This window comes from Patiria miniata, unplaced genomic scaffold, assembly GCF_015706575.1.
Source record: "Patiria miniata isolate m_02_andy unplaced genomic scaffold, ASM1570657v1 HiC_scaffold_16, whole genome shotgun sequence".
NCBI classification, from domain to species: Eukaryota; Metazoa; Echinodermata; class Asteroidea; order Valvatida; family Asterinidae; genus Patiria; species Patiria miniata.
Window position 1 is genome coordinate 16,054,603 of NW_024037054.1, and position 63,689 is coordinate 16,118,291.

The 63,689-nt window shown below is 40.4% G+C and overlaps 2 protein-coding genes across 3 annotated transcripts; one reads left to right on the top strand and one right to left on the bottom strand.

Moving 5' to 3' along the window:
* Positions 1 to 14,895: 14,895 nt before the first annotated feature.
* On the bottom strand, positions 14,896 to 51,650 carry LOC119723113 (epidermal growth factor receptor substrate 15-like 1). Of its 2 annotated transcripts, XM_038193651.1 has the most exons (21): positions 51,533 to 51,650; positions 42,600 to 42,644; positions 35,535 to 35,672; positions 34,326 to 34,421; positions 34,087 to 34,167; positions 32,691 to 32,816; positions 31,258 to 31,317; positions 30,089 to 30,295; positions 28,590 to 28,747; positions 27,826 to 28,000; positions 27,341 to 27,502; positions 26,128 to 26,337; positions 24,129 to 24,278; positions 23,021 to 23,221; positions 22,103 to 22,180; positions 21,524 to 21,593; positions 20,366 to 20,683; positions 19,579 to 19,637; positions 19,150 to 19,479; positions 16,371 to 16,439; positions 15,072 to 15,163 (listed from the first exon to the last, which is right to left on the bottom strand). In XM_038193651.1, the coding sequence occupies exons 1-20, from the start codon at positions 51,629 to 51,631 to the stop codon at positions 16,371 to 16,373; spliced, it is 2,832 nt and encodes a 943-aa protein (XP_038049579.1). In that variant the 5' UTR covers positions 51,632 to 51,650; the 3' UTR covers positions 15,072 to 15,163. The 2 variants fall into 2 exon arrangements, with proteins under 2 accessions (XP_038049578.1, XP_038049579.1); XM_038193650.1 differs by lacking the exon at positions 16,371 to 16,439 and having other exon boundaries at positions 14,896 to 15,163.
* Positions 51,627 to 59,373, top strand: LOC119723114 (glutathione S-transferase P-like). Its single transcript, XM_038193652.1, has 5 exons — positions 51,627 to 51,800; positions 52,431 to 52,651; positions 54,980 to 55,114; positions 56,040 to 56,176; positions 58,453 to 59,373. Exons 1-5 carry the CDS (start codon positions 51,718 to 51,720, stop codon positions 58,708 to 58,710), a joined length of 834 nt encoding a protein of 277 aa, XP_038049580.1. The 5' UTR covers positions 51,627 to 51,717; the 3' UTR covers positions 58,711 to 59,373.
* Positions 59,374 to 63,689: the final 4,316 nt, after the last annotated feature.

The following is a 63,689-nucleotide window of genomic DNA, read 5'->3' on the forward strand; positions in this document are numbered from 1 at the left end:
TGTAAGGCTAACCCCTTACATTTTTGTCAATTTTGGTCAAAAATGAAAATGCTTGAAACTTGCAGGGAAGATGTCTAAGGGACCCTAGAACACAGTCCAATTGGTTTTCTGGAGAGACGGTGGTATTCAAAAAAATATTGCATCGAAAATTTGGGATAAAATCAATCATTAATATGTAAAAACTAAGCTCAACAAATTACTGATTTCTGCCCAAATCTTTCCAATTTTAGGCCTTTGGATATTGATTGATGTTCCTCATACCTCTAAGTGAATTTCTGCATTGTTTGGAGAAAAGTCAATTTGTGGCCAAATTTGACTAAAAATGTAAGGCTAACCCCTTACATTTTTGTCAATTTTGGTCAAAAATGAAAATGCTTGAAACTTGCAGGGAAGATGCCTAAGGGACCCTAGAACACATTCCAATTGGTTTTTCTGGACAGACGGTGGTAATCAAAACAATATTGCATCGAAAATTTGGGATAAAATCAATCATTAATATGTAAAAACTAAGCTCAACAAATTACTGATTTCTGCCCAAATCTTTCCAATTTTGGGCCTTTGGATATTGATTGATGTTCCTCTTACCTCTAGGTGAATTTCTGCATTGTTTGGAGAAAAGTCAATTTTTGGCCAAATTTGACTAAAAATGTAAGGCTAACCCCTTACATTTTTAGTCAAATTTTGGTCAAAAAACGAAAATGCTTGAAACTCTCAGGGAAGATGCCTAGGGGACCCTAGAACACAATCCAATTGGTTTTCTGGACAGACGGTGCCATTCAAAAGAATATTGCATCTAAAATTTGGGATAAAATCAATCATAAATATTAAAAGGTGTCTCAAGTAATTGCTGATTTCTGCCCAAATATTCCCAATTTTGGACATTTGGATAATGATTGATGCTCCTCTTACCTCTCAGTGAATTCCTGCATTGTTTGGAGAAAAGTCAATTTTTGGCCAAATTTGACTAAAAATGTAAGGCTTAACCCTTACTTTTTGTCAATTTTGGTCAAAAAATGATAATGCTTGAAACTTGCAGGGAAGATGTCTAAGGGACCCTAGAACACATTCCAATTGGTTTTCTGGACAGACGGTGGTATTCAAAAAAATATTGCATGGAAAATTTGGGATAAAATCAATCATAAATATGTAAAAGTAATCGGAAAATAATGGCTGGTTTCTGCCCAAATATTCCCAATTTTGGGCCTTTGGATATTGATTGATGTTCCTCTTACCTCTAAGTGAATTTCTGCATTGTTTGGAGAAAAGTCAATTTTTGGCCAAATTTGACTAAAAATGTAAGGCTAACCCCTTACATTTTTGTCAATTTTGGTCAAAAATGAAATGCTTGAAACTTGCAGGGAGATGTCTAAGGGACCCTAGAACACATTCCAATTGGTTTTCTGGACAGACGGTGGTATTCAAAAACATATTGCATCGAAAATTTGGGATCAAATCAATCATAAATATGTAAAAGTAATCGCAAAAAATGGCTGGTTTCTGCCCAAATATTCCCAATTTTGGGCCTTTGGATATTGATTGATGTTCCTCTTACCTCTAGGTGAATTTCTGCATTGTTTGGAGAAAAGTCAATTTTTGGCCAAATTTGACTAAAAATGTAAGGCTTACCCCTTACATTTTTGTCAATTTTGGTCAAAAATGAAAATGCTTGAAACTTGCAGGGAAGATGTCTAAGGGACCCTAGAACACATTCCAATTGGTTTTCTGGACAGACGGTGGTATTCAAAAAAATATTGCATCGAAAATTTGGGATCAAATCAATCATAAATATGTAAAAGTAATCGCAAAAAAATGGCTGGTTTCTGCCCAAATATTCTCAATGTTGGGCCTTTGGATATTGATTGATGTTCCTCTTACCTCTAGGTGAATTTCTGCATTGTTTGGAGAAAAGTCAATTTTTGGCCAAATTTGACTAAAAAATGTAAGGCTAACCCCTTACATTTTTGTCAATTTTGGTCAAAAATGAAAATGCTTGAAACTTGCAGGGAAGATGCCTAAGGGACCCTAGAACACATTCCAATTGGTTTTTCTGGACAGACGGTGGTAATCAAAACAATATTGCATTGGAGAAAAGTCAATTTTTGGCCAAATTTGACTAAAAATGTAAGGCTAACCCCTTACATTTTTGTCAATTTTGGTCAAAAATGAAAATGCTTGAAACTTGCAGGGAAGATGTCTAAGGGACCCTAGAACACAGTCCAATTGGTTTTCTGGAGAGACGGTGGTATTCAAAAAAATATTGCATCGAAAATTTGGGATAAAATCAATCATTAATATGTAAAAACTAAGCTCAACAAATGGCTGGTTTCTGCCCAAATATTCCCAATTTTGGGCCTTTGGATATTGATTGATGTTCCTCTTACCTCTAGGTGAATTTCTGCATTGTTTGGAGAAAAGTCAATTTTTGGCCAAATTTGACTAAAAATGTAAGGCTAACCCCTTACATTTTTGTCAATTTTGGTCAAAAATGAAAATGCTTGAAACTTGCAGGGAAGATGTCTAAGGGACCCTAGAACACATATCAATTGGTTTTCTGGACAGACGGTGGTATTCAAAAAAATATTGCATGGAAAATTTGGGATAAAATCAATCATTAATATGTAAAAACTAAGCTCAACAAATTACTGATTTCTGCCCAAATCTTTCCAATTTTGGGCATCTGGATATTGATTGATGTTCCTCATACCTCTAAGTGAATTACTGCATTGTTTGGAGAAAAGTCAATTTTTGGCCAAATTTGACTAAAAATGTAAGGCTAACCCCTTACATTTTTGTCAATTTTGGTCAAAAATGAAAATGCTTGAAACTTGCAGGGAAGATGCCTAAGGGACCCTAGAACACATTCCAATTGGTTTTTCTGGACAGACGGTGGTAATCAAAACAATATTGCATCGAAAATTTGGGATAAAATCAATCATTAATATGTAAAAACTAAGCTCAACAAATTACTGATTTCTGCCCAAATCTTTCCAATTTTGGGCCTTTGGATATTGATTGATGTTCCTCTTACCTCTAGGTGAATTTCTGCATTGTTTGGAGAAAAGTCAATTTTTGGCCAAATTTGACTAAAAATGTAAGGCTAACCCCTTACATTTTTAGTCAAATTTTGGTCAAAAAATGAAAATGCTTGAAACTTGCAGGGAAGATGCCTAGGGGACCCTAGAACACAATCCAATTGGTTTTCTGGACAGACGGTGCCATTCAAAAGAATATTGCATCTAAAATTTGGGATAAAATCAATCATAAATATTAAAAGGTGTCTCAAGTAATTGCTGATTTCTGCCCAAATATTCCCAATTTTGGACATTTGGATAATGATTGATGCTCCTCTTACCTCTCAGTGAATTCCTGCATTGTTTGGAGAAAAGTCAATTTTTGGCCAAATTTGACTAAAAATGTAAGGCTTAACCCTTACTTTTTGTCAATTTTGGTCAAAAAATGATAATGCTTGAAACTTGCAGGGAAGATGTCTAAGGGACCCTAGAACACATTCCAATTGGTTTTCTGGACAGACGGTGGTATTCACAAAAATATTGCATCGAAAATTTGGGATCAAATCAATCATAAATATGTAAAAGTAATCGGAAAATAATGGCTGGTTTCTGCCCAAATATTCCCAATTTTGGGCCTTTGGATATTGATTGATGTTCCTCTTACCTCTAAGTGAATTTCTGCATTGTTTGGAGAAAAGTCAATTTTTGGCCAAATTTGACTAAAAATGTAAGGCTAACCCCTTACATTTTTGTTAATTTTGGTCAAAAATGAAAATGCTTGAAACTTGCAGGGAAGATGTCTAAGGGACCCTAGAACACATTCCAATTGGTTTTCTGGACAGACGGTGGTATTCAAAAAAATATTGCATGGAAAATTTGGGATAAAATCAATCATAAATATGTAAAAGTAATCGCAAAAAATTGCTGGTTTCTGCCAAAATATTCCCAATTTTGGGCCTTTGCATATTGATTGATGTTCCTCTTACCTCTAAGTGAATTTCTGCATTGTTTGGAGAAAAGTCAATTTTTGGCCAAATTTGACTAAAAATGTAAGGCTAACCCCTTACATTTTTGTCAATTTTGGTCAAAAAATGAAAATGCTTGAAACTTGCAGGGAAGATGTCTAAGGGACCCTAGAACACATTCCAATTGGTTTTCTGGACAGACGGTGGTAATCAAAAAAATATTGCATGGAAAATTTGGGATCAAATCAATCATAAATATGTAAAAGTAATCGCAAAAAAATTGCTGGTTTCTGCCAAAATATTCCCAATTTTGGGCCTTTGGATATTGATTGATGTTCCTCTTACCTCTAAGTGAATTTCTGCATTGTTTGGAGAAAAGTCAATTTTTGGCCAAATTTGACTAAAAATGTAAGGCTTACCCCTTACATTTTTAGTCAAATTTTGGTCAAAAAATGAAAATGCTTGAAACTCTCAGGGAAGATGGCTAGGGGACACTAGAACACATTCCAATTGGTTCTCTGGACAGACGGTGCCATTCAAAAGAATATTGCATCTAAAATTTGGGATAAAATCAATCATAAATATTAAAAGGTGTCTCAAGTAATTGCTGATTTCTGCCCAAATATTCCCAATTTTGGACATTTGGATAATGATTGATGTTCCTCTTACCTCTCAGTGAATTCCTGCATTGTTTGGAGAAAAGTCAATTTTTGGCCAAATTTGACTAAAAATGTAAGGCTTAACCCTTACTTTTTGTCAATTTTGGTCAAAAAATGATAATGCTTGAAACTTGCAGGGAAGATGTCTAAGGGACCCTAGAACACATTCCAATTGGTTTTCTGGACAGACGGCGGTATTCACAAAAATATTGCATCGAAAATTTGGGATCAAATCAATCATAAATATGTAAAAGTAATCGGAAAATAATGGCTGGTTTCTGCCCAAATATTCCCAATTTTGGGCCTTTGGATATTGATTGATGTTCCTCTTACCTCTAGGTGAATTTCTGCATTGTTTGGAGAAAAGTCAATTTTTGGCCAAATTTGACTAAAAATGTAAGGCTAACCCCTTACATTTTTGATAATTTTGGTCAAAAATGAAAATGCTTGAAACTTGCAGGGAAGATGTCTAAGGGACCCTAGAATACATTCCAATTGGTTTTCTGGACAGACGGTGGTATTCAAAAAAATATTGCATGGAAAATTTGGGATCAAATCAATCATAAATATGTAAAAGTAATCGCAAAAAAATGGCTGGTTTCTGCCAAAATATTCCCAATGTTGGGCCTTTGCATATTGATTGATGTTCCTCTTACCTCTAAGTGAATTTCTGCATTGTTTGGAGAAAAGTCAATTTTTGGCCAAATTTGACTAAAAATGTAAGGCTTAACCCTTACTTTTTGTCAATTTTGGTCAAAAATGATAATGCTTGAAACTTGCAGGGAAGATGTCTAAGGGACCCTAAAACACATTCCAATTGGTTTTCTGGACAGACGGTGGTATTCAAAACAATATTGCATCGAAAATTTAGGATAAAATCAATCGTATAATATGTAAAAACTAAGCTCAACAAATTACTGATTTCTGCCCAAATCATCGCAATTTTGGGCCTTTGGATACTGATTGATGTTCCTCTTACCTCTAGGTGAATTTCTGCATTGTTTGGAGAAAAGTCAATTTTTGGCCAAATTTGACTAAAAAAGTAAGGCTAACCCCTTACATTTTTGTCAATTTTGGTCAAAAATGAAAATGCTTGAAACTTGCAGGGAAGATGTCTTAGGGACCCTAGAACACATTCCAATTGGTTTTCTGGACAGACGGTGGTATTCAAAAAAATATTGCATGGAAAATTTGGGATAAAATCAATCATAAATATGTAAAAGTAATCGCAAAAAATTGCTGGTTACTGCCCAAATATTCCCAATGTTGGGCCTTTGGATATTGATTGATGTTCCTCTTACCTCTAAGTGAATTTCTGCATTGTTTGGAGAAAAGTCAATTTTTGGCCAAATTTGACTAAAAATGTAAGGCTAACCCCTTACATTTTTGTCAATTTTGGTCAAAAAATGAAAATGCTTGAAACTCTCAGGGAAGATGCCTAGGGGACCCTAGAACACAATCCAATTGGCTTTTCTGGACAGACGGTGCCATTCAAAAGAATATTGCATCAAAAATTTGGGATAAAATCAATCATAAATATTAAAAGGTGTCTCAAGTAATTGCTGATTTCTGCCCAAATATTCCCAATTTTGGACATTTGGATAATGATTGATGTTCCTCTTACCTCTAGGTGAATTTCTGCATTGTTTGGAGAAAAGTCAATTTTTGGCCAAATTTCACTAAAAATGTAAGGCTAACCCCTTACATTTTTGTCAATTTTGGTCAAAAAATGAAAATGCTTGAAACTTGCAGGGAAGATGTCTAAGGGACCCTAGAACACATTCCAATTGGTTTTCTGGACAGACGGTGGTATTCAAAAAATTATTGCATCGAAAATTTGGGATAAAATCAATCATTAATATGTTAAAACTAAGCTCAACAAATTACTGATTTCTGCCCAAATCTTTCCAATTTTGGGCCTTTGGATATTGATTGATGTTCGTCTTACCTCTAGGTGAATTTCTGCATTGTTTGGAGAAAAGTCAATTTGTGGCCAAATTTGAATAAAAATGTAAGGCTAACCCCTTACATTTTTGTCAATTTTGGTCAAAAATGAAAATGCTTGAAACTTGCAGGGAAGATGTCTAAGGGACCCTAGAACACATTCCAATTGGTTTTCTGGACAGACGGTGGTATTCAAAAAAATATTGCATCGAAAATTTGGGATAAAATCAATCATAAATATGTAACAACTAAGCTCAAAAAATTGCTGATTTTTGCCCAAATCCTCCCAATTTTGGGCCTTTGGATATTGATTGATGTTCCTCTTTCCTCTAAGTGAATTGCTGCATTGTTTGGAGAAAAGTCAATTTGTGGCCAAATTTGACTTAAAATGTAAGGCTAACCCCTTACTTTTTTTTCAATTTTGGTCAAAAAATGAAAATGCTTGAAACTTGCAGGGAAGATACCTAAGGGAGCCTAGAACACATTCCAATTGGTTTTTCTGGACAGACGGTGGTATTCAAAAAAATATTGCATCGAACATTTTGGATACTGAAATTAATCATAAATACGTAAAAACTAATCTCAACAAATTGTTGGTTTCTGCCCAAATCTTCCCAATTTTGGGCCTTTGGATATTGATTGATGTTCGTCTTACCTCTAAGTGAATTTCTGTATTGTTTGAAGAAAAGTCAATTTCGGTCAAATTTGACTAAAAATGTAAGGCTAACCCCTTACATTTTTGTCAATTTTGGTCAAAAAATGATAATGCTTGACACTTGCAGGGAAGATGTCTAAGGGACCCTAGAACACATTCCAATTGGTTTTCTGGGGAGACGGTGGTATTCAAAAAAATATTGCATTGGAAATTTGGGATAAAATCAATCCTAAATGTGTAAAAACTAATCTCAACAAATTACTGCTTTCTGCCCACATTCCCCCCAATTGTGGGCCTTTGGATATTGATTTATGTTCCTCTTACCTCTATATGAATTGCTGCATGGTTTGGAGAAAAGTCAATTTTTGGCCAAATTTGACTAAAATGTAAAAAAAAAAATGAAAATGCTTAAAACTTGTAGGGAAGATGCCTAAGGGACCCTAGAACACATTCCAATTTGTTTTCTGGACAGACGATGGTATTCAAAAGAAAATTGCATCTAAGATTTGGGATTTGCAATGGAGCGTAGGCATCGTTTTTCAAAATGGCGACGGGCTTTAGGCCTACCTTAAGGGGTGATCATAATTTCGGATTGAAATTTCTGCTAAAAGTCATCCGTTGACTCCTCGAAAATTGAAAAGAAAATGAAAGATGAATTAGTACGCTTTAATTTGAATGTGTGTCTCGAACGCCTTGGAGAGTTGTGAGTCTTTTTCTTGAATTTCGTGCCATATTTTCAATGTGAAGCGCTGATAAAATCCTACAATCGGGCACACTATATTAACTAAAAGTGCTCATAATGCACCCTTCTCACGACTATTTATTTCGGGGGAGACCCGTTCCCATGTACGTCACATTTTGGCAGTGCATTTTTTATGGATTTTTCCCTTTTTGGGGGGGGGGGGGGGGCTAGACAAAATTGGGGGGGGGGGGGGCTCGAACCACCACTGGACCGTGCTATCTTCAGGGTGTATGCGGAAGTGACCCACGCCAGAGTTCCGCGTACGTGGGGGAGACTGCGCGGCCGGAGCGGGTCGCCCACAGACCTCGGGGCCCTGGGACGCCCGGGCTTGTAGGTCTCGAATGGAGTGCGCGGAGGGGTTTACCAACTGCCGCGTCGGACCGCGGCCCGCCGTCCCCCGGGAAAGGGCCCGCCCCGCAGAGGCGCCCGGTCTCCCCCCCCCCCCCATCGGTCCGGCTACATTCCTGGTGGTCTTTTGACCACCAGCGCGGTCATCAAACGTCGATCGACAGAGTAGTGCGGTTCCAAAATGAAATATCGACAAGTCGGTGTCAAAATTCATACCAATTAACCAAGATATACGTCGGAGACGGATCTATGGGAACTTTTGGGTGTTTTTTTTTTTGGGGGGGGGGAGGGGCTCAGAACCGTGGGATACATAATAACCGCTGCAGAATAGCTTCACTTTGTATTATCAGAGGGGGGGGGGGGGGGGGTTAGCCCCCCCCCCCCCCAAAAAAACCCTTTGGATCCGCGCCGGCATGTCAATGACAGTAAATTCTATAACGCCCCAGGGTAATGGCATTTTAGAATGCAATCCTTTATGTACATTCTTGTGCTCCACTTGACTTTGTTTTCAAGTTTGTATTTCCAGTTTTATGAGTGGGGGCTTTTTTTTCGTATTTTGCGAATTACTATATTTGTTGGCAAATGTGCACAATTAAAGAAACGTTATTTGAATGATGTAGGCCTATATTGTATAGCCTACGGCGTTTCTTACGTCCATTGAAAATTGCAACATTAATAATGGTAGTCGTATTGATCGAACGAAACTTAATTTTGATTATTATTAAATATTCATTGATTCATGACAAAGACCTTTGTTTCGTTTTTAATACTACCGGAGACCTGCCGAGCAGATGTAAATATCAAACTAAACCAAAGCATTAAACAAAAATAGAAGCTTTTAAAAAATCAAAAAGTTATGTGCTAGCCAAGCTTTCAGGGATCGGTCTGAGCCATAACGATGCCCCAGCCGATCCCTTAGTTCTCTTCCGGGGTCTCGGCGTCCCCGACCAATACACACTTCCTTCCCTGTCCATCCATGTAACCCCGGAGGGCCAGGCACCATGTAAAAGCAAAGAGCTAAGGGAGGAACAGGGCGGCCCCTAAGCCCTGATCCTCCGAGTGGACCACATGCCCTGAACCTGTACGAAGGCGCCAACCTGGAACTCGCGGACAGTACCAGCCGCAGTGCTTACCGATTAAGCTAAGGTACAGTTGGTGATTTACGACGGGAAATTAAACATCTTATAATGACTGAATGCGCGCGTTGAAAAGCAAAAAGACACGGACGGGATTCGAACCCGGGCTCCGCGATTTGTAGACGACGAATCTAACCACTAGGCCATTCCGCTTCCTTAGAATTCTGCTCAAAAACGATTTGTTTGAATAGGCGGAGAAACACAGAACATTGTTGAGTGCATCTGTTTATCAAGCTCCATGGACGACGACAGAAGTCGATATTTCGTGCAACAATGAGCCAACTGTTTTCATTTGTTATGTTTGGAAAAATATATATGGCAGCTTCGTTAGTCGTAGTCTTATATGTGTGCTAAACCTACTTATCGTTACGCAACAATGAACATCGTGATTATGTAGGCTTTTTTGAAAAGGCATCATGTGCGTTCCGGGGCGGACCAGGAAATTTTGCGGGGGGGGGGGGGGTGATGTCCAGGCCCGTCAGATGTACATATCCGATTGTTGCGGATAGGTGGACCGTGTCATTATTAAAATAATTATACATTTTCGTATTTAGACAGATACAGATTCTCAACTCCGTCACTACTATTTCAACATTATACGGACGTCTTTAGAAAAAAAAATTGTTTTACGGATTTGTTTGTTAACACTATAACCAGGCCTCTGTTCCGTTCGCTGTTTCCCAACAGTCTTCCATTAGCCTGTAATCAAATATTATTTTCCTGAACAATAATGTAAGCAGTATGTTCTCATCCTTAATTCTATAAAAAAGAAAAGAAATCAAACGTTGGGCGCCGTTCTTGATGTGCATCATAGCTCTTCGCTCGCAACCACCCCCCCTCCCTCCCCCACCCCGCCCTGCAAACAGTTCTGACCAAAACGGAATTGGAATGTGATCTAGGGTCGCTTAGGCATCTTCCCTGCAAGTTTCAAGCAATTCCATTTTTTGACCAAAATGGACAAAAATGTAAGGGGTTAGCCTTACATTTTTAGACACAAGAATGTACATAAAGGATTGGATTCTAAAATGCCATTACATGGGGCTTTATAGAATTTACTGTCATTGACATGCAGGCGCGGATCCAGAGGGTTTATTTTTTACTCAAAATGTAATTTTTTTACTCTTAAAAATGAATGCACACAATAGACAGCAATTTTCTTTGGGCAGTTCTTCAATTCTCTTTTTTGATTTGCTTTCACATATACATGACAAATATTGCCAAAAGGAATCAATGTACATGACAGCTAAATAGTCGTAGAACAGAGGTATATAAACATAAATATGATGTTAGGTAATATCTATACAGTTATATGGTTTAAACTATGATTATTTTTCTTTAACCCTCATCATGTTGGTAATGAAACGATGAACCACTTTTTAGTAATCTTATTAAGCATGAATATGAGCGGTTTGCGATACAACGCACCAGCAGGCATTGATCAAGACACCACGTTTGGTCGGTGTTCTAAAGCTATTTGTTAACATGTCCAGCATTAAGTTCCAACGCATGGATAACTGAATTGGGAATTTTAAATAAAGGAAACTCCTCACAATTCAAACAAATTTCAAATTGAATCATGTGCTAAAACGTAAAGAAACTGCCAAATTTTTGTGTAAAATGTCAAGGAGTTACCCCCAAATGCACTGTGAATAAAAATGGCCTCCGTGGTAGCTTCTAGGTGGCGCACTACATTGCGAATTGCTCCAATTCAAAATACATGATGCAAGAAGCAACTAAATGATATTTTACTGTTATTCTACTTTTCCAAAAAGTCACTTTCTAGGTAACTTTGTCCTTGAAGGGATAAAGTTCTGGTTCGGCATCAGACATCAGTCATTGTGTCAAGATCAAATTTACGCATAAATGGTGCCAATATTTGGGCTTGCTTGTGAGCTCAGCCAATGGGATTGCAGGAAAAAGAAACATCATGGCCCACATCAACCAATGAAATTGCAGGAATTGTAAAGCCTGTCCTCATACCAATAAAAGGATCAGGAAAGGACACCAGTCGAAGTCAACTCACGACCCAGATTGGAACACTGTTTGTCGGTATTTATTTAAATTAGGCTGCCTCTGATTGAGCTGGCTACGGCTAGTCATAACACACGTGGCTATACGAAGTGGCTTCAGCCACTCCCATAGGCGCGTGTGTGATTGTAAAGCCGCAGCCAAGTAATTTGGAGACATGGTGGTCATTTTCAAACACCATTGTTTTAGGGAGTAAAATTATACTGTACATAATTACATGTCTTAGGCCTAATTAAAACAAAATGTAAACACCCATCTAGAAAGACTTGTGATATGGCATGTATGGTCGGTGAGGCTGTCTTACCATAATAAGAAAGACAAATTTTAACAGATTTGTGGCAATACGCAGACATGACATGTAAGAACTCAATTTACCATATACAGTCGGCCATTTTTTTTTTGGAATCCCAGAAACGACATTACTACTGGCAAGATTTGTTTTTGTCTGATAGCAACCAGTTTTACTACAAGTATTAATGTATGCACACGAAGCATATTCTATTAAAAATGCATGTAAGCTATGAAGTACATGTACATATACTCGGACCAACAAAATTTGCCAGATATACAACTTGCAAAATGACAGCAAATATATAAAAGAAAAAATAACGGATGGTCTCAAAACTTTAAAATATCATGTTTACTGCAGCGAAACAATAATGAAAAAATCAACGGGAAACTCTTAACAGGAATAAGAAATGTGACCTCTGGCTAGGACGCAACCTCAATCCAGCAAAATCCTCCAAATGCCACCAAGAAAAAAATTGGCTTCAGCCTCAATCCTCCAAAATTATCCGTTACTTCTTGAATTTAGTCAGTGGAGGGTGACAACTGCCTCAATCCTCCAAAAATCTTATGCCAATTACTGCTATGGTTTGAGGCAGTGCGAATGGCGTTTAGAAGCAGTGCGGATGAAATACGAGAAAAACACAGGGCTGATTTATGCATGGCTGAACATAACCAATGCAGGATATGGCCTACTGGCTTGACGTAATGCATCCTCCTACAAAAAAAAGCGATACATCTTTGCCATTCATCCTCAATCCTCTTAAATCATCCAAAACCAGCAGGAGTAGTTTGGAGGATTGAGGAGGGTTAAGGAAAAGACAATATTGCTGGAAAAACACAAACTTCTGTGGAATACGGCCACACTGTGGTTTGAAATGAGGAAGTACGTTAATACTGAACATACGGCTTTCGACAGTTGTCTGTTTAATAGGTTCCAGTCGAATGATGTCAAAGTACCATGTGACCATCCGGTTCCCCCCTGATTGGCCACCATTGTAGTAGGCAAGCATTTGGTTAGCAACTACGCGGTGCATTGTAAACTATACATCAGGACTTATTTTCACGTAAGATAACTGCAAATTCCTTATCAAATGGCATTTGATCACTATCTGTGCCGTGTACGGTTGTCATAATCGTGCCGCCCCAGCACTGGGTGTTGGTTTTGCGTTTTTCTCAGTTTTTGCCATCCATTGCAGCTTTGAAGGCTTGCCTACTACTTACATGTACGATCTTTGCCTACTACAATGGCGACGCTGGCTTTCCGGTACCTCGACAGAGGCAGGGTCACATGGGTCAGTGACAGCCCTCTATATGTTGGCAAGTAGCCAAACGGACATTTGTAAACAATGAACTCGCAACCCATGGTGGGCAGGCGGCCATAATACACAGGTGGTGACAATTTACAGGTGGTCACAATACACAGGTCATAATACACTTACGGCACTACTAAATGAATTCCTGAAATACAACTGGCTTGTACAGAAATATAAAAACAGACAGACAAGCGGCCACAATACACAGGTTGCCACATTAGCCATATGCCCATTATATACAGAATGACCACGATCCTCTCTGGTCATCATGTACCGCAAAGGTAGTACAGGTGGCCACAATACGCAGGTTTAAACTTTACTTGTATGCACGTACTTAAGTTAAAATTACATGTATTCTGAGAAAAACAAGTCATCTGCATTAGAACCAAAAAAAACAAATCAAATTTACAAAAATCATTTCTACCTTTACGGTAATATTTACATGGACCTTTATGAGTTGCCTTCGCAATCAAAAATGATTAATACTGTACATGTTTCTAAGGACTAATTGTACACTAATTATATTTTTTAACTGTCTATAAATTACCTTACGGTGAAGCGGAGTTATCACAGGCAGGAAATGAAGACTCAGTGGCAGGTGTTTAAAAAAAAATTATGGTCAAATTCAGTGATCGTTGACGACAGATATGCAATACAGCCAATACCCTCTTTGACCAACTGCAATCCTGGGGCCATATTCATGAAACCTTACTAACTTAGCAGCCAACTAGGCCTTAGTAGAATACTAAAATGCCTAGTGGTCTACTATGGAGTTGACAACTAAATTGTAATTCATGAAACCTTACTAAGAACCTTGCTAACTACTTACGTACTAGGAGAATTTAGTTGCATACGTGAGTAACTGGAATTGGGTGCTTTTGGGTGGAGCGGGTATGTATGAAATGTGATGACAACAGATACAATAGGCCCAAAAAAAAAAGTCTCCGGTTTCTGGTATGCGCGCGCGTTGCCGTAGCCATGCGCGTCGGCTAAATGAAAAAGTTTTTTTTTCAATGAAAGATGATGTCTCAAAACCGCCAAACTCACTGGTTTGACTGGAATCCTGCTGCTGCACAATTTTAACGTGTTTTTAGATTGGGTTATGGTCGAGAATAAGCTTTATGTGGCCTCTCTGGACTCCCATATATTTGCACTAAGTTTAGTCGGGCACCATTTGCAGTCATCAGCCGACATTTGAAGCAAAAAAATCAGGTAAAAAAAAAAAAAGGTCGCGTTGCCGCACCACTTTTTGGGCAAGTTCCATACCAGAAACCGGAGACTTTTTTTTGGCCATAGTGTGTAAGGTGTATTTGGCTAATCCATGTCATGCACTTGCGTGGATTAGCTAGTTAGTAACAAACTAGGCTTAGTAAGGTTTCATGAATATGGCCCCTTGGCTCCATTTCGCAGCGCTGCTAAGGACCCGTCTCAGTTCTTATCCAAGACGAGTTCTGGACAACTTGCGGGTAGAATCATTCACTTTGTCCGGAACAAGCTCTGCATTTGCACCGGGCATGTTCAGGGGAAAATATTTCATTAGCAACTGCTTGGCTCACCGATACTTGATAACGTTATTGCGGGGAAGATTGCGTGAAAGTTGTTCAGAATCCTGCCGCTCATACCTGTACAATGTCCGCAACTTGTCCGAAAATCGTCCCGGATATGATTTGAGACGGCCCCAAGCTGAAAATGCTTGCTTAGCAAAATTCTGGTGCTAAGCAGGAATTGGCTGGGAACCAGTTGCAAGCTGTAGACAACCCATGAGTTCTTAGCTGGTAACCCATTTTTGCTAAGCGATTTTTTTTCTTCTGTGCTTTGCGGATATTCACGATTAAATAGAAGCTTCATGACATTAGCCTCGGTGTTGGTGGAAAATGCACTTTGGCGCCCTCTTGTGGTGGCGCAAGGATAAAACGTTTTGTGGTCCGTGGGTGTGCTATGCATCCGATGCCCCGGCGTCGTTTTTGACCGTCACGCCGTCTGATTGGTTCTTGTCTTGGTCTGGTTGCGTTGCTTTAGTCTCCTCCTGTTTGGCGCCATCTTGCTGCGGCCAGGCATCGTCGCCGACTTCAAACTACAAAAAATAAACAAAAAATGAGTCCAAAGGCAGGCGTAATTAATGCTCACAACACTTGACAGAATAGCAGTAGTTCAGATCGGTTTGAAGTATCGCCCTAAATCTTCCGGATCCTTAACCTTCCAAGATCTTTCAAAATCCATCCAGAAGTTTGAAGGATTTTGCAAGATTGAGGAATGTACATGTAGTAATCTTAAATGGGGCTAGATGCCCCTTGAAAGTTAAAGTACAAGGGATGTGCTACTGTTTTCTTTCGTAGTGGTGACAATGGAGCAAATATGTGGAGTGCCATGGCCTCCTGGTCTGGAGCATTGCATTCGTGGCCTGTGGGCAATTCTGCAGGTCGTGGGTTCGAGTCCAGCCTGCGGCTATGGTGCGTGTGCCCTTGAGCAAGGCACTTTGTCACTCATTGCTTCTCCCCACCCAGGAGTAAATGGGTACCTGTGAGGGCAGAGATGATTATTGTGGTTGATTTTCGGCTGCTTTGCGCCGAAATGGCAGCATCAAGCTGTATACTTCCCAGGGAGCTGAGATTGTCTTTGGAATGTTTCATTGGCCCAATGAGCAGGGTAATAATGATGTAGCGCCTTGAGCACCAATAATGGTGAATATGTGTGCTTTATAAATATGCATTATTATTATTATTATTAAATATGACCAGGGATATAGAGTTAAAGCTCTAGTACTTCTTGTTAGCATGCATTTTGTTTTCACACACTTTAGTTTTCCACATAGCATTATACAACATACATTTATTGAACTTAGCTGTAGAAATTTGAGGTAGCACTGTGGAAATATATATGTACATATATATGAAAATGTTTTTCTGACAAAAGCTGATGTTTTTCGTAAGTAACACCTTCTTCAATATAATGTAATTTTTTTTGACGACGAAATGATTGCCTTGGAAGTCAATGGACAAATGTGCTGAGCAATTACAAGTACATGAAATGATACATGGGAAATAGAAGCAGGAAAAAAGGCTTTGTACTACGTGGACGAAATTGATCAGCTCAATGTGACTAAATGATGTGGATTTTTTTAATAAAATGACATGCGGATCTTAGGTTTTGATTGGTTGATGTGGTCATGTGACTCGATGACATCATGAATGGCAGCTCGATGGTTGGTGAATCGATGGGTAGAATAAGCGACTGATCTGATTATGATGATGATGATATAATCAGTTCAAGACTCATCTTACTTAGGTGTTGGAGGAGGCTGAATGGTCCTGCCAGGATATAATCCCTTGATTGGGCTTTTTAGAGCTGGCCTGTTTAAACAAAAATTCCAACCATTTCATGCCTACAGACAGAGTTGAAGGGAATATACAACATTTGCAAACATCGAAAAACAAAACTACCGGTACCTACTTTTACGAAATACCTTACTAGGATGTTGGTAAATGACAGTCTAAAGCATCCTGTAAAATTATGGCACCAGGTGTGAAGTCATTTTCAAGAAAATGGTATTTTTGTATACATTTCCAACGGTGGTCTGACCAGCGTTGGAAAAACCTAACTATTTTTCAACTACTGCTCCAAATTAACCTTTTTTTTTCAGTCCAAATTTTGTTTGCTATTGGTTACATGTTTCATGAATGGGTGCAGGCCAGCTAGACTGGTTCCCGTTCCTTACAATTTTCCATCATCTATAAATTGATCCATTTTATCTTTTGTGGAGTCAGGGAACCAGACTACTTAAACATTTTTGTTTTTCTTGGTTTTTCCAACCTTTTTGAACACAAAACCTCAAAAATGTCAGTGTAACAATAATTGATCTATAGGGCCTATATACTAACCCCTCAAATAGTTCATTTCTGAAAATTACATCAAAAAACAATGATGTACATTCCCTTTAAAGGTAGGGTAGATCATTTGTCATTTGTGCCATTTTTTTTCGTTTGACACACTAAAAAGTGCTCAAAATCTAAAGACGGGTAACAACCAACCTGGTGAAGTTTTAGCTCAGTGAATGCTGTATATATTCTGAGAAAACAATATTCAAGGATTTCGGTTTCAATTCAAAAGTTGCAGATCCATGTTTTGAATTACGCCCGAAATCAGCATCCGGGACACGTTCTCTCATCCAGCTGATTGCAGCTACGCGATCTGACGAATGATAGCAACCGCGCGCGTGTGTGCGGCGTGTCAACGTTTGCACGCACGAATTCACGGATTTGCCAAATTACAAACCAACTACTTACAGAAAATTCCAAAAATGTGACGCATCTTTGGAAATGGCCTTTTTTGTGTGTGTTTTCTTCAAAATGAACTTATGCCAGAAAGAATAATTTCACAGGTAGTTTAGTGCCAGTTCTATCTTTAAACCAAGTAAGCTTTTCAACAATAATTTTGTCAGTTACTTTTTGGATAGCTGCAAATGATCTACTCTTCCTTTCACCTTTTAGCACTTGTATTAAATTGTAGTACATTGCATTTTCTCCTCCATGAATAAAACCATGGATTATTGGGGCGGTCTTGGGCGGTATGAGGAATAACAGGCGGGGCAATTCGGGGCAGTACAAGGGCTAAAGGGTTAATCTACTAACACGTTCAGAATACAGACAAATGTACACACTATCAAGCACAGGGACCTTTTTTCCAAGTGATGCATCTAAAAGATTCGCGTCGGACAAAGAGCGAGCTAAGGCCAGTGATTTTAATGGAGAAAATCGACAGAGTTTCTGGATTTTCATAAATTAAGTTGTTTATGTATCAATTTCAATTCTGTTTTCTCAAATGAAAAGCTGAACAATTGTAAATAATCAGTACACTACCACATCTTTGACAATACTGGGAAAAAAATAAAATATCTGAGAAATTTGGAAGAATACAAAGTGTACCAACATCAAGTCAAACCATGTAAAAAGGGTGATTCCGTAATCTCCAACTCTCTGCGTACTTCCGACCACATGATGTACAAGATCGTTAAGGTGGTGGTACTTTACTTCGGTCTGAAATTGTTTTCTACTCATTAGATGTCACATATTGGTAACGTATCTCAATCACTTTTTCAACAGCAGCTCATAAACCCTAACTCCCTAGTGTATTTTACTAAGGACTGGACCAAGTCCGCCCAAATCCTACACGACCCTGCTTCACATAATGCTTTATGACCAACTCCACCGAAATCCACCACAAGACCACCACTGCTATACAGTGTAGGTGGATTTTGATGGACTTGGTATGGATGGCTTATCTGCCAAAATCCTCCCGGGGGGGGGGGGGGGGGGGGATTTTGATGGGGTTGGGAAAGTTAGGCTTGAAGTGTCTGACATGTGCGTCCGAATTTACGGAATTGCCCCCAAATAGAACTTGATAAACATGAACCGGTGACCTCGCATCTGACCTGACTTATAATCAGAAATTCGATTGGACATTGTGATTTACTTGTGACTGACGTGTGATGGACTTGTGATGGACCTGTAATTAACTTACAATTTGACTTGTGACTGACTTGTACTTGTGGAGTGCTGTGGTCCAATGGTTACGATGTTCGACTCGTGTGCCATGGTACATGGGTTCGAATCCTGACCGTGGGAATATGGTGCTTGTGCTCTTGAGCAAGGCACTTTACCATTATTGCTTCGTCCTTCGGATGGGACGTAAAGCCGTAGGTCCCGTGTGTTGTGTAATGCACGTTAAAGATCCCAGTAACACTTATCGCTAAGAGAAGGGGTTTGCCCCGGTGTTTCTGGCAGTGGCTGCAATATGCACCGCAGTACCTTGTAAACCATTATAAGGAACTACATAATGGGTCTCATATTTCTCGTAAACTTTATTTACCTTTCTTTAATAATAGACATAATTTCCAGCGCCTTGAGTACCTAATTGTTGGTAGATACATGCACTATATAAGACTCTGATATTATTATTATTATTAATTGACTTGACTTGTGATAGACCTGACTATAATCCTGCTACCTAGACAGGTGGTACAGATACTAAAAAAGACCAGACAGAAAAAACACCTCAACTCACCTTAACTGAGCCAAAGTCGGCAAAGCTGGCGAAAGGGTCCGCTGCCGCGCCCCCCTCCTTCGTCGTGGTGCTCGACGACGACGCAAAGGGATCCCCACCAAAGGGGTCAGCCGGCGACGTCATCGAGGCAAACGGGTCGGCGCCCGACTCACTGCCGAATGCCGCGAACGCCGCGTCGGTGGAGCCGGCCGTGGAAGTGGACGTAGTACTGGCTGTGGCGGGGACAGTGGAGGATTTGGAGGTGCTGGTTTTGCTCTTCTTGGGAGGCAGGGCCGGGGTTTCCTCTTTAGGGTTGAAGGGGTCGCTGCCGAATGTGTCTGCTCCAGAGTTCTGGTGAAGACGAAAAGGGAAATAAAAACATTTAACATCTTTGCGAATTTTTTTTACAGATTAACATAAAGAGTAGGTGAGAGTTTTGGGCTGTCTTACCTTCATGAATGCATCTGGTTTGAAGGCATCTCCGCCGAAGGGATCAATAGACCCAAATGCTGTCAAAAGAAAAATATAATTTAGTTAACCATCAAAACTCTGAAGAAAAGAAAAGTTTATACAGAGTAAAGGAAATGGTTATTGTAAGGGGTGCATTTTAGGCTAATGCAAACGTAGCTCATGGGCCATCGGTCACCCTCAAATCCTCTGCAGATTAGGCCAAAAAAAAAAGTCTCCGGTTTCTGGTATGGAGCTTGCCCCAAAAGTTGTGCGGCGACGCGGCTTTTTTTTTTTTTTTACCTGTTTTTTTGGTTTTTTTTGGCTTCAAATGTCGGCTGATGACTGCAAATGGTGCCCGACTAAACTTAGTGCAAATATATGGGAGTCCAAAGAGGCCACATAAAGCTTATTCTCGATCATAACCCAATCTAAAAACACGTTAAAATTGTGCAGCAGCAGAATTCCAGTCGAACCAGTGAGTTTGGCGGTTTTGAGACGTCATCTTGTATTGAAAAAAAAACTGTTTCATTTTGCCGACGCGCATGGCTACGGCGACGCGCGCGCATACCAGAAACCGAAGACTTTTTTTTTTTGGCCTTATTTAGTGGATTTTCACTGCCCCCAAATCTCACCCCTGCAACAGACTCTAGACTTGAACCTGCTACATTTTGTCAAGATGACTGCTTTTTTTTAATCCTTTTTTCCCAAGTTTTCCCAACAAAAAGGCATTACATTTTAGGGGAAACCTCTTTGAAAATATATGGTCCAATCTGGTTTTGAAGCTCACCGTCCGTCGTGGAAGTTGTGGTCGTGCCTCCCGCCTTAAAAGGATCGTTACTCTTAAATGGATCATCAGTCCCGGCCGACGAAGAGGCAGAAGCGAATGGATCGTCAGCTTTGGCCCCAAAGGGGTCGCCGCCCTTGAAGGGGTCAGAGTTCATGTCCTTGAACGGGTCAGGGGTCGTCTTGGAGTTGAATGGGTCGGCGGTGGTGCTCGGGAAGGGGTCCGAGCTTGTGCTGCTTGGGAAGGGGTCCGAGCTCGTTGAATTCTTGAAGGGGTCAGCACCAAAAGGGTCGGATGAGAAGCCTTCGTTTTTGAAGGGATCTGTGGGTGAAGTTTACACGACATAAAAATGTTTTAAAACGATACCTTTATAATGGGCACATATTCTTAAATGCGACCTGTCACCACGACACGAGCAAAAAGTCAGAAATTGCAATTTTGGAGTACAGTGCGGCAAAGCCAAAACTTGAAGGAGTGGTCTTTTTCTTTTCTCTTCAGGTGACCCATTATCTGTGAGTCCTGGTATACCATTCCCAACTGTTTTTGTTCCTTGAAACATCTTTAAAACCTATTTTCATCCTGTTTTATTAGTTGACTGTTCATCGTAATACAACATGTACAACAGCGTGATTTTGAAATGCTGTTTTCTCAAAAATAACGGAAATAAAAATGTGCCAACCTGACACCATTTTTTTCTTAATATATCATCTCAATGAAGGTCAGTCATTGCAAAAACGATAAGACATGAATCTGGGACTGAGAAAAATTTCCAATTTTGTCAGGAAATAAATTTGAAAATTGTCTTGACTCTCCATAGACTTTGTACACAACCGCTGAAGTGGCGTCAGGATGCAACACTCTTTCCAAAATAACTTCTTCAACTTCAATTTAGTTGGCGATCTGTATTTCCATTACTGAACTCAGTAGCCCCAAGTGTTATGTACCATTCGAAAGCTCTTGTTCTACAGAATCCAGAAGTTTAAATATCTCTCAATTATTAACAACTCTAACTTTATGTTTATTTTGTGGTGACATGTCACAACTGTTTACGCTGGAAAGTGCTGCATCAGTGTTACCCCTGCTCAGCAGGCCAATACAAAATTCTTAGGACCTTCTCGGCTCCCCTAGGGAGACACGAGAATCAACCTGGAAAACACTTACCTTCTGTGAACGGATCTGACGATTGGAAGGGGTCGGAAGCAAATGGGTCTCGGCCTTTGAATGGATCATCCTGCAGGTGTAAGGGGTAAACATTTAGGGAAACCTTCAGCGAAAAACATCAAACACAATAAACTGTTTATAATATACCTGGTAAACTCGATAGATTGTTGCAGATCGGTGAAAAATGTCTAAACTAACATTCATCATTCTTGAAACTTTATCATTTACAATGAAAGAACGTCCTTCTAAATTACTTGGTTTTAAAATTTTGTACCTGTTTTTTGTTTTGTCTACTGCCTACAAATTTTGGCACAAGTCTTGTAAAATGAATGTCACTTGTCTACTACAATTATGAGCTACCGCTCGTGGATTTTATACCTGAAATTCGAGCGCTGAATATGGACAAAGAATTTTTATCGGAAATGTGGGCGAAGCATAAAGTGCATTGCTTTTGTGTGCCACTGTGTTTTGTAATGATGCAAAGCATACTTACATCTACAATCACAAATTCTTGTTTCAAATTCAAGCCCATGGTCAATTTACGCTCATGAACCTTGACCTATGTGACCTTTGACCTACCTTGAAGTCGTCCTCGGTCTGTCTGCTCTCGGACGTCATGCTAAAGCCACTAACACTACTGACTGGGCTATTGCCCGCCTGAGCAAAATGGGAAAAGCATGTGAAGAGTCACATTGATGAGGAAAGATTGCAGCAATAGTATTTTCATTTTGCAAGAAAAAGCATTTGTATCTATTTTGGTTTATTTTGGTAAGCGTAATTAAAATCCCAAGCATGCTCTTGTTTCAATCTTAATCTTTTTTTTACAGTCATAGCTTTGTGGAAATGTCTCAATGAAGTTAAAAAAATGAATCTCATAATTTTCCTTTCAGATTAACCCTAACAGAACTCAACCCATCAAACCCCAACGGCATGTTTTGTTGGAATCTGTCAGGATGGGTACAGTACCCCTAAACTGACAGCCTTTTGCATTGGGTTGGCACACCTCCAGAATAAACGTCAGAAATATGTGTGTGCAGTTTCCCAAGTTCCACGAATGGACCGATCCAGTAAGCCCCTCCCACTGCGCACTGGGCAAATTAACACGTGCTCCTCTCCAATGCCATGCTGCATTTTCCTGCCGCGTGCATCATACGCGCGTGCACGCATGTCAGACTTTTGTGCACGCACGTCGGACATAAATCACGGCCGTGATTGGTCAGAATACCACGGGGCGGTGCTTTCTGGATCGGTCCATTGGGAACGGCCATAATAGTTGGTCTGTCGTATGGGTTTACATACCACCACCAGCAGCTTGACCAGCATTACTACTGCTACAAGGTTGAGAATCTAGGAGTTAATCTTTGGGTACTACTTCCCCTGTACTACTGACCGGTAGCTATAATTTTATTTCCCTGACGCACTGGAACATTGACCAATGAAAGAAGCGCGTTTGGCTCATACATATATGCATGAGGTGTAACAATAAGGAAGACTCACCGTTGCTCTGGTGCTGAGGAGATCAGTATCGATGGAGGATATTCTACTGAGGGGGCCCAGTTCCTCGATCCCCTGGATAGTACCCTGGTTGTTGTTAGCGTGAGGGATACCGGGCGGCATCAGCGTCGTCTGGTCCAACTGCTGGATCTGGCTGTTCAAATGGTTCTTGCTTTCTACGAGGCTCTTCAGTTTGGCTTGAAGCTGGGGTCAGTAAGAAGATATTATTGAAAGACATTTAAAAACATAACATATTCTGAAATGACAGCAGTTTATTTCTTTTTTTGAAATTGAAAGTAACCTGAGATATAAAGGTAAGAAGGTTTCTCAGCTGTGCATCTTGAACTAGTTTGGCAACTTCCAATACTTTGGGGAGAAAATATCGCATATCCACCTTCAAACCATGCCATATTTGAATATTGACCCGATGCCTGGAATCGTGTAACATGCTCCACTCCAACAACATGGCTACTATACCACTTGAAGCTGTCAATATTTTCTATATACCCAGTAAACCCGATGTTGGGAGCCCAGTTACATGTTCTTGTTGAAATTCTTGCTCAACCTCTTTAGTAGACACCCACTTCATGCCTATGTTATCCATCAAATCAGTCAATATTTGTATAGTATACAACTGAAAGCAGTCAATATTTTATTATATTAGCCTGAAATGTGAAGTCTAAAACCTGTTGGAATTGTTGCTTGAATCCTTTACAGATTATGCCTACTTTACTCCCAGCAGTCAATAGTTGTCTACAGTACCCCTCAAAGCAGTCCATATTTTTTATATTACCCATATGTATGGCAAAGCAGTCAATAATTTTTTGTATTAACCTGATATGTTGAGTCTAAATACCTGTATGCAATTATTGCGTGAATGCTTTAAAGGATATGCCTACTTTACTCCCAGCAGTCAATAGTTGTATACTATATCCCTCAAGCAGTCAATACTTTGTATATTAACCTGATATATGGAATCTAAATACCTGTCTGCAATTCTTGCTTGAATCCTTTACAGGATATGCCAACTTTATATGTCAATGGTTGTCTACTTTAAACCTCGGAGCAGTCAATATTTATATATTAACCCGATACGTGGAGTCTACGTTACCTGTTGAAAATCTTGCTCCACTCCCTTAGTGGACTCCTTGACCATGTCTAGCTGGGTCTTGCCAGACTCCAGCTGTTGCTCCAGCTTGACCTCCTCTTGTCTCAGGTTGTTGAGCTCTCCCCGGGCAGTCTTCAGCTCTTCCTCCTGAGCCTAGAGGATGGAATCGCACAAAGGAATGAGACACAGGGAAAGTATTAGGGGAAATAAATCAACAGTGGTATATTAGGGGCGATTCATATGTGCTGTAGTGCACCACCAAGAAGTTGCCACCGAGTGGTAATTTTTGCAACTCGTATTGGGCAAAAGTAGACATCCACAAGGACACATTAATGTTTTTTAAGCTCTAGCAACAGACCTTCTACAAGTCACTTGGGTGTTGGTCGGTGGTTCCCCCCCCCCCAAAAAAAAAATTGACCAAAAACGAACCCCTACGGCCGTGTCCGCACTGGACTTTTTTTTGGGAAGGTTTTACCGAGACGATGGTAAAATGAGAAATGGTACAATGTGACCACTGTCCGCACTTGGACTTTCGACACAGGAAAATTTACCCAGACCGCGTGGGAGAAGTAACTGAGCTGTCACAGTGTCAGTATAATGACTCACCGTACACAGAAAACAAATTGCCAATCACATTTTCAGCTGCCGCTACGCACAGTAATATTACACACGCCATTTGCATGCACAACATAATCGTTTACACGATATTATTTCATCTTGACACGCTAAATCTTGACGAAAAGGCCTATAATTCTGACGCATTTGTGATGCACATCGTCGAAGCCATGCCGCTGTACGATGTTCCGTGCGGCAGCAGTGCCATCAGTATTCGTTGGTTCCCATCGCATGCTTACAGAATCGAAGCTATGATGTGGGCCAGGAACCAGTGACTACGGCCTACATACGGTACCGGACCATGATGTTCCGTGCATGACTACAGTAGCGTATCAGGACGAATTTGGATCGTAGAAAATAACATACATCGGTGGAGAAAGAGAATTTCCGCAAATCAATTCTCAGAACGTGATCTCTCTTCTCTGTGTATGTATTTGTCCGTTGAAATGTATATTTTAACGAGATTTTACCGCTCGGACTTGATGATACACCGCAAACAGCGTGTTTCTACAAAATGTTCGGCCACTGCACGTGCATGTTCGTGCGGTCTCTGTATGCATAACAGGGCGCTCGGGCCGGATGTACGCTTTCCTGAGCCGCTTTTACCGACTCGCACTGTCCGCACTGGACTTATCGTCTTGGGAAAAGTGACCTGGTCAGTTTTCCTAGGCGCGTGGGAAGTTTTCCTGGGCAGCAGTTGGCCAGTAAAAGTAACCGCTGGACTCAGGAAAAGTGACCGAGAGGAAATCGTCCTAGGCTGTCCGCACTGGACTTAAAATGGGAAAAGTACCCATAGTCTCGGTTAGTTTGACCAAAAAAAGTCCAGTGCGGACAGGGCTTTACTCACCCATAAAACTGCAAATGTACCAAATTGTAACTGTCCGCAAAAAGCAAACAAACTATGATCTTAATCTGATCTCCACATATCTTTATGCTGCTCTCATGTGAGAATACCTGATTCTGCAGCTTACCCAGCTGAGTCTCGGTGTACTGCTGTTGGACCTCATAATCTCCTTAATCTCATTCTATAATCTCCTCCTTAATCTCATTCTAATTCTATAATCTGCTTCTAAATCTGATTTCTTCAGTCTCTTCAATTTCAACATTCCTTTATGCTTGTCTCCAGGAAGGATATATCTGATTCTGGAGATTATCCAAGTCCTGCTGGGTCCCAGTGCACTGCTGCTTGACCTCATAATCTCCTCAATCCCATTGCATGATCTTGTCCTTAATCTCTTCCTTAATCCCATTGAGATTATCCACGTCCTGCTGGGTGTCCGTGCACTGCAGATTGACCTCATAATCTTAATCCCAGTCCATAATATCATACATTTTAATCTCTTCCTTAATCCCATTTCTTAATCTCCTTAATCTGACATCGTCATACCTTTATGCTGGTCTCCTGGGAGGATATCCGATTCTGGAGATTATCCACGTCCTGCTGGGTGTCCGTGCACTGCTGCTTGACCTCCGACAGTAATCCCTCCAGCTTAGTCCGCTGCTGATCCAGCTCGTCTAATCTCTTCTGGGCCTCGGCCTTCTGCGTCTCCAGCTGCCGGCACTGGGTCATGGACTTGTCCAACTCGCTCTGAAGGCCCTAGGTGGCAGGAATACAACAAGGAAATTCAACCAAGGTTTCATGATTTGAAATTATGAAAATTTGAGCTTTGAGGTTATGAAAATGAAGTCTTTAGTACTTCTGTATAAACCACTGAAAATCATTTTCAAATAAATAAAAAAAAGACAAAAAAAAAAGAGGTTTGAAAAATGTTCTGATTCATGGACTGTGGTGTGAATTACCAATGACGACAGTAACAAAGCCTTGGCCAAATTGGATTGAAACTGAAGTATACTAAGCATGCATATCTTTAGATGTTTGCTAGATAAAAAAAAAATCTGTCATTGGACGTAAATTATCTTAAGGGGGATCCACCCCCATCCCCTGGCTTTGGGAAGGGCCAAAAATCCAGCTCTCTGTGAAGGGCAGAACCTCTTTGTAATGTTTTTGATACACCCTAAACCCACTTCCTGACCCTTTCCACCTTCCAACCCTCAGTGTTTGCCTGTACTTCAGGCATGCAAGTGGGAATTTAGAGGAAAAAAAACGAGGAAATTCAAAGCCACACAAGACTTTGTACAGTGTTTTTCAATCTCTAACTGCATTCATGAGAAGTAAAAAAGTGGCAATCAGCGGATCCGAGGAAAAGTTGCATGCCTGGTACTTGTTGAGTCTTCATCTCGACAGGTTTTTGTATATTCCTGATATTAGCGGTACACCCTTCACCCCGTCCAGGCACAAGTAAAACACAAGGCCTTTCATAAGTAAAGCCCGCCACACACAACATCTACTTGCTGAGCAAACAGTAATTCGAGGCCATTTGCTCAGCACGTAGTTCACAAAATATCCCAGTGTGCAGAGAATTTTTGGTGAGTTTTCTGCCTCGCAAGGCCGTGAGGCAAATGTCTTTCACATTTGATTTCTTTCGCCTCTCAAGGGGAACAACTCACAGTGTGCAGTCAACCTGAACTATGTACTGAGCTAAAAAGACTAACTAGCAAATGGAAGCACATTATTCTTGCTTGTCGGTCGTATTGTTTACCTGTACTTCTAGCGTCTTCATCTTGACGTGCTCCTCTTTCGTCCGGATGTCAATCTGCAGTTGGCTCTTCTCTTTGCTGAGATTCTCAATCTCTTTGCTGATGGCGTCCAGCTCCTTGATGGCTGAGAAGTCCCCTTGGGAGCCTAGGCCGGCTGCTAGATCCTAAAAAAAACAACACAGGAAAAAACTCTAAAATTGGCTCTGAACTCTAATATTTTTGTCTTTTTTTTTTGACAGGACTTATTTTCGAATCCTCAAAAAACAATCACTGAGCTGCAACAAACTGGGGATCAAGCCCCATGAATAACTAACAGCTGGGCTTTACTTTCCGCAAATCCTGCCTAAAAAAGTCAAAACCTCTAGGAGAATTTTATTCGTTGAAATTTTAGTACAAAAAAATCAAACTTTGCGAGGTATTTTTGGAAATAAACCTGAAAAAGCTGGAATTCTGATTACGATCGGGAAAAAGTTTTATCTCTGCTTACTTGTAATCCACCGATGCCTGCCTTGCCCGGCTTAGGTCTTAGCGTCGGCGGTACCATCTCTGGCGTCAGTGCCTGGGGTGGGTTGGTCCCTGCTTTGGCTTGGTTGACCAGGTACATGACCAGGGCAAACTGCTCGGCGTTGAGCTGGCCTGTCTGCTTGGTGTCGCACAGATTCCTGTCAACGAAGGAACATTTATTCCAGGTTAGGCCAAAAAAAAAAAAAATTCGGTCTCTGGTCAGACCAAAGTTCCGGAATTGACGCGGCCACGCGGCTTTTTTTTTTTCTTTCTTCAAGCTTGGATTGTACAGACAAGGTGGGGTACTATTTTCCTTATTTGGTGTCCTCATGTACATTGGTGTCCTCCATAATTTGCCTTGGTGCTTTCTATCATTTGCCTTGGTGCAATTTCCCATTCCTTGGTGCTCTTTGGTAAAAAAAATTGAGGAGGTGCGGAAATAGAGGGCGCTGTTGGAGCTACCGCGGAACATTTTGAAAAAAAAAAGATCGACGCGCATGATTAAAATCGACGCCCGCGCTGACCAGAGACCGACTTATTCTTTTTTTTGGCCTTATCGTCGAGTAAAGGAAAGGCTCACCTGTTGAACACAAACAGCTGACTGGAGTAGATTGGAAAGTGTAAACACTGTAAGGAGAATTTCATTCTCTTTCCTAATACCTGCAAACCCTCATTTCAACCTCTGCCCAATTCTGTCTCATTTTGCCAGCACGCCTCACATACAGGAGCCCTTCCTTCAAAACCTACCATATCTGTGCCAGTATATTCTGGGGTAGTCCTGACTGTAGTAGTAGCGGTCTGATCTCTTCGCCTCCGACCAGTCCGTCTTTGTCGGTGTCTATCAGGCTGAATGTCTGATCCCACGTGGCTTTTTCTTCCGACGTTACGACCCACGTGCTCTGCTCCTGAAGGAGTCACAACATGAAAGTGTTGTAGTTTAGTCCAGCCGCAAGTCAATTTCACAAGTCAATTCACCAGTCTGGTCACAAGTATCAAGGGGGTGAACAATGACAAAGGAATGCTGTTGTCCACAGTTCATTTGAATAGCCTGTGACTTGACTTGGGACTGGAGGACTTGTGACTGACTTGTGATAGATTTGAACAGACTACATTACTGCAACTTAATAATACCCGAGTCTTATATAGCGCAACAATTAGGTACTCAAGGCGCTGGAAATTATGTCTACCATTAAAGAAAGGTAAAATAAAGTTATGAGAAATATGAGACCCATTATGTAGCACCTTATAAGGGTTGATAAGGTGCTGCGGCACATATAGCAGTCACTGCCAGAAACACCGGGGCAAACCCCTTCTCTTAGCGATAAGTGTTGCTGGGTTCTTTAACGTGCATTACACATCACACGGGACCTACAGCTTTACGTCCCATCCGAAGGACGAAGCAATAATGGTAAAGTGCCTTGCTCAAGAGTACAAGCACCATGTTCCAACGGTCAGGATTTGAACTCATGTACCACGGCTTACGAGTCTAACACCGTAACCATTGGACCACAGCACCCCACAACTTTTCATAACATAAGGCAGGGTGTGGACATCAGGCAACTTAATAATCAGCCTTTAATTAATCTATAAGCCTTTAATTAATCTATTTTCTTGGACCCCGATAGGTAGCCGATTTTTGCGGGGGGGGGGGAAGGAAATCAGAGAGCCCGGAGAAAAAGCCTCGTGGCACAGGAGAGAACCAACACACAACTCTACACACATATGGTCCAAGCCGGGAATCGAACCTGGGCCACAGTGGTGAGAGGCAAGCGCTTTACCCACTAGCCACCCATGCCACCCTATAACATAGACGCTTGTTAAAAAACAATTAGTAACTTTTCAATTCGGAGGATTCACAATGCAGTGCACCACCAAGAGTTTGCCACTGAGAGTTCATTTCTCCCAGCGCATTGTGGGAGATGGTCAACAATTTCGCAGCGCGGGACATTTGAAATTATTATTTTTTTTTTTCGGTCAGTAGATTCATAAGCATATGATTCGAGTATCTGTTTGCCCTTTTCTTTTCAATATGGTGTTTTTTGTAAGGCAGCAGAACGCTATGCCCCAATCAATAACAAATTAGCTCAAGTTGTCTACTGACACTCATTCAAATGGGCCACGTTTTGTCGACAGTTAACTTGAAAAATGGACTCTCCATGGCAAACTCTTGGTGGGGTACTGCATTGTGAATCGCTCAAATTTTTTTTTTTGGTGGCATTTGATACTGGTTGTTGCCCCACTATTACCTGTTTAGTGGCTAGTACTGGAGATCCTCTCGGCGACCCATCGGAAGGAATCGGTGGTGTCGCCCTCTTGGTGGACATGGCGGCAGGCATGACGGCGACGGCCCCCGCCATGGGGGGTTTCTTGCGCTTGGGCGGGGGGATGAGTTGGGGTGGGAGGGTCATGGGGGTGGGTTCCTTCTCCAAGGCTCGGTACACCAAATGCATTGCCTGCAACAACCCCAATAAAAGTTGCATCACACTGACAAGTTCCACGGCCACTGAGTTTCCGCTTTACCAAAAATTTTATTATTTGCATATGAACCACAAAGGGAAAGGTGCATTATAATAATTTTCAAGTTGAACAAAGAAATTGACTGGAGTGGGGTCTGAACCTGCGACCTCCGGATTGCCGTTCCGGTGCTCTAGCAACTGAGCTATCCAGCCCTATGCTAGTTGTTCACTAATTTTGTCAATGTCTTTGTTCAAGGGGCGCTAGTCAGAAGCCATATATACCATGTAGCCAGGGATCATGCCCAAAGTCACCATGCTAGCAACATTAGGAACCCGGGAAATAGCAAACGGGGATCACTCAGAGTGGATACAGCTTTTTACAGGGGTAAGTAAATAAAACACGAAACCCAAGTGTCGGGACCATTGTTTTAGTGAAGTTCTGCATGCAGCACTTTCAAAATCTAGGATATGAAAACCCAAATCATATGCTCTCTTTCAGTACAAGAATCATTCAAATCACTCATGTACTTTTCAAGTTACGGAATTTTAAACACAACCACTGTTTTAAAGTTCTGTCCAAGGATCACAAAAGGTAAGTTTTCTTTCAGCAAAACGAAAACAAATCACATAGGGATGTGTGTGAATGTTGTTTTCTTTTTGCTGATAGAACGCACACCTTTTTTTGTGATCCGTGGACAGAACTTTAAAACAGTGGTTGTGTTTAAAATTCCGTAACTTGGAAAGTACATGAGTAATGTGAATGATTCTTGTACGAAATGAAAGCTTATGAATTGGGCTTTCATATCCTAGATTTTGAAAGTGCTACATGCAAAACTTCACTAAAACAATAGTCCCGACATTTGGGTTTCGTTTTTTTTTACTTACCCTGTATTCCAAATTTGAAAACAAAGACATTATAGTTTTATCTTGGCACACCATTAACTAACGTCTCAACTTACCACTGCAAATTCATCCCTGTCTAGTAAACCGTCTTTGTCAATGTCACTGAGGTCCCAAATCTGAAGACAAAACAAAATCAATAATAACATTTTCTGCATCTGATATTTTCATCTAAACAGCACCTTTCTCCAAGAAAAAAATGACATTTGAACCGACACACACTAAGCAAGAATTACACCAATAGGCCGTTTCCGCCTCTGGCCTTAAGCTCCGCCCATTTTACATGTAAGCAACTATTTGTTATAGCAACAGCCAGCATCGCAATGGAAATACAATCGTTGTGACGTTGATTTCGTCTTGCTTTGACTTGTGCATTAAAGATATAGTACATCATTTGTACTTTGTGCATTTTGTTCGTTTGAAGCAACAAAAGTGCTCAAAATCTAAAGAAGGGTGCTGAACAACTAACCTGATGAAGTTTCAGCTCAGCTTAAGCTGTTTATTTCGAGAAAAACAACATTCTAGGATCTCGATTTCAAATCAAAAGTTGCTGAATCATGTTTTGAATTGGGCCTTAATTCAGTGTCCGAGACACGTTCTCACTTAGCTGATTGCAGCTACGCGATGTCGCGCACTGATCCGACGAATTATAGCAACCGCGCGTGCGTGTGCGTCGTGCCAATGCTTGCGCGCACTTTGCCGAATAACAAAATGAACTACTAATTTAAATTTCCTACGGTGCGTCTTAAGACGCACCATTGGAAAGGCCTTCTTTCGTTGATTACTTCAAAATGACAGCTTGCCAGAAAGAATAATTTCACAGGGAGTTTAGTCCCCTTACTATCTTTCAACCAAGTTTGTTTTTCAACAATAATTACGCCAGTTACTTTTCGGATAGCTGCAAATGATGGACAATAGCTTTAAGTATGTGGGTCATTCTATAAACATAGGGTGACATTTGTGCTGTCCCTCTTACCTTGTAATTTGCCATTCAAGTATCATTAAGAATGACTTCAAAGGATTTACTATTTGTTTTGTAGATGGTTTCCAATTCATAATCACTCTCTCAGTAAATAAACATCTTAATTCAAACCCAATGCAGCACTTACCAGCAGTCTGGGTGCTCTGTTACAGGAGGGTTTTACCTCCTCTGGATGTAACCCCCATATGTACTTATTTCATCTTATTGATTTGTATAATTTATCAACTTCTTGTAATTTCTCATTGTATTTTTGTTGTACTACTGGAAATAAGCAAACAAACAAACAAAAAAACAAACACCCCAACAAACTCTTGGAGGACGACTGCATGAAGGAGTGCATCAGAATTATATAATCACAGATGCCAGATGTAACAGGGACAGAAAAAAAAAAAAAAAGTGGACCCCAAATTTATAGAATGTCCCATGTACCAACCCTTACCCTTGTCCAATTTTAAATTTGACAATCCCCCTCCCCCCCCCCAAAGAAAGAGCTTTTGGCCCCTCACTCACCCTACTAAGTACATCAACAGGAAGGTTAGAGTTCATGAAGACAGTCTTGACTTTGTCGCCCGACAATCTCTGCTCGATGGGATTCAGTCCATCAAAGATGGCATCGTACTTTAATTTCTCCTCCGGCTAAAAACACACAGACAAAAAGTCTCATTTTTTTTAGAATTTTTTATATTTTCATTGTTGTTACAACTGTATCATCAAATAAAGAAGGTTGCTCACATTTGCAACCAGGCCCAATTTCGTGGCAGTTGGCAGAAAATGTATGCTACTGTAACTCTGGCAAAAATTGTGCTAACCTAATAAAGGGGCCATGCGGTAAAATTTTCTTAGGAACACAAATGTATGAAAACTATTTGACATCCCCTTTTGGTTTAATTTTTATTGAAAAGTGCACTTATTTAAGGGTGCACTCGGGGTAAATAGGCCTAAATCCATCCGCCGAGCTCATGAATAAAAGTTATACCCTCAAAATATTCTATATTAGAGAGTTGTGAGAGCCATAAAATTGGGGAATTGAAGAGATATGGCAATAAACCTCTGGCCCAGACTTGGGCTTCCAACTCTGAGCATTTTGGATGTTTTTGGGCTCAAAATTGGTGCTATTTTGCCATGTTGTGGAGGGATCGTTTTTCAAGATGGCTACTTTTCCGCTTCGGGGGAAAATAGGGGTTGTCTTCTTCGGGTGAAAATATCTCGAAAAGTCAATGGTCAACCCACAAAAAATGAAAAGAAAATGAAAGAGGACATGTTGATCGTCATTTTTCTGTGAAGTTTAAATACCTGTGAGAGTTCTGAGTATTTTTAAAAGAATTTTGAAGTATGGGCATTTAGCACTGGTGTCCATGGGAATTTTAATACAGGGTTGCACCCTTAAACATTTTTTTAAAAATTCCATGCTTTTCCGGACAACTGAGGGCGCTGTTGCTGTGATGTCATTCTGGGAAGACACAATTCAGTTTAGGGGCTTTCATTTCAAACTGTGAACCCAATAATTTGCTCATTGAAAACATTTGTGAGCAAGGGTTGTTCATTGGCTTACTGCCATGTACTGTCACAACAACAAATCAAGAAAGAAAAGTAAATTTACGTCAGAAAATTGTGAGGACATGTGAGGACATGTGAGGATCTATGAGGACCTGTTAGGACCTGTTAGGACCTGTTAGGACCTGTGAGGACCTGTGAGGACCTGTGAGGTCCTGTGAGGACTTGGGAGGACTTGTGAGAACCTGTGAGCAGCTGTGAGGACCTGTGAGGACATGTGAGGTCCTGTGAGGTCCTGTGAGGACTTGTGAGAACATGTGAGGACCTGTGAGGACCTGTGAGGACCTGTGAGGACCTATGAGCACCTATGAGGACCTGCAATTCTGAAATTACAAGACATGGTATTACTTACTGTGACACACCACGCATGGTCTGGTGACCCTCCACTGATGGGCGGAGTTATGGAAGGGGAGTTCTGGGCACCAGATCCTTGCTGTTATAAGACAAGAGAAATGAAAGACCATCACCAAACACCAGAAGCTTACAGAAAACAGGCTAAGTACAGAATATATATTTGCTTAGCAAAACTGGTTACCAGCCAAAACGTCATGTACTGTATATTGCTTTCGACTGGTTCCCAGCTCAACTTACCATGTTAGGGATCGGTGCTGGCAAGGTAAGGTTCGATACTACGATGTCGCGTCCACTCTGCGCCAAAGCGATCAACTTCAGGGCCACAAAGAAACCCTTAAAATGAAAAGGAGTATTAAACAAAAATCATCAACATCAATGCCAATCCTTTAATACTCTAATACTGTGCCCTAGGTCGATCAGATTGGGCCAGTTGCTAATCCACTGAGTGAAAGGGCGGACTGAATTTGTCTCAAATGCATACTGCAATTATAATGAGGTCATACTGACCAAATGGCCAAGGTGATTTCACAAATAGAAAAATATACCCAATTTATGACACCCCCCCCCCCTTTTGACATCCTGTAGTAGGGCATTTCTAGGGAAAGTGGAAATAACTGAAAAAATTGACAACTTATGAAATATTCAGAACTACAAGCATCACAATCTCAAAATGTGGTATTAAATGAAACGGGACAACAAGGCTTTTTATATGAGTGGTGTGCCAGTGAGATAGAATGTGGTAAAATGTGTTGCTTTTGGGTTAATTATTTGTTTTAGGTAGTCGTTTGGGCATCTTGTATCCACATGCAAAATGCAAGTGTTCCTGTGAGTTCTTGTTTTTAAGGCAGAGAGAAAGGTTAATATTTTATGAAAATATCACACAGAACTTAGAATACCATGATTGGGGACATTATTTTTCATCACATGTATGAACTCAGACACGTAACGTCCGCAACATTTTATTGTAACGTCTGTAACAACAAAATGAAGAGCACAGTCAAGGAAATTATGATCGAAAATTCGGGTTGAAAGAGTGTTCACAGTGCAAGTAATAGTGTTTTTTTCCCCAGTTTTTCTTAACTACACGAATACAAAGGAATGTCCACAGTAGGTATGGAAGGTACAAGTGTGTGTACACAAGCAGTGTGTTCCGTCAACTAGGCCCTCAAAAGTGCTAAAAAAGTACCCTCTATTGTTTGCGCACGGAGCCCATAGGCCGATCCATCATGCCACGCCCCATGATGTCTGACCAATCACAACCATGATTTATGTCCGACATGTGTGCACAAACATCCGACATACGTGCCTGCACTTTTAATGCGCGCGGTTGGAACAAGCAGTATGGCAGTGGAGAATGCACCGGTACATGTTGTTTCCCAAGTGCACAGTGAACAGGGACTAATAGATCTGTCTGCTGAATTTGTCATGAGTCTGTTTGTTCTTCACCTGTTTGTCTAGGTGTCCTTTCCCCTGCGGGTCAGACAGCTCCCATATCTTATGCAGTAGTGTCTCTCTCAGGCCGGACCTCTTCAGAAAAGATGCCGCATCTACGGCCCCGATCTTGCCAATGCCTGTCTTATCAACCTGAGGGAGAAACACAATGGAGGTCAGATGGTGTCACAAACTGGGTGGCAAACACGGTGACAGATGTAGATTTCGTCCTCCTCTTTGGCTTCCAATTGTGGACATTAATTAACCATCCTGTGTTCGAACAGTCACAGACAGCCCAAAAATGAATCCTCTTCCCCTGCCATGCCTTTTATACAGGCTAGTCACCAACAGTCAGATCATATTTCAAGCAAGCACTGTGACTAGTCAAATTCAGTCAACATACAAAAACAGGCAGAAGTAGACACAGCTGGCTTATCAATCCCCTACAGTCAAAGCATAGGTGCATCAAGTTACATAAACAGTCTCAGCCAGTCAATCCTGCTTTATGTAGGCTGGGAGCTCTTTAGGCCTACTGTTGAAAACAGTCACTTGATTGATTTTGACTGAAAGGACAACTTGGCACTCAATGTATATTTGCATAGGAGGGTTAAAGATGTAGTGTCGGTGCTCTTTAAACATTCTAATTTTATTTCTCTAAACAAATTTTCAATTTGTATTATTCTAACCAACCAAACAAACTACCTTTTTTGTTCTATTTCGGGTGTCTGTAACCCTCTGAAAATATGAGTACACTGGTTTCCATTCCCAACAATATCGGTTCTGATATATGGGAAGGGGACCAGTCTAACCATTAGGTGATGTATAACGTATAATGTACAATGTACATGTACATAACATACATGATAACCTGGTAATTAATCTGATAAGGAAACGGAGACGTGCACATCTTTCAAAAGTGATGCAGGGCCTTGCCCTGTATAGCATACATACATTGTACATGTACCGTACAATGAACATGCACATTTGTAAATCACTAACAGATATAGTCCATCATTTGTAATTTGTGCATTTTGTTCATTTGAAGCAACAATAGTGTTCAAAATCTAATGAAGGATACTGAACAACTAACCTGATGAAGTTTCAGCTAAGCTTCAGCTGTATATTCCGAGAAAAACAGCATTCTAGGATCTCAATTTCAAATCAAAAGTTACTGAATCATGTTTTGAATTGTTTTGAATTGCAGCTATACGCAACGTTGCGCACTGTTCCGACGAATTATAGCAACCGCGCGCGCGTGTGCGTTGTGCCAATGCTTGCGTGCGCTTCGCCAAATAACAAAACGAATTACTAATTTAAATTTTCCTACGGTGCGTCTTAAGACGCACTGTTGGAAAGGCCTTCTTCCGTTGATTACTTCAAAATGACAGCTTCCGAAAAAGAATAATTTCACAGGGAGTTTAGTCCCCTTACTATCTTTCAACCAAGTATGTTTTTCAACAATTATTACGCCAGTTACTTTTTCGGATGGCTGCAAATGATGGACTATAGCTTTAAAGCATGTACAAAATACATTGTGCAATTGTAATTTCAAAAGCACATACATGTACAAGTACATGTTTATGTTTTGTTCCGGTTTTACATACTCAATGTTTACTTGGAACACATGAAAATGGACTTAAATAACCAAATTATTCATAACTATTTAAAGGCAAATTTGGAATTTAGAAATCAAGCAAAAAATCAAACCTACCGATTTTCGTTTCAATATCAATAATGAATGCGAAATCTACTAACATTGTGACATGGCATGTGTCCCCACCCATACTGAACAGATGTTTTTGTTTGTTCAACCCAGCTACTGGATATTCATGGGCCAATCCACTACGGAAGCAGGAAATCATTGTCCATGCACCATTACACTTACAGTATCTATGCGGGGCATCATATTTTTTACAGTAAGTTGAGTGGTCAAGTCAAGTGGTTTAGAGGTAGTCTGATCCACTTACATGTAGACCACTTGTAGGTTTAAAGGAACCAAACTATGAGTTTTACACTGAAATTAATTTTTAGGCGTATCTCCATGCCTCTGAAATGCATACAAATGCCCTTTTAGTATTGAGTGAATTGTTTTCCACCGTTTCAATTTTGGTTGCATTTCCTGACGCTTGAGGGCGCTGTTGCTGAAATGTAAAACTAAACAATATTACTTTAAAGGGAAAATACAACATTTGCAAACATCAAAAAATAAAACTACCAAATCATTTTGAAATACCTTGCTGGACTGTTAGTGAATGACAGTGTAAAGCATCCTGTAAAATCATGGCACCTGGTATACTGTCATTTTCAAGAAAAGTGGAATTTTTGTATCAATTTCCAACGCTGATCGGCCGATCAGCGTTGGAAAAAAACTGGCTTTTTTTCAAATACTGGCCCCAGTTGACCATCGCACTTGTTTGCAATCGATTACACACCTATGAACGGGTACAAGCCAGCTAGACTGGTTCCCTGACCTTACAATTCCCCAATGTATGTAAACTGCTCTGTTTCTTCTTATATGGAGTCAGGGAACCAGACTACAGGAAAATGATTGTTTTTCTTGGTTTTTATAGCATTTTCGAACCCAAAACCTCAAAAAAGTCAGTGTAACTATATTTGCTATATATTTCCAACCCCCCCAATTCCATCCATTTCTGAAAATTACAGCAAAAGCAAATGATGTATATTCCCTTTAAACCATGGAGCAAGGAAGAACTCATGATCTGTTATGTCTTTTCACTGACCTGCTGTAACATGGGTACATGTTTATTTTTTATGCCAAATCAACATTGAAAAACATGACCTGATTTCTTCAAATTATTCAGTTACTTCTAGAAAGGCTGTGTTTTTCAGCTTGTCAAGAAAAGGATTGAATACTGGAAAATATGTTCGTGTACCTACAGCATACAGTGTTGTCAAGTCATTACTTTGTTTTATTTTTAGGGTTCACTTTCTTACATTTCCTCCAATACTTGTACATATGTGAAAGGAAAGCTCTAATCAGCAGTCATTGCATACTTTTTCAGAATTAATCGTCACTTTGTTCACGAGACATCAAGAACTGAATATAATTAACAACTTTAATTAGAAGGAATAAGGTAGATTAGATCATATGTCATTTGTGCATTTGCTTCGTTTGAAGCAACAAAAGCGCGCAAAATCTAAAGACAGGTGCGTAACAACTTTACCTGAAGAAGTTTTTGCTAGATGCTATACATTTCAAGAACACAACATTCAAGGATCTCAATTTTTTTCAGCCGATTCCAGTCACGCACCAAACCTACGAATTATAACAACCACGCGCACGTATGCATGCGTCGTGTCAACGCTTGTGCGCGCACACCCATTCACGGATTCGCCAAATGACAAACCAACTACAAATAAAAATTTCCAAAAATGTGTCATTTGATGCGTCTTTGGAAATGGCCTTCTCTTATTGTTTTCTTCAAAATGACAGCATGCCAGAAAGAACAGTTTCACAAAGAGTTTAGTACCATTACTATCTTTAAATCAAGTAAGCTTTTCAAAAATAACTTGTCAGTTACTTTTTGGATAGCTGCAAATTAAACTCTACCTTTAAAGCATTGCAAAATTGATTCCGAGAAAATAATTCTATTGGCTTGTCACCTCATACATGTACATGAGCTATTTTGAGCCACTCTTTGCAGAGTGTTGAACAGCATACATGTACAGTCATGCCATTTCATGGGAAGTGACAACAGAATTTAGAAAGGGGAAAAAAAGGAAAAACCTTTTTGTAAGATTTGCCCTTTGAAGCGACCAGACAAATCTCCATTAACCCGGCCTTTTATTTATATCCGCCTTCTCGGCGGGCTGGCAGATTGATTACCTCCCATCCTCTCCGGGTTGCTAGGCAACCGTCTACTCCGTCCGATGCTTAATGGCATATATGCTTCCTGTGTCTGGAGTCTCGCCACTCTAGTATGATAATACAGGCTGTGTAGTTTTGTTTTTGTGGGGGTGCAGTCTCATAGAAACTAATTACACGCAAGACATTTTGGAGGAATTCCAATTTAAGTTTCTAGCTTATCTTGGCTTTGGCTTTTTCTGGAAACATCTGGAAAAAAGAGATTTTGTCTTTTTTCCTCAAATGAATTCCATCACAAATTGAACAGACTTTGATTTTTTACCTTCTTTTCTTATGTACAGCCTTTTTTTCTTATTTTTAATTTACTTGACATAAGCTATTGATTTATTACAAGCTTTCTGTGACCCTTTGTCCATCTTTAACTTGCGTAGTATGTACACTGTACCACAGCTTATAACCCCTACTCTCTGGCTGGCAATTTCAACAAGGCCAGCCCAGCAGTCAAAATAAATCAAATGACTATTTTTAACAGTTGAGTGCTCCCTGCCTTCATAAAGCAGGATTGACTGGCTGTGACTGTTATGAAACCTGATATAGCTATGCTTTGACTGTAGGAGATTGATAAACCAGCTGTGCCTACCAGTCACCTGCTTTTGTCTGTTGATGGAACTTGACTGTCACAATGCCTACCAAAAAAAAAACATGATCTGACTGTTGGTGAAAGGCATAGCAAGGGAACAGGATTGACTTTTTGACTGTCTGTGACTGATCAAACAAAAGGGTTTAATTTTGGTAAAAGGAATCTTCCCCACTGAATCCAAAAACCTTTGGCACTTTTGCTTTGAATCTTTCTGAGTAGGCCTATGCCAAGAACTATTGCCTGCTATACTGTAACCAAAAAGCACATTTTTTACGGTACTTAAAACTGGAACATCAAAAAACATGTTGACAAGATTAGGCCCCTAAGGTTTGGATTTTGACTGTTGAGTTTGAAAAATAAAAATAACATATGAGGACAGATCAGGTAAATGTTTATATGTACATTTTGATTTCCTGATTTTCCATAATAGTACTACATGTATTTGCAATGAATTTCTAACATGTCTGAATTTCTAATGTATCTGAATTTCTAACGTGGATACAGAATATCTATGTTATTGGAAATTTCGCAGTTTTGAATTCATCAAAGTCGCCCATGAAAATTTCAGGCAGAACCATCAGGTGTGTTTTGTCACTGATATGCTTTTTCGCAGCTCCGCCATCAAGCAGTCTTGATAGCAGACCTGTAATCTGACCCTGTCTCGGGCCGGCGACATCCTCTCACCGTCAGAGCCTCACGCTCGCCGGGCAGACACATATCACCCGATATTAGGTTATTACAACCTTCCCTTGAACATAACCTCTCCAAATCCCTCACAGGAGATTTACAGTCTGAGAACGGGAAGCGCGTTGTTAGCAGATTGACCTGTGATGCAGGTCAACTTAATTTAAATATTCATGAATATGCATTATGCTGGCATGACATGAGCATGCTGGTCAAGTCGGGCCAATCAGACTGCAGGTAACAGCATTGTCAAGGTGCAAGCAACCAATCAGATTTCAGAATCACTGTGGGCAGTGCCAGTCCTGGCAGGTGTGATATGAGGTTAGGTTACCAGTCTAATTCCAATCAAGCCCTTTTGTTGACAGATTTCAATTCGCCGAATCTCAACAACCCAACTCTACAGCAACACGTAGTGACTGTGAACAGATACATGTACCGGTACGAGTATATTAACAATGCTTTGTCTAGTGGTTTTCTCGCGTCGTTTGGAATTCTAATTACCCAGGAAGGTCACACGGAAACCTCATTGGCACACAACTCATCAACAATAAGGAAATGATGTCAATGATATGCAGTAGGGAAATTATAATTGAATCTCAACTGCACGCTACACAACTGGAATTTGCACGGCCAACATGTTTGTACTTGTGTAATATCTTTTTTTAAAAATTCCAAGAAAATACGGCTTAGCCACTGATTTTCCGTGACACAAATGTCCCAAATTATATTCAATATCATAAGTTATTAAAATTGGACAAGCCTGACATGCCAACCTCGCTATTCTTTAGTAGATTCTTTCCAAAAGGCAAAATGATAAATGCGGACATTAAATGAAGCCCCACACACTGTTTCAAGCACGGCCTTAAATGTGAGTTATTGCGATACAAGAAGATCAGGCAGGCAACTGGGAATTTAGGGGGGGAAACAAGAAAATTCCAAACCACAAAAGACTTTGTACAGTGTTTTTCAATTTGTAATGGCATTCATGAGAAGTACAAAAATGAGGAAATCAGCGTATCCGAGGAAAAGTTGCATGCCTGGAAGATCTAGGCCGACTTCGTCACACCCACTTTCCACTAAATGCTGAAGAAAGACGCAACACAATCGACACTGTTGACAATGAGCAAGGGGAAAAGTTGTGGACGTTTCTCAACAATACAGGGTGAGTAGGAAAAAAAACGAAACTCAAATGTCGGGACCATTGTTTTGGTGAAGTTCTGCATGTAGCTCTTTCAAAATCTAGGATATGAAAGCCCAATTCATAAGCTTTCTTTTAGTACAAGAATCATTCAAATCACTCATGTACTTTTTAAGTTACGGAATTTTAAACACAACCGCCGTTTCAAGGTTCTGTCCACGGATCACAAAAAATTCAGTGTTCTTTCAGCAAAACAAAAACAAATCACATAAGGATGTGTGTAAATTGTTTTCGTTTTGCTGAAAGAACACACACCTTTTTTTGTGATCCATGGACAGAACTTTAAAACGGTGGTTGTGTTTCAAACTCCGTAACTTGAAAAGTACATGAGTGATTTGAATGATTTTTGTACTAAAAGAAAGCTTATGAATTGGGCTTTCATATCCTAGATTTTGAAAGTGCTACATGCAGAAATTCACTAAAACAATGGTCCCGACATTTGGGTTTCGGTTTTTTTTACTCACCCTGTAGTCCACACTGCAGCCTGCATGATCATTTGAAACAAGTTTCTTTGGAATGACAACATTTTTTTTTTTTAAGTCAATATCCTGAAAGTCCAAACAGGTAGAATTACATATACCTACATGCCAGCCATAATAATGTAACCAAAAAAAAAATGGTTGGTGCCACATTTAACCCAAATAAATTAAATACAGAGAAAGTTCACAACACAAACAAATTTGGAGGAAAAAAAAAACAGAAAAGGAGATTTTTATAGAAAATTGCGCTCACCTGTCTGAAGATAGATTCATAGGTAGCCTGGTTGTTACCGGCAACCTGTCAGACAAAAAAGATGAAAATGAAAGCACTTTAGTTAATCAATTGTCATTGAGAGAAGTCCTGGGATTTTTAGTATTGATTACAGCCGAAATTAAATGGAATATTTCAATAAAGCCTACATGTAGGAAAACTAGCTACATTCTCAAATGTCATACGCAGAATTATTAAAACCCTAACTTCCTAGGGTGATTTATTAGGAACCTTCCTCATCCTTGCAAATCCCAACACCATATGGTAAACTGTGCACATAAACAGTTGGACTCTGTTTATTTGTGGTACTCCTACAAACCCTGGTGTTGGAGTTTGACTGGATGGGGATTGTTAGGGTTAAGTTACTGGTGCATCTAAGTAAGTCGTGGGGGGGGGGAGGGTCTTTTTCCTTATTGCATAAGGAATAGGGGGATTATCTTTAAACCAAAGCATAGGGCTTATTGAGTTTCTAGCTAATATTTTGCAGATACTGTAGCTCCAATTTGATCAAATCTTAAACTGCATGTATGTGTATGTTCGGTCAAAATGTTAAAGTTTGAAAGCAGGGCAGCATATAAAGTGAACTGTTTTTTTTCACCAACCTTAACCGTGCTCAATCCAACAGGATCCAACTATTTTACATTCCCGTTGGGTCCTGTTGTATTGAGCAGTAAATCCTTTGCATGTATTCCTGTTGAAATCTGTTGGATTCAGCAGGAAACTGAAAACATTCAGAGTGGGATTCTGTTGGGTACTGACCAACGCCAAGCCCAGAATTTAGGACATTTTGCTGTCGTAAATTTTCTTTTCTTTGGTGATGTGTTGTTGTGTCAGTACATGGCGGTAAGCCAATGAGCTAACTCTTCTCACAAATATTTTCAATAAACAAATATTTAAGTTCACAACTTGAACAGAAAACCCCCCAAACTGAACAGTGTCTTCCTGAAATGACATCACAGCAAAAGCGCTATCAGTTGTCCAGAAAATATGGAAAATTAAAAATGTTTAAAGATGTGCACTTTTCAATAAAATTAACCTAGAACTTAGAAGGGATGTCAAATATTTTCAGACATTTAAGAAGAGAAGAAAGTTGCAAAAAATATGTTCCCAAGAAAAAATTCACTTCATGGACCCTTTAAAAATTGATGGTATACATTAAAACAAAAATTAAACGATGTAAAGGCACTCTTAGAGGATATTATTTATACCTTTACAAAGCAGATTATGTAAACTATGTAAATTATTTTGTAATTGGTATTCATAGTATTATTAAAACAATGTTTTTTTGCAAGGTCAAATTCTAATAAATAAATAAATCCTCCGCTGCAGTACGAAATGACGGATTGCTTTTGTGCACACAAAACACAGCACTTTGAAGTGCAACCAACAAAATGTAAGGGTTTATAGCAAACATGGTTGTATTCGAAAGCATGAAGTTAACGGTAAATGAGTGTACATGTACATGTACATGTATACGGCCTATCAGTAAGCTGTTCAAACATGCATGCTAACATGCCCCACAACATTAATCTTACTGCTGACTCGACCCAATACGACTGATGAGACACCGCCACGTAATTCTCCTTCACATAGACCGTGCTGCCTTCTTGCCATGGCTGAGGCTCCGCCCACTGGGGCTCCGCCCACTGGGGCTCCGCCCACTGGGGGTACGGACAGTTGCACAGGTAATCAGACACCTGCATGGCTGGAAATCACTCAAGTCACAACTCTGAAGAAAACAGAACTTGACGGTTGGAAAAATGTCGTAAGTCTCCTTCCCGATATAAATCTTCTTCTTCCAACTGGCTTAGGATGTAGTTTTTAACAACCGATGCCAATACTGATATCTGTGGTAATTCAACAAGAGATCGTGGTGTTCAGCTTTAGACAAAGGTGCCCAACACCTTGTTGTTGTGGCAAAATGTTGAGAACAGAACTTGACGGTTGGACAAAATGTTGAAAGTCTCCTTCCCGATACAAGTCTTCTTACTTCTTCCAACTAGCTCAGTATGTAGTTTTTAAAACGATCGATGCCAATACTGAAATCTGTGGTAACTCAACAAAGATTGTGGCATTCAACTTTAGACACAGGTGCCCAACACCTTGTTGTTGTGGCAAAATGTTGAGAACAGAACTCGACGGTTGGACAAAATGGTGAAAGTCTCCTTCCCGATACAAGTCTTCTTACTTCCTCCAAGTAGCTCAGTATGAACATGTAGTTTCTAAAACGATCGATGCCAATACTGAAATCTGTGGTGTTCCACTTTAGACACAGGTGCCTAACACCTTCTTGTTGTGGCAAAATGTTGAAACTCTCCTGACGTGAAGAGATATTTTCACTGGTGACCGATATCAATGCAGAAATCCACGGAAAACCAGTGAAGTTTGTCGTGCTGAACTCTTTAGAAACTGGCTGATAACGTTTTGTTGCTTGGACGAAACATTGGAACTGTCCTTCACGAGTCACGACGAGAAACTCTCACTTTCTGCCTGTAACTCTTCTTCCCGACCGACGAGAAATTCACACTTTCTACAGGTGGCTTGCCGAGTGCCTGTGAGAAATTTCAATTCTGTGGTCCCAAACATTAGTCGCAGGTGTAGAACAAGCATGTCACAGCAATGGCACCGTTAAAATGACTGAATTTCATGCGTGGTACAGCGTGGCACGACATGAACGCATCCCCGAGAACTTTCTACAGCAGATTTCCTCGGGAGAAAAATACTGCGAGCTATATTTAGTAACAAGAATGCTGGCATGACCGCAAGGAAAAGGGAACTGGATTTCTTTCTTAAAGAGGTCAGGAAGTTGTGGTATCGGAGGCCTTCAGCCTAAGACCCTTGAGAGCCGCAAGCCGAGAGCCAAGATCCGAAACATTGAAGAAGAAAAAAAAAGGCGTACATGTACGTCATTCTTGTGAATATGACTAAGGATTAGGTATCGCTGGGCGAAGGCTGCACGTTTGAGACAGGCGCGGATGTAACAAGAATATACCATCAGCTGATAATCCTACGCTGCTACTATTTTTAATGGGGTTTGCGAAATATTGGCTTTGCCTCAGGTTCGGCTTTAAGAGATTTTTTAGGCCTTTTACTTGGGAGGGGGTAAGAGGTGGGGTGGGGGTGGGGGTGGGGTGGGGGTAGAGGTGGGGGTGAGGGCGAGTGGGGGGAGAGGTGGGGGTTGGGGTGGGGGCTAAAGGTGGGGGTGGGGGTGGCTGGCTCAATGTCACTCCATGTTCTGCTTCAGGATTATCCAATCCTATAAAATGAATCCAAAGTTAAAGGTAGAGTGGACAATTTGCAGCTATCCACAAAGTCACTGACCAAAATACTGTTAAAAAGCTTACTTGGTTTCAAGATACAATGTAGTAATGACACTAAACTCCCTTAAAATTATTCCTTCTGGCATGCTGTGATTTTGAAAACAGTAAAACAAGGTCATTTCCAAAGATGTGTCAAGTGACACATTTTTTTGAAATATTTGTTAATAGTTGTAATTGAGCAAATCCATGAATGGGTACGTTAAAGCGTTAACACGATGCACACGCGGTTGCTATTACTCGTCGGTTCAGTGCGTGACATCGCATTGCTGCAATTGGCTGAATGAGAACGTGTCCCGGATGCCGGTTTAGGGCGCAATGAAATATGTGACTCGGCAACTTTTGAATTGAAATCGAGATCCTAAAATATTGTTTTCTTGGAATATACAGCATTCACAGAGCTAAAGTTTCATAAGGTTCAGTTGTTAAGCACCCGTCTTTAGATTTTGAGCACTTTTGTTGCTTCAAATGAAAACATTACAAAATTACCAAATGGTCCACTCTGCCTCATTTTTTTCCACTTTGTTTTGTACAAAAGCTTCTAATGGATTCTGAAGCCAGATATCAAGCCAAAGCTGAGGCAAAGCCAAGATTTCAAAAAACATCTTCAGACATTGCCCAGTATCTTTGTCATTATTGCTGCCTTCCTCAACGTCTTCGATTGGTTTACTCAATAATTGAGGATTAATACATTGTGAAGTTCGTACGCCCAGCGTGGGATGCTATAAACGAGGATGTGGTCATTTATAGAAAGACTGCAGACGTCTGGTCGGGAGTTGACAAGGGAATGTAAACCAGCAGTCATGGCAGTTTGGATAATTATCGACTCACCCTTGACTTATTGCCATTCGTTCCCCACTGTCTAGAAGATCCAAATTTTAATTTTGGGTTTGTCGACAAAGTGCTGGAAATAATTAACACGGCAGTTGGCAGTGTTGTAGTCGAGTCACCAACGTCGAGTCCGAGTCCCGAGTCACAAGCCTCGAGTCTGAGTCCGAGTCTCGAGTCACAAGCCTCGAGTCTGAGTCTGAGTCTCGAGTCACAAGCCTCGAGTCTGAGTCTAAGCCTCGAGTCTGAGTCTGAGTCTCGAGTCACAAGCCTCGAGTCTGAGTCTGAGTCTCGAGTCACAAGCCTCGAGTCTGAGTCCGAGTCCCGAGTCACAAGCCTCGAGTCCGAGTCCCGAGTCACAAGCCTCAAATCTGAGTCTGAGTCTCGAGTCACAAGCCTCGAGTCCGAGTCACAAGTCACTTGTTCTTACTTGTTTACAAACTAATCAAATAGTTTTTAAAATTATTGTTACATCATCCATGCTGTCTTTTAAGTGACTCGAGTCCTGGACTCAAGTCATACAACACTGGCAGTTGGCAATGAAAATGATGATACTGTAACCCCTAACAGCCACGAAATCAAACCGAAAACATCAGAATGTTCATTACAGTTTGTACTGGACAGATTAAAAACACTGACTCAGAATGCATTGATTAACTGGGAGAGTAGTTGAGCTCAGTAACGAGTTTGTTCAATAAACAGAAGTGCCGGTTAATCAATGGAGTAAACTGTTTTATGTAACCCCAAGGCATTAGTTCCAAAAATACACACTGTACAATGTACATCTCTGCATTGCCCGTTTTAGAGTGGGTTAACTGTCAATGAAGAGTTTATATGCGATATATATCCGCCTTTGAAAAAAGCAGAAAATTTTGCACAGTTTTGAAACTTTAAAGAAAAACAGCATAACAGCTGTTTCTTAAATTAATTTTTCACTTTATTGTATTCTTAAATTGTCAAAACTGACCTTGGGCAGCCAAGAGAGGGCAGGATTCTAATAAAGAAATTGGCATTCATCGCGTTTTTGGAAATAACCTCTTGAAATACATGTATTTAAATTTATACAGGAAGCACTTATGATATTGAATTATGGAGTACGCAAAACCAATACAAGGACGTACATGTATAAATTTGCATTTTTTTTATTAGTATTCATATTTACATGAAACTTACATTGGCCTTAGGCTTTTGCTTAAAGGGGCACTGCGTCCTGAAATCCCCGTTTTGGGTTGTTTACTTATCCTATTCCAACCATCTGGTTGAAAGGAAACCAACCTAATGCCTTAGAAAAGACAAAAAATCCATGATTGTTTACATCGGACACGACGGAGGATGATATGTGTTTCCTATCATTTTCATACGATGTACGATACAAGTTGTGTGTGTCTGGTATCAGGCCGTGTCCGAAACAGGCTTCCAGAGCTACAGCTACGTCTATTGTCAGAGCGTCCCCGCGTATTTTCAATGGGCGCAGACCTAGACCTAGCCATAGACAGCTGATTCAGATGCAGCACGTACACAGCACACTGCTAACGAACAGCTGTGACCAATCACCAATGCACAAAATGTGATTTCTCACACATCTGCAAAAGGCGAACCCTTACGGCTGGAATCACAACTAGCATTCAAACAGCCCAACTTTTTGGGGCTGCAAAAGTGGACCCCGAAAGTCGTTTTCGCACGAATAACAAAAGAATACTACAAAAGCGCCCAGTTTTTGAAGGATAGATGTGTGGATATTAAGTTATATCCTACTTTTTAATGTTCTTTCCGATTAACATCATTTTGTTCAAAACGCGTTTTGTAGCCCCAATTGTGACCCGCTCCAGGAAAAGGTGATACAAGTCGCGCTGTGCCTTTACCTGTAACGGCCTGCTGAACGTTGAGAGGGTGAAATTTTCCGTCAAAATCCGAAATTCTGTTTTTGTCTTAAATGACATCTTTGATACCTAAAGTTTAAGGATTCATTCTCAGAAATGTTGATTTTGATGAATTAAGTGAAAAAAAAATCCTTATATTATGTGCATTGTTCTCTTAATTTTACAATGTACATCCAAAACTATAATTTTAATCACTATACAAATTAGCCAAAATCTGGTTTAAAAAAACTCCTTTTCCCAAAAATCTTTGAAAATAATCATTGTAGAATCACTATCCAAAGTTTAAAAGTGATAATAAAACAGGAACATGTTGGTTGCTAAGATATTAAAAGTGAGCTTTTCATGCCCAAATCTACAACAGTGCCAGCTACTTCAAAGCCTGTTTTCTCAGTTGTGTAATTTGAACTCCATGGAAGTAATTAATATGCAAATCTGTCATATCTCCACAACGAGAAGGGCTGTAGAGCTGTGTCATATACCAAATGAAAGCTTACATTGTGGGCTTTCCAGTTGTGTATATAAAATGAATTTTATTTTTACGACTTATATCACCTTTTCCTGGAGTGGGTCACAATTGGTGCGTTTTCCAGGATATTGTTCCCTTTAAACGGACTAGGCATTGTAATAAAGAAAAGGACCCCAATACTATTTCCTGGATGTAAATACACACAGGAAGTTCAAGTACACTGTGAATTGTTACCTCAACTTGCCAACTGCCTACTACTTGGACCCATTGACCCCTGCTCCACTGAACCACTTCATTTTGTGCTTACTGTGTACAGTACAATTATGCTAAACGTGGAAATTTATTGGGTGGACTGCCACATAAATATCAAGGGGCCAGTTTTAATGACACGCCTATAACAGGCCCAATTATATGGCACAGTTTAACAGTATTGGACTTACAAAAACAAATCAATCTGCATTTGTGAATCTTGCATTTAAACTTTAATTTGTAGCTGACCTTTTTGGTTCGAACTTGGTTGTTATTATATCAATGACTCTGACGCAAAATGCCATCTAATGAATAGTTAATGTGGTACCCGCTGCTCGGTGGTAAGACATCTGCACTAGGAAGCAGGAGGTCGTGGGTTCGAGTCCCACCCGAGTGATTTTTTTTCCAACTTTCACTCGGGAGGTAACACACTGAGTATACAGTGTTTATACGTCGCCGGTGAAGGGCAAAACCTAATTTGATTAACAATGACTCTGTTTTCTTATTTTATTTTGGGAATTTGGGGAGAGTGGGTGGGAAAGAAATTTGAAAATGTGGTGCCTGCAACTGGTTTCAACCATGTCAACTGAAAAAAAAGACAAAGTTCTGAGCTTTACAGTTTACTGAGATTTCTGTTATAATTTACTTACACACATGTATTATTTTTTCTTTGAATATAATTTGCATTTTTATACTCAATGTGGTGTCCAAAATGCCTGTAACTAAGATTTCTAAATGATATTCTGACATCCTTTCATGCCTTTTTGATGCCACCTTACAAAGAAACATGTAACTTATCCAAACCATGCCTGATGAACAATGAACAATGTGCTATCAAAGGAAGGAACACTGGTCATGCTTGTAGCTACCACGACATCACTACTTCCTGCTTGACATTGTTGGCACAATGGAAACTCAGTCTCAGGGCATTTTTTGATCAGGAATGAACTAAGAATGGAGCATTTGTCATAATTTGTGCATTTTGTTTTCGTTTGAAGCAACAAAAGTGCTCAAACTCTAAAAGCGGACCCGTGCTTAACAACTGACCTGATGAAGTTTCAGCTGTGTGAAAACACCATATTCTGGATCGCGATTTCGATACAAAAGTTGCCGAGTCCCATTTTGAATTGCGCCCTCTTGTGACACAATCCCACAATCAGCATTCGGGACATGATCATCATTCAGCTAATACGAAGTTTTACGTGATGTCACACACTGAACCGACAAATAATAGCAACTGCGCGCACGTGTGCGTTCTGTTAATGCATGCACCCAACTAAAATTTCCAAAAATGTGTAACTTGACACATCTCAGGAAATGACCTTCTTTTATTGTTTTTTTCTGTTTTTCAAAATGACAACATGCCAGAATGAACAATTTCACCGGGAGTTTAGTGTCATTCAAACCAATTAAGCTTTTAAAATAATTTTTGTCGGTCTTTTTTTTGGAAAAGCTGCGAATAGTCCACTCTACCTTTAAACAGAATCCTCTAAAATTATCAAGCAAGCTTGACCTTCTTACAATGGTTAAGTGGGGGGGGGGGGGGGGGGGGGGGGAGGGTGGACGAAATAGGGTGGGGGCCTAGGGAGGAAAATAGGGTAATCATGTAGTTTAGAACACTGTTACATTAAGTCTTTAAGTGAATGAAAAGGGAAAGATTTCCATATACGAAATTCACTAATTTCCTCGGTATTGACTAACACTAACAGTAACAAGCCCCCAGATAGCAATTTCATGTCATCAAAGTCAATTTGAGCAGTCACCTGGCAGTGGGAAAATACAAGCATTTTCTTACTCTTAGAAAACACTTTTTTTTCAGTCCAATCTCATAGAGTTTGTACACAGGGTGTTTGTATGATAAAAAAGGGGCGTCAGTTTGATGGAACATTCATTCCTGCCCATTAAAAGCACACCGCGCCGGCATTGGCACTGCCACTGCTAGACCAAGTCCTTTCAACATGTTCAATTCCTTGTGTACAAACTGCCGAGGACTGGCACTGTGGCAGTCCCGTTGACTACATAGTACATTAAAGTATGTCGCAAAGTCTACGTTTCATTATATTTGCAAAACAATGCATCATGTATTTAAGCGGCTATTAGTCAATGTAAATAAGACAAACAGGAAGCAAAGTATCAATGAGCGGACAGGAAAACCGTGTAAGGAAACACCCTTACCTGTGTTGCTGACGGTAGGGCAGCCATCTTGCACTGCACGTTCTCAGAAAATCGGGCCCGTCCCATTAATTGTGAAGAGCGCCCTCTTTTGATCATCATCAATCAAATAACTTTTGCACCTGTCGATGTCAGGTGTTGTTTTACAGGCTTACGCTCTCTAAATTTTTCTCATTGTAAGGGGAACAATGGAGTTTATTCAGTTTACGTTCGTGCTCGTGGCGGCTTTATGTGCCATATATTATAGCGGACAAGGGCCTGTTATTATGAGGTTTGTTAATGGTCCAAAATTCTAAAATTCTGAACTGATTTTTATTACTCTTTTAGTCAAATTAGTGTAAATGAATATATTTAATATAGAGAGCTTGCAAAGAGCGCCCTCACAGTGGACATATATTGTTACTTGATTCAGTGACAAATAACGAGGATCAGACCTGTCTACTGGTGTGAGGGCGCTCTGTACAATAGTGCAAGCTCCCTATGTATTATTGCATCTTCATTAATTGATTAATCCTTTCAATTTTCATGCAGAAATGCACTTGCGCGATCAGTCAATCCTGTAGGAAATCTCAGACTTCGGTCCCTTTTTCAAAATGATCCCCCTGAATTAGAAAGAAAAAGTTTTCAAAATTCAAGTGATGGTGGTGCGATCGACCTGGACCGATAGCACAGCGTGATCGACCACGCCCAATGTCCTTGCATACATCATCAGTCATTGTCAAAATTTTTGAACTTAATCATTATCATCATTATCACCATCGGCAATCCGGCACATCAAAATCAGCATCAAAATCACCATTATCACAATCACAGATGACCCCCCCCCCCTAACAAAATCCCCTTTTCATTTTACTCGACCGCATCCACTAATCCCCATAGCAACGCATCCTCTGTATCCTAGGAAACTGAACGAGCTTGTGACGGGCAAGAAGGGCTGTTCCCCGGTCGCCGACCTGGACTTCGTCACGCTTCACTACTTTGCCGGGCGTGGCCGGGGCGAGGCCATTCGCATGATGCTTGAGGAGGCGGGAATACCGTACAACGAGACGCTCTTCACCAAAGAGACCTGGCCCAAGGCGAAGAAGGAAGGCATCGAATCTGGGCTGTTCACCTTCGGCCAAGGTACAAGGGAAATATGTCCCATCATACAAAGCACTGTATCCTCAGCTTGATGGGACGTACATGTATTTTCAATGAAATGCTCCCAATGATTAGGACGAGATCACAAAGATGGCATCATCTGTGAAATTGTCTGTGTCTCTGCAAGAGCCAGGGGTGGGGAAGGTGGGTGGTTCCCACGCATGACTATTTTTGTTCTGATGTTCCACTACAACCTGTGGCGTTTTTCGCGAGAGCGTTGTGCACCATCCGCAATACATTCAAGATTCCCTCCAAGTGATCCCTTGCAATTTTCAAATCAAGATTTGGTTAAAACTGGCCTAGCTGTAACCTAGTCTGAGTATCACCATTTTGTTCAATGGAGCCCTCTCCGTATCCAACGTTCGATGTATCTGAGCAACGTAAATTAATTATTCGATCTCGCGTGTCAGCCAATTGGAGTTGACTTTAGAAATTGTGACGCCATTTCGATTAGAAATGTGGACTAAGCTGTTGGTTGGTCAATATGGGCCAAGTTCGCGCAAGGACTATAGTTGACCAATGGTTAACTAACGTTTGCCCGAACTCTGTCTAGTCGACGATGGTTGGCTACGCTAGTCAACTATTTGGAACCAGCCTACTGGGTTGGTTGCTTCGCTGGTAACCAATAGCCGTGCACATTCATAACGCTAGCAGAGAGCCAGGATCCAGAAGTTTTGCGATGACATTTTGACCAGCGTTTGACTAGAGACGTTCGCACGTTGCTACCAGTGCGCAGGCGTAAGGTACGTCACAAATCAACCACTAGTCGACTAATGGTCCTTGCACGAACTTGGCCTTGGATGGCAAGTTTTTGTAATACAGCAATGGGTAAGGAAGACGCGATATAAGGCGCCCACTGATTGGTCAGAATTTCAGGGTCAAGACGCAGTCCTGTTTGGCATAATTAACCAGTTCACGTCGGTTGACATGTGTACACGCAAAGATTTTGCGGTATTCGGAACGGATGACGGATAAACACGCAACAAACGAGGCTGGAAATATCTGTCTGCAACCCGCTCTCAGCAAGCGAGGCCGGAAATATCAGGGTGTGCTACCCGCAGATGACGGCCTGAACCCGTCTGGCATCGAGGTTCGTGAAAAACAACCCCGCGCCTGGGTCCAGTCAATGTCAAAATAATCCCAGCGCAAAGTGGTTAATCGCCGATTGCAAATGTTTAGTCCATAGACTAGCTGTTACCCTGTCCCCGTAACATATTTCAAAAACCATCTTCAAATTTTTCCCAGCAGTAGCCCTGGTGCGGGCACTGCCTCGTAATTTCTTAAAGTAAAGCCACATGGGAATAATTAGAAATGTAACCGCAGTGATGCGTCTCAAATTTAGGTGTAGGAGTTAGCCTACTATCACTTTCCCTCGAATGATTCACTCCCATCCACAATTCATTAGGCCTGTTAATTGGGTCCAGATCATGGGCCCTTCAAACACCTGTTGAAAAATATGGCTTAGAAATACAGGAAGGTCCAAGAAACACGGAATGGCATACTTCCACTACCTTGAGACTCAAACCACCTGTACCAATTGATGGAGAATCCTTTTAGAAGAATTATGATACCAGAATATCCCGAATCAGTCCAGTAGTTTTTGCTGCAGAGCCTATTTTGTGAAGGATAGTTCTTTCATGTGGGTATTATTAGATAACAATCCTTCTATCAATTACAGTGTAAGTCAAATTCCCAGGCACGATTTACTAATTCATCGGGACTAAAATGGCCCCACCTTGATTCACAAAATAGGCTCTAGAACAAAAACTACTGGACTGAATCGGGTGATCTTGGTTTCATTTTTCTTCTAAAAAGATTCTCCATGCATTGGTATATGTGGTTTGAGTCTCAGAGTAGTGGAAGTATGAGGTTCCGGGTTTTTTTTTTACCACAGTGTATAGACAGTCTTGAAAGTGGGCAGTCGCAGATGTGTAGTTTCCATATTATTTCCAGAAAAAAATATTGTGACCATAATTTCTCCAGATTTTCTCCGTAAATTACAGTACGTGGAAACTTTACGTCTTGGAATTCCAAACTTGTGTATGGTTTGTTAGGAACTAAGTAAGTGCGCATCTAAACGAGATATTAAAATACAAGATTGTTTATATATATTTCAAATCCAATAAAAAGCAAATTTGCAGGGTTTTTTTTCTACAAGTGGCTGTGGGGCCCAGGATACAGGTAGTCTAGTATCTGGACCTCATTTGTAGCCTACTAGTGATGCATCAGAGTGTTTTGAAGTACCAGCCGACCGCTGCACTCAATGGTTCTCATAAACTTTTCTCCCTTTTTGATTTGCTTTATATTCAGCTCCAGCCATTTCGACGCCATCTGGTCTGCACATGGTCCAGAGCCAAGCGATCGCTCACTACATCGGCCGAGCGACCGGGATGGAATGCGACTGCGAGCAGCTCAGCCACTGCGAGGTCGTCGCCCTGGGAACAGGTAAGGGGACTAGGGGGTTGATGAGTCTGTTTGTCTGGCTGTGTGTCTGTTTGTCTACCACTGATGGGGGGGGGGGTGGACACAATCAGTGCTGTTGTCAAATGGTTATGATGTTCGACCCATGTGCCGTGGTACGTGGGTTTGAACCCCAACGGGGAGCATTGTGGTTGTGTCCTTGGGCAAGACACTTTACTACAATTGCCTCTCTCCACCCAGGAGAATGAATGGGTACCTGTGAGGGTAGAGACCAGTTTGCGCTGATCTCGAAAAGTGGTGTCATGGCCTGATGAACAGGGATAGTAACTGCGAAGTGCTTTGGGACCTGCATTTGGTGGAAAGCACTACATAAGCACCACATGTTATTACCTGTTTTGGTGTGCACACCGAAACAGCTCTTATTATTATTATTTTATGGCTTCAAAGCACAAAAGTTCAGGCGGCAAGCTTTTGGGACCCTTGCACAGTCTGGTTAAGGACATTTTATACTGCGTTCCCTTTTACTGTCGGTAATTTTCGACAGAATTATTTCAAACCATAACAACCTCAAGTATTAAACACTCATGTTGGATTTTCATCTTGATATTCTTCAAAGTGAATCAAATTGTGGGAAAAACTACGTAGAGATGGGTAAGAATGACTTTCATTTGCAACCTTTCGCATCCATCTCCTTTCAAAGTGTTTTGATTTTGTCTACTTATTATGAGAACAAGAATGTTATGAAGATGTACCTACCTACAGCCAATGGGTTCTAGATTTAGCGGGGTTGGCCGGAGCAGATTATGGATTCAATCTTGACAAAACATGCTTCTAATTAAAAGGAGTATAAAATCCAATTACCTTGCAATAGTGACTTTTTCTTCAATGTTAAATTTTCCTGAAAATTTGTTACTTGAGAAGTATTTTTCGTAAATTATCATGTTCACAGAGGATTTCCGCAGCAAACTGAGTAAGATTATCTACGACCCGGACTTCTCAGTGCAGATGAGAGACGAGTATATAAAGACCACCGCCCCGATGTGGCTGGAGCATTTCGAGAGAATTGCTCCCAGTATTCAGGCCGAGGTAAAACCTTTTTGGATGACGAACAATCGTTTCTTGGCTGTCCATACTGTTATCTTTTTTGCTTTGTCATCTTTTTTGGTAAATGTTCAGGCTGTGCTTCTTGCTAAAACGAAACCAGTTGTGCAAATTTTACCCAACAGTTGTAATTTCTTATCAAAACCTGAACAAATTGCCAGTTTGCTGCTGTCGCCTACTTGGCGACAAACCTCATGTTCCTGATAAGTGGACACACGAGGGCAGTATGTTCTATTCCCAACAGAATTACTGAGACGATTTTTTTTTTTCACATCCAATTGGAACCAGGAGGAAATCAATTTTTTTTTATTGCGGTATGAATGTGGCATCCGTCTCAATATCATTTGACAGTGTATGGCGTTCATTAGAATGCATTGGTCATACCCGGAACACTCATCCGAGGAAATTCTCACCATTACCTGTCCGTAATTTCGTTAATGGCAATCATCTTTCCCTTTTTCATTCCTTTAATTGAATTAAACTAGGCTCAGCACCTTTTTCATTCCTTTAATTGAATTAAACTCGGCTCAGCACCGGTTTATCAAAAACATGTTTAGCAGTTCAAAAACTTAATTTTTCAGATGACTTTTTTGATTGAAATTTTGTGCAGCGAAGATGTAGATGTTAGTTATAGACCGTTTGCGTCAAGCAGCAATCTTGATGCATGTTTGTTCTTTAAAGGGAATAAACAACATTTTCAAACATCAAAAAATAATACTAGCGAATTATTATGAAATACCTTACTGGACTGTTAGTGAATGACAGTCTTAAGCGTCCTGTACAATCATGGCACCTGGTGTGCTGTCAAGAAAAGTGGTATTTTTTTTATCAATTTCCAACGCTGGTTGGCCGACCAACGTTGGACAAAACTGGCTTTTTCAAATACTGTCCCCAATTTACCATATTTAGTTAGTTTGTATTTTGTTTGCAATCAATTACACACCTATGAACGGGTGCAAGCCAGCTAGACTGGTTTCCCAACCTTACAATTGCTGACGTCCATAAATTGCTCTATTTGATCATAAGTGGGGTCAGGTCACCAGACTACCGTACAAGAACATGATTGTTTTTCTTGATTTTTCCAGCATCTTCAAGCACAAAACTTCAAACAAGTCAGTGTAACAATATATTCTATAAAATACTAACCCCTCCAATCCGTCCATTTCTGAAAATTACAGCAAAAGAAATTGTAGATTCCCTTTCAATTCAGTGATAATGCATGCACAAGTGGTATCTCCTCATGCGTATTGCTGCAAAACAGAAGCATGTACCTCAGAGATGGCGGCAGTACAAAGAATCTGTTGGGTTTTCTTCCAACGGTGTGATTTTGTAAGCTCTGAATCCGAGCACATGGTCAATGTTCACAAGTCCCCCTGCTATGTAGAAACCATTGTGCATGCTATTGTGCAAAGCACAATAGCATAGCATGATGGATTATCTGTACAATAGATAGAACAATGCTTTAGGCCATTGAAGGGGGCCTTCGTGATAGAAATTGTAGCGCGCTTGGATTGATGTATCTAGTTGTTGCTGTCTACGAGCACAAGGGTACAACCTGATCACCATTTTAGAATTGTCAGAATAAATCTTCTTTATCTGATCATCCTACGTTTGTAGCTCAAGTAAAAAGTAAAGTCTGTCACAAGCCAGTGTGGCCCATCAGGCCGGCATTTATCTCCGGTTTCAGTGGCATGAAACAACTGAGAATATTTCTACTCCCCCTGGATGGGATGCCAGTCCATCGCGGGTTCCTTCCCAGCTAATGCCGGTACCCATTTATACTCCTGGGTGGAGAGAGGCAAGTGGGGGTGAAGTGGCTTGCCCAATCCAGCAGCTGGATTCGAATTCCCGACCCTCTGATCATGAGTCACGAACCCTAACCACTAGGCCAACCACTAGGCCAACCACTAGGCCACACTCAACAAACACAAATCTCTACTTTGATATGAAGTTTGCTTTCCCCTTCTTTGCAGGCGCCTGTCGTCTAGGGACAAAATAGGACTCACATGTGATCCCTCAACTTGGCAGATAAGAGTGGATTTTTTTTCCCCACATCAAATCAAAACCAGGACTGACCAATTATCCATACAGGGACTGAACTTTGGTATGGGTGTCATGACCACATGCCCTGTATGGGGTTTATTAGTCATAATATCTCGCACTCTGAACACTATTAACCCAAGGAAGCCCCTGTCACGGCTTGGCCGTAATTTCAATAATGTCAATCATCTTTTTTTTCCTGTCCAATTTTTTTTGATCAGGACGTGGCATATTTTGGCGGGAGCCACATCACCTGGGTCGATTTCCTCGTCTTGGACGTGCTGGACGCGAACGTGGAGTTTGCCCAGGTGGATATGGGGCGCCCTCTCGTGGCCATCCTGGACAAGTACCCCAAGCTGCAGTCGTTCTATAATCAATTCCGTGTCCGGCCGAAGATCGTAGCGTATTTGAACAGCGACCGGCGCATGCCATACAAACTGCCCAAAATGCCGGCGGTACATAAACAAGAATCTGCCTAGATGTTGCAGCATAAAAGATTTACTACAAAAATAATTTGAAAGAATAAGAACATTTATCATTGTTTTTTTCCCTACTTTGTGCATGTTTTATTCATGTGGTCTGTGATTTTATTTAAACCAGTTTGAAAGGGTGTTACTTTTGAAGTACTTTTTTTCCACTTTGCTGGAACAGCAGATTTGCAATATAATAAGTGCCTTTTTGTGTATTAAGCTAACAATTTATTCTTAAACAAAAGTTTGGACTACTGATCAAGGTTGAACCATTAGCACCTGTTCTACTTTGCATTACATTGTGTTTATTCACTGACGAACCCATCAGACCATAGAGTGCTTGGGCAGTTTTGGGCGCTACAGGCAGGGCTGGATTAAGTGTTCCGTAGGCCCTAGGCATGAGTTCCATAGACCCTACTCCGCCCAAGGCACCAGTACCAATTTCGTAGCGCTGGTGAGCGCTTGTTGGCACTGAAGCCTCGCATTTTATGTTGCTGCCAAGTTTTCCTCAACCGAAAATTCATAGAGAAACGCTAAAACTTATGGCACACTGTGGTGTTTTTGTAGGCCCTCAAATTTTGTGCAGGCCCTAGGCACAGTGCCTACTGTTCCTATTAAATAATCTGGGCCTGACTACAGGGAGTAATAGGCAGTGCGGTTTGGGCGGTACAGTGACTAAGGCTTAAATGGTCAAATGAAAGTTGATAGTTTTCAAATGAAGTAAAACATCTTTTCATTATGTCAGTCCGTTAGTAATAAACATTGACATTGTCTATTAAAAGGTAAAGGGTAAAGGGGGACGAACCTGTATTCACAGGAACGGAGTGCCCATCTCTCCTTCGAAGCGATTGGGCCAGACTCATATGCTGCTGTGGGGGGATCGCCACACCTCCTCCACAGCGAGTCTGTTACCTTCCCAGCACTGAATAATGCCGGTACCCATTTAACACCTGCGTTGAGAGGAGTAATTGAGGTAAAGCGCCTTACTCAAGGGCACAACACACATGGCCACGGCGGGGCTCGAACCCACAACCTCTTGATCACGAATCCTGTGCTCCACCGCTAGACCACACGTGCCCACTGTCTATTGCTCCTACATATTTTGCCAGATTTCAACAGTAACCCAGCCCCATAATGTCACATGACCGAACTGGGGTCAGAGGTCATCATGGGATCTTTTTTAAACTCGAAACACTACGCTTTCCAGAAATGACACAATCACGTGCCTCATGCATTTACATTGGTTATGGTCAGTGTCAGCCAACCAACAATTAGTGTGAACACAAATTTGTCGGCCTGCAGCTTCCGAGATATTTCCGATCGAGCTTGTTTTCGTATTCAGTTCTGAAGTAAATGGAAAACAGGCTTTGTTTTTGCCCCCAAGTTCTGCTTCTCAAGATGAATAGAATGTTCCGTTTTCTTTGGTAATTGTTTAACAGAACCATTACTTTTCAATAATAACTTTGCAATCAGTACTTAAATTTTTCCAATTAAAAAGAAAAATTTGTCTGTTTATATTTCAATGTATTCATTGTGGTTTTAGGTATATTGTCTGTATAAATTGTCTTTCATATCAATATTATTTGAATATGGCAGTAATGACACAGTGTAGTTTCAGGATTTCTGATTTTATGTAAACTATTTTTGGTAGAGTGCCTTAAGAAGGTGTGCTTTTTCATCAAATCTAAGAGCAACACTATGAAAATAATTTGAAGATCTGGACAAATAAAATGTCAAAATAAAAAAAGGATATTGAATATCTTATCATTTGTATGCTTATTCTGTTTTGCTTTGTTATTTAGTTTACATAAATGAGAACGGGTATAAACACATTTTGGCACAGAAATAACACCACACTCGCACCGTTTACTTGATCCAAATAATTTATTATAAAATTGGAAAATTTCTCAATTTTCTCAATCACTTTGTCTTTTACTTTATGTTCACTTATACACTCTCTCCTAACAATGTTCATAGTCATTTTTTTTTTAACCAATAATTTTTTAATTTTTTTATTATTTTTTTAAATTTATTTTTTGTTTCTTTTGAACCATACATTGGAATAGTTGAAAAAAGATCGACCGACGACGGAACATTAAACCGGCCTTTTCAACTTTTTTTTATGCCCTGAGCTGGATGGCTCTATAAACACGTGAGACGTTTTTAAAAACACTTGACAGTTCTTGACCACCTACAAACGACTACTATAAATTTACTAGAAAAAATTCATTCTGTTTTTAAAAGTTACAAGTATTATAAACACAGAGTTCTACATAAAAACAGGCCTGCTCACGCGGGGCCTGCATAATACATGATATACAGTACAATCGGTAAAATACAGTACGGAACATTATCAAGAGGTCTCCAATAATGTCATCTTCATTTATAAATTATACTGCGACGCTAAAAAGCAAACCTCCAGTGCTAGGTCAAAGGTCAGGGAGATGGTAACTGCATTATAGAAGTCATAAGTCAAAAGGTTTAACTGGTAACCCTGGTTAAAAATCTACTAAGAGCCAAGTTAAAATTGAGTAAAAAATCTAGTTAAAAATTGTCTGGGGCCCTGAAGCCATGTGCAGGATCATTGTAGACCCAGCCCTCGCAATTCAGGGGTGCCAGTCTATTGTGGTGAGTTGTTACTTGTTCTGAGCTTCAAAGTGTTCAATTCAAGAAAGCACGAAAGCTTCAAACAGTTCAGTTTTAAGAAAACATCAGAACAGGCTTGAAATTTATGCCAGAATCTGCCAGTTTTTGGAGGAAAATCTACAAGTGACAGAATGGTGCCAGAAAATGCATAGGGCACATTACCATCTCACTGACCCTCACAACTTTTACGTTATAAAGTTTCCACTAGCACTGGAGTTGCCGAACGACAAACAAACGAACAAGGCAGGCTAGTTCACCTGAGAATTGAAACACACAAAGAAAAAAAATATATATAAAAAGAAGCGACAGTGGTTGAGGGAAAATATTAACCGTCCACACACAAAATACTGGTTTACAAATAAATGCCATGCCTACAAAAAAAATTACAGCATACCAGCCATGTCACGAGATCGACCAAATTTGAATTCTTGAGGAAAAGTAAAAGACAACGAAAAAATAAAACGGGTGGTTAACGTGAAACGATACTCGTCCTACAAAAGGAGGGCTTTTTTGTAAATGTCCTTCATAAATAAATAACCATTCTGTTTATATATATACACGTCCACAGGGACCAACAAACAAACCAACATCTACACATGGCACAAAATCATGCAGGATAATAACCCCAAGTTTCAACTCTGCACACTTTTTTTTTTCGTCGCGCTCCACTCTCGTTTTTGTGTGTCCTGCTCCAATAAAGTATAAATAACTCAATAAAACTGCTTAAAAAAAAAATGTGGCCTTTTGTCGGCCAAACCAACAAAACAACTTAAAATGTTTTTGACGGTTGCTAAAAAATAATGCTACATTGCACCTATGCCTATTAATATTCATATTGTTATTTTTTTTTTTCATTTCATTTTTTTTGATATTTTGTTCTCTATTCTACAACATCTAGAGACTTGCTTCACTTGGTTCTTTTGTTTAATTCCATAATCGTTTCTAATTTCATCTACGTAAACCTTACAGCACCATTTGTGGCAGTTGGTTTCTGTCCTGGCAGGCAACAACTGGTTTCAAAACAGTTTGGACACTTTCGATCAAGTCCATCAATATCTCTCCCAAAAACCCCCAACAAATCCTCTGCATAAACTTTCATTCAATCCTTTCACTATTTTCTATTCTTTTAATTTATGCAGCGACACATTCTCATTAATATGCAGCACCGAATGTCTCCTCCCCTTTTTTTTTCTCTCACCACCTTGGGGTCAAAGGTTAAACATTCTATTTTCTTGGTTACCATGTTGGTAGTTATGTAAATATATGCAAAAATGGGTGTGGTTATATCATACTAATGCTCTTTCTTTCGGAACATGATACTTGATTAATGCAGAAGTACCTGCTGCTAACTCATAAATATTCATTAGGTATTATAATATAATAACGTCACATTTTACACAATGCTTTGTTTAGGAAAAATGGAGTACATTTCGTCATGCAACATGGTTACGTCCATGGGTGTAAAATCATATGAGGTAGATACACAATTTTGTACAAAAAAAAACAACAGACAAAGGAAAAAGATTCTTCAAAATTAATCGCTGAAATTTCATTCTGCGCGAAGTCCATGCCCTTAACACTATAGACCATTAACCTGTTCGCAGTATGTGTGAGATTGGCTTGAGCCAACTTTTTTTGTAAAGGTACCTGCGATGGATCATAAGTACATCACAAGTCCAGTCACAAGTCCGATCACAGATAACAAGTGATGAACAATTACAAAATAAGTGCCTTTGTCATCACTGTTGAATAGCGTGTGAGTTGACATGAGACTGGATGACTTATGATTGCCTTGTGATTGCCTTGTGATGACTTGTGATTGACTTGGGATGTCTTGTGATTGCCTTGTGATTGACTTGTGATTGACTTGGGATGTCTTGTGATGACTTGTGATGCCTTGTGATTGACTTGTGATGTCTTGTGATTGCCATGTGATGCCTTGTGATTGACTTGGGATGTCTTGTGATTGCCTTGTGATGCCTTGTGATTGACTTGGGATGTCTTGTGATGACTTGTGATGTCTTGTGATGCCTTGTGATTGACTTGTGATGACTTGTGATGCCTTGGGATGTCTTGTGATTGACTTGTGATGCCTTGTGATGACTTGTAATCCATCACAAGTAACTCTACATTGTTCTTCAACCCTGGCTAAAACTTCTGTCCCTTCCCCTAATCCACCCAATATAATTCCTACGCTTCAATCAGTCATTAATGACTCTTAATACACTCAAAGACAGGTGCAACCCACCCCCCCCCCCCCCCCCCACATACCCACACGAACCCAGTGTAACCCTGACCTACAAAAAGTCATTGGGTGGGTTGTAACATCGTCAGTCGTCGCT

Bases quoted from the DNA above. Each gene is read 5' to 3' on its own strand.
- LOC119723113 (XM_038193650.1), bottom strand. From the start codon at position 51,631: ATGATGATCAAAAGAGGGCGCTCTTCACAATTAATGGGACGGGCCCGA. The intron at 32,817-34,086 runs GTAAGTAATACC...GTGTGTTTTTAG, and splicing joins ACCATGCGTGGTGTGTCACA to CCGGAGGAGAAATTAAAGTA. The intron at 28,001-28,589 runs GTAGGTTTTGAA...CTTCGTTGACAG, and splicing joins AATATACTGGCACAGATATG to GAATCTGTGCGACACCAAGC.
- LOC119723114 (XM_038193652.1), top strand. From the start codon at position 51,718: ATGGAGTTTATTCAGTTTACGTTCGTGCTCGTGGCGGCTTTATGTGCC. The intron at 52,652-54,979 runs GTACAAGGGAAA...CTTTATATTCAG, and splicing joins GCTGTTCACCTTCGGCCAAG to CTCCAGCCATTTCGACGCCA. The intron at 56,177-58,452 runs GTAAAACCTTTT...TTTTTTGATCAG, and splicing joins CTCCCAGTATTCAGGCCGAG to GACGTGGCATATTTTGGCGG.